Here is a 70680-nt window from a genome sequence, read left to right on the forward strand (position 1 = left end):
TCCGGGGATGGGGGAGCGGTACCCAGGAGAACTCCTCCCACATCTTTCTGGGTCAGGCACACACTTCCTCCTGCTCCGACCCCCATAGCCCACCCCCTGGTCTTTGGGTGTGGTCTCTGCAGCAGGGCTATGCTGAGCACTTGTCAATACAAGTACATTATCTTGCAAATCTCACCCGCCCACCATCTGAACTTGAAGCCACAATGCTAGTTCATCATGCAATTCAGTACAACTTGCTAAATTGTTCCACTTTCCTTGTGTGCATGCGTGCTTAGTTGCTCAGTCATGTCCAATTCTTTGCAATCCTTTGAGCTGTAGCCCACCAGGCTCCTCTGTTCATGGATGTCCCAGGCAAGAGTACTGAAAAGGGTTGCCATTTCCTTCTCCAGGGGATCTTCCCCATCCAGGAATCGAACCTGAGTTTCCTGTTTTGCATTGCAGGAGCCAATGCAAGTCTCCTGCATTGCAGGCAGATTCTTTCCACTTTCCTTAAATTCAGACTAAATATCCAGAGAGGACCCACAGGGGCGCAAAAGGCTTGCTAGGCATGTTGGCATTTTTATTTCATGTAAACAAACTGGTGTCCATCCTTCCAGCCAGGCTCAGGTTCTCCAATGAGCTCTCTCTCTCTTCCCATCCTGTGATTACAGCACTTACTGTCTTGTCTGCTGGTTGTTCTGTCTGAGCACCAGGAAGGATTTATGAGTGGAAAGAGCTGACTGATTTCCAGTGGGAGACAATCTATATTCTAAATTGTTACCTTTGTTTGAACTTCCCTGGCCAAGTAGTTGACATGTTATAGATGAGAGCAAATAAGAGGGAAGGAACAAAGATCACACAGAACCATCGCAAAATGATTGAGCAACAAGCTCAAGGTGGAGATCCATAGAGCGGAGGACAGAGATAGGAGAAGAGGGAATAATCTAGGAAAGGCTTCACATGGAAGGCAAGGTATGAGAAGCAGGGGCAGGTCGGTGTAGAGCCTGGACTAACAGATGGTACCTGTTTATCTTTTACAGGTACATACCCTGTTTAGCCTGTTTATCTTTACAGATGAGACAATCGTTAAATGGTACTACTGCAGGTGATATTTGTGAGGCAAAGGCCGCTACAAAATAGCAGATGATTTTAAGTATGCATCTGCATATTTCTCTCAGGTGTACCTATTTGCTCCTGCTTTCTTCTGGCTTTACCAGCTCCTCTGTGTCGGTGACCTTGGGTCATGGAGCACCTTATAAGGAAGAGGCAAGCACTGTCTAGCTAAGGCTGAGGTTCCTGTTTTCAGAGAGGGAATCTATGAAACCAAACTCTGATGCTTCTCATGTATAGAGATGGAATGATGTTATGACTGCATTTTTATTTTTTATTTATTTATTTTTTTTTTAAATATTATTTTATTAGTTGGAGGCCAATCACTTTACAACATTTCAGTGGGTTTTGTCATACATTGACATGAATCAGCCATATAGTTACACGTATTCCCCATCCCGATCCCCCCTCCCACCTCCCTCCGCACCCGACTCCTCAGGGTCCTCCCAGTGCACCAGGCCCGAGCACCTGACTCATGTATCCCACCTGGGCTGGTGGTCCGTTTCACCATAGATAATATACATGCTGTTCTTTCAAAACATCCCACCCTCACGTTCTCCCCCAGAGTTCAAAAGTCTGTTCTGTACTTCTGTGTCTCTTTTTCTGTTTTGCATATAGGGTTATCGCCACCATCTATCTAAATTCCGTATATATGTGTTAGTATACTGTAATGTTCTTTATCTTTCTGGCTTACTTCACTCTGTATAATGGGCTCCAGTTTCATCCATCTCATTAGAACTGATTCAAATGAATTCTTTTTAACGGCTGAGTAATATTCCATGGTGTATATGTACCACAGCTTCCTTATCCATTCATCTGCTGATGGGCATCTGGGTTGCTTCCATGTCCTGGCTATTATAAACAGTGCTGCAATGAACATTGGGGTGCACGTGTCTCTTTCAGATCTGGATTCCTCAGTGTGTATGCCTAGAAGTGGTATTGCTGGGTCATATGGCAGTTCTATTTCCAGTTTTTTAAGAAATCTCCACACTGTTTTCCATAGTGGCTGTACTAGTTTGCATTCCCACCAACAGTGTAAGAGGGTTCCCTTTTCTCCACACCCTCTCCAGCATTTATTGCTTGTAGACTTTTGGATAGCAGCCATCCTGACTGGCGTGTAATGGTACCTCATTGTGGTTTTGATTTGCATTTCTCTGATGATGAGTGATGTTGAGCATCTTTTCATGTGTTTGTTAGCCATCTGTATGTCTTCTTTGGAGAAATGTCTGTTTAGTTCTTTGGCCCATTTTTTGATTGGGTCGTTTATTTTTCTGGAATTGAGCTTCAGGAGTTGCTTGTATATTTTTGAGATTAATCCTTTGTCTGTTTCCTCATTTGTTATTATTTTCTCCCAATCTGAGGGCTGTCTTTTCACCTTACTTATAGTTTCCTTTGTTGTGCAAAAGCTTTTAATTTTCATTAGGTCCCATTTGTTTATTTTTGCTTTTATTTCCAATATTCTGGGAGGTGGGTCATAGAAGATCTTGCTGTGATTTATGTCGGAGAGTGTTTTGCCTATGTTCTCCTCTAGGAGTTTTATAGTTTCTGGTCTTACATTTAGATCTTTAATCCATTTTGAGTTTATTTTTGTGTATGGTGTTAGAAAGTGTTCTAGTTTCATTCTTTTACAAGTGGTTGACCAGTTTTCCCAGCACCACTTGTTAAAGAGATTGTCTTTTTTCCATTGTATATCCTTGCCTCCTTTGTCAAAGATGAGGTGTCCATAGGTTCGTGGATTTATCTCTGGGCTTTCTATTCTATTCCATTGATCTATATTTCTGTCTTTGTGCCAGTACCATACTGTCTTGATGACTGTGGCTTTGTAGTAGAGTCTGAAGTCAGGCAGGTGGATTCCTCCAGTTCCATTCTTCTTTCTCAAGATTACTTTGGCTATTCGAGGTTTTTTGTATTTCCATACAAATTGTGAAATTATTTGTTCTAGTTCTGTGAAAAATACCGTTGGTAACTTGATAGGGATTGCATTGAATCTATAGATTGCTTTGGGTAGAATAGCCATTTTGATAATATTGATTCTTCCAATCCATGAGCACGGTATGTTTCTCCATCTGTTTGTGTCCTCTTTGATTTCTTTCATCAGTGTTTTATAGTTTTCTATGTATAGGTCTTTTGTTTCTTTAGGTAGATATACTCCTAAGTATTTTATTCTTTTTGTTGCAATGGTGAATGGTATTGTTTCCTTAATTCCTCTTTCTGTTTTTTCATTGTTAGTGTATAGGAATGCAAGGGATTTCTGTGTGTTAATTTTATATCCTGCAACTTTACTATATTCATTGATTAGCTCTAGTAATTTTCTGGAAGAGTCTTTAGGGTTTTCTATGTAGAGGATCATGTCATCTGCAAACAGCGAGAGTTTCACTTCTTCTTTTCCTATCTGGATTCCTTTTATGTCTTTTTCTGCTCTGATTGCTGTGGCCAAAACTTCCAACACTATGTTGAATAGTAGTGGTGAGAGTGGGCATCCTTGTCTTGTTCCTGATTTCAGAGGAAATGCTTTCAATTTTTCACCATTGAGGGTGATGCTTGCTGTGGGTTTGTCATATATAGTTTTTATTATGTTGAGGTATGTTCCTTCTATTCCTGCTTTCTGGAGAGTTTTAATCATAATTGAGTGTTGAATTTTGTCAAAGGCTTTCTCTGCATCTATTGAGATGATCATATGGTTTTTATCTTTCAATTTGTTAATGTGGTGTATTACGTTGATTGATTTGCGGATATTAAAGAATCCTTGCATTCCTGGGATAAAGCCCACTTGGTCATGGTGTATGATTTTTTTAATATGTTGTTGGATTCTGTTTGCTAGAATTTTGTTAAGGATTTTTGCATCTATGTTCATCAGTGATATTGGCCTGTAGTTTTCTTTTTTTGTGGCATCTTTGTCTGGTTTTGGAATTAGGGTGATGGTGGCCTCATAGAATGAGTTTGGAAGTTTACCTTCTTCTGCAATTTTCTGGAAGAGTTTGAGTAAGATAGGTGTTAGCTCTTCTCTAAATTTTTGGTAGAATTCAGCTGTGAAGCCATCTGGTCCTGGGCTTTTATTTGCTGGAAGATTTCTGATTACAGTTTCGATTTCCTTGCTTGTGATGACTCTGTTAAGATCTTCTATTTCTTCCTGGTTCAGTTTTGGAAAGTTATACTTTTCTAAGAATTTGTCCATATCATCCAAGTTGTCCATTTTATTGGCATAGAGCTGCTGGTAGTAGTCTCTTATGATCTATGACTGCATTTTTAAAAGCTGTTATCTCTCAGAGATATACACTGAAATATTTACGGACGAAATTTGAGAATTCAAAATAATTCAAGGGGAAAGTAGATAGAGGTAATTAGAACAATACTGGGCATGAGCTGGAAATTGGGGAGTCTGAGTGATGGATCCATGGGGATTCATTGTACCGTACTGCTGACACTGAATTTTAAAAAGTAACAGCTTTATTAACATATAATTCACATAGACCCCTCGGAGAAGGGAATGGCAACCCACTCTGGTATTCTTGCTTGAAGAATTCCATGGATGGAAGAGCCTAATGGGCTACAGTCTATGGAATCGCAAGGGGTCAGACTTGACTGAAGCGACTAACACTTTCACTACTTCACTCTGACATACCACAGAAGTACGATTCAGTGTTTTTTTTTTTTTAGTATAATCAGAGTTGTGCAACCATCACCACTATTTAATTTCAGAACTTTTTCATCACCCCAATGAGAAAGACGACACCTATCAGTAGTCACTCCTTTTTCTCCTCTCCACACTGGCAACCACTGTTTTCTATTGTATTGTTGACTGCTGCGTCTATTTGGAAAAAAGTAGAAAGGCTGGACAAAGTTGCTCAAGTGATGAACAGATATAGACTCTGAACCCAAGTCTCCTGGAAGAGACAACAGACAGATTTCACGCCAATTTAAGTTTGGATGGTTCCCATCATCTTGGCGAATTCCAGACAGCAGTTCTTCCCAGTACTTAAGGGATGACCCTGAAGGTCCCTATACAGATAGAATGCTGTCATTTGCATATCTTTTTCAAGGAAAAACAGTCTGAACAAAAAACAAAACTAATAGGATTTGACCCTAAAATTAAATACTCACCCCTGCATAGATATTCAGTGTGGTATTTTGTGAATGAGGGGCTTCTCAGACTCCTGTTTGATCAGCTATGATTTTTCTGAATGGAAAAGCTGTAGACATTTGCTGTAGACATTTTGCTGCGGTCCATTCATATTTACATTTTAACTCAACATTGTGAGAGTTGATTATTCTAGGAAACTGGGTTGTTTTCACAATATCCCACAGACCAAAGGTTGAAACAGCTAGAATTAAGAGAACCAAGTGAGAGAGCTTCTAATAAGGTAATCCTCCCTCCTCTTAAGTAATGTGCTGCTAAGAAGAGTATTTTATTTTGTTTATTTTTATTATTTATTTGGATGTGCCGGGTCTTAGTTGAGGCACACAGGACCTTTGATCTTCATCGCGGCATGCCAGATCTTTCGTTGTGGCATGTGGGATCTAGTTTCCTGACCAGGGATCAAACCCAGGCCCCCTGCATTGACAGCGTGAAGTCTTAGCCACTGCACCACCAGTGAAGTCCCCAAGAACAGAATTTTGAGTTGAGTTTCTTTTCAGAACTTAGGGAGTCTGAGCATTTTCATAACTCCTAATAAATGTGCAGGAAGGCATATTGTTTTGTGTACTTAGCTCTTTTTCATATGCTTTTATACTGTTTTTGTGTGGACTTTCAGCCTTCAAGATTTATGAGTGTCACTTCAATACCTGACTTATTAAAGACCAGTCAAACACCAGACTCAAAATGTCCAGAGCATTAAAGTTCTGGCAGGACATTTCAGACTGTGCTGCTTTATAAGTCTTTATTGGTTTTGTTACAATATTGTTTCTGTGGGATCCTAGCTCCCTGACCAGGGATCCAACCCAAATCCCCTGCAATGGGAGTTGAAATCTTAACCACTGGACTGCCAGGGAATCCCCTGTGCTGCTTTAAAATCACCTGATTATCTGGCAGATTGTAACCTCAAGAAGAACTCAAAAGAGCTCCTTTGGTCAAAGTAGGATTTCATAAATTGCCAACAAATTCATCTAAAAACCCGAGTACAGGGATAATATGGGGAAGACTGAGATACTGCAGGTATTATAATTAGTGATAGTTCAGCTTACTAGCCTGAATTTTGATCCCAAGGTTGAGAGGAGAAAGGAATCAGAGCAAGACTTGAAAAAAAGAACACAGAGGAAACACTACAGGTGGAGAAAGGTGTGTAAAGCTGGAGGGCAAGGCTGAATGCAGAAAATGATGCCACGAGCCAGTAGTCACTATGGGGGAGCAACCAGGAAGGGAAGAGACAGTTGGCCAGAAAATGGGAAAGTCTTCATAGATGACAACACCCACTAAAGGGAAAAGAACGACAAAGGCACAGGGCAAAGACAAGAGGTACAAAAGCTACAGAAATGCTGAAAGTTTTTCTAGTTATTTTGTTGTAGTGGTTCAGATCTACTCGGTTACTTTTAAAGTCTCTTGATCCTTGACCCCATTTTATTGTTTTAGTTTTTCAGAGGTATTCTACACAATACTTACCTATCGTGCACCTGCTAATTCCACTGTCTGACTCGTTCTGCTGATTCTCATCACCGTGGCTGTTTCTTACACTTGAGAACACGTGATTATCTTTTTAAAAAGATTCTTTTACTTATACTTTTGGTTGCACTGGGTTTTCGTTGCTGCACATGGGCTTGCTCTAGTTGTGAGTGGGAGCCGCTCTCCAGTTTCGGTTTGCAGTCTTCTCATCGCAGTGGTTTCTCTGGGTGGGGCTCTAGGCACGTGGGCTTCAGTAGTTGTGGCACATGGGCTTAGTTGCCCCACGGCACGTGGGATCTCCCTGGACCAGGGATCAAACCCGAGTCTCCTGCATTGGTAGACAGATTCCTTACCACTGAGACACCAGGGAAGCCCCTGAAAACGATTCTTAGAGCTTCTCTGGGAGAAGTTATTGAGGCTGGGGCTAAAATGTGCTCTTCTGAAGAGCAGCAGTCCCCTATATTTTTGGCATCAGGGATGGGTTTCATGGAAGACAATTTTTCCATAAACTGGCATAGGGGGGTATGGTTTCAGGATGATTCAAACGCACTACATTTATTGTACACTTTATTTTTATTACATCAGCTCCACCTCAGAACAGGCATTAGATCCGGGAGTCTGGGGACCCCGGCTGTAGAGAGGTGCTAGCCTGACACTCCACTACCAGTTGGAGTTGCTTTAAATTCTCAGCTTGAAACCACACAGAGGTTTCTCTAAACCACTAAGCGGTGTGACTTGTTCTAGCCTTGCTCAAGGAGTCAACAGCTTGTGGACAGGGACTCTCAACAGCCTTCCTCCGTGCCAGCACCACAGACCCTCTTCCACAAACCTGAGCCAGTGCTGTAGGTAGGATTCCCCTTTCTCTGAGGTGGGGATTTTGTCAACATCACCTTTTAGCTGGTGGGGGGAAGCACCTTTTGGGTTCTGGGTTTTCTTCCTGGGTCTTTGATCAAAGTTCCTACTTTGTGAAGGCTCAAGAGCTCAAGGAGTCTAGGCTACAAGGGACTGCCAATGTCTGTGGTGTTACCGGCAGCTGTCACTGTTAGTGCTCTGGATGCGGGCTGTGCAGTGGGGTCTGCCTCAAGAACTCACTCACTCTCTTGCTAGCTCAGCTGTCTACTTAGTGATTAAACACGAAATCTGTTCAGGTTTGTACACGTTTCTCAGAGGGTCCTGGCCTGCTGTTTCTTTCCAAAGCAGAAGTTTCCCACAGAAGTCAGTGTCTTCCCCCTCCCCCAATTCTGTTAACATCATGATGTGTTTTTATTTTTTTTCTTTGACTGTGTGGATCACAACAAAATGATGTGTTTTTAAAAAAGGAGCTTCACTGATGGAAGTGCACGTTGGGGATGATTTTGATAAGCTCTTCAATCACAGAAAAGGAAACTATTGCCTGGAAGAGAAATGATTTCCCTTAAGAGAGCTGAGACTTGGGATTCCCCCCAACAATCTCTTCTTTTGGGTGGTTCAGTGATAAGGAATCTGCCTGCCAATGCAGGAGACTGGGGTTCAATCCCTGGGTCGGGAAGATCCCCTGGAGAAGGAAATGGCAACCCACGCCAGTATTCTTGCCTGGAAAATCCCATGGACAGAGGAGTCTGGCGGACTACAATCCATGGGGTCCCAAAGAGTTGGGCATGACTGAGCAAGTGAGAATGCAGGCATGCATGCAAGGGAAACCAAAGCTTAAGATAAAAGGTAGATTTCTCTGAATGACCTAAAGAAACGGATTATACTCAAAATTTTAAATTCACAGAAGAGCAAAGATACACATCTACAGGCGACTAAGTCTGGTTGCCAGAACAAAACACTAAAGAAGCCGAGGGAAGCATCCATCCAAACTCACAATGGCTGTTCAAGACCTTATGTTGTAACAGAAACATGCAAGAGAACTCCACCCCAAAAATGAACTAGCTTTAAATGATCATTATATACAAAAAGTTTATTTTAGAAATCACATATCTTAAAAAAAAATAACATTGAAGTTTTAAGTTCTGATCTTGACTAAATGTTAGGGTGTCATGTCAGGGTGTTCTGTGATATAATTAATGATGCGAGGAAACCAAGTCCCTTTACACTAGTTCGAAACATGAATGTGAGTTTTAAAAGAAGAAAAATTTTAAAAATAAGCTGTTTTGGAAACACTTGGAAGCGTCTTGATCTTGTAAACAGAAGTCCTGAAACTACAGACACATTGCTGAGACTATTCCAAAAGCTGGAAAAAAGTAGGCATTATCATTTCAACTGATGAACGGTTAAAAAGGTCCAATGGAACCAGTATCGAGTGTAGTGTGCTCATCCCAGTGCATCTCAGAGAGAAGCAGCAGAAAAGTTAGACCTCGACTTTACCATTTCGAAGGCTGAAAGTCGGAAAATGTGGGTAGTTTTGGCTGGTAATTTCTTGGGTAGAACTGGTTATCCTTTATTCTACTCAGCAGGTTTCTTTCAGTCTTATAAAAACAGCACCCACAGATGGCCAAGCTCAAGTATTGGAGAATCAGGACACAAAATAAAATTTAAACTCACTACGGACCCAAATATATAGCTCTCTGGAAACCTGAACTATAAACCTGTGACTTAACATGAAAATGGTTTTATAGATCAAAGAGTTTAAATGATCCTTAAGGATGATGTCTAAAACAGAAGTTTTAAACAGTAAACTTCAGAAGACTATAAATTAATTCCTATAACATAAAACAAGTCTATTTAGTATCTTTATCAAATGATCCCGGATTGTATTTCTAGGAACTCCCACTCAGATCATGAGGTATCTGTATTGGGGGATAATGATAAACCAGAACATCTATCTGTAAGAGGAGCTCAGGGCTCTCTGATGAGGCTAGAATTGAATCCAGAGAAGTATTGTCACTATATAAAAAATTCTAAGAAAACCTGTATTATTTGGTTAATTGCAAAAAAAAAAGGAAAAAATTCTGAGAACACCGCTGCTGGGTGCATCCAAGATGAGCAGTCATGGTACATGCTGAAGAGCACTCAAAGCTAAGACTTAAAATCACGTGAGGAGAAAGTCAATTGACAGAGATCATTCCTGACGATGAGCAACACCTGACAGTAGCAGCCGGTTCACCTAATTTTTGATTAGATCGACTATACTGTCAATGTTTCCCATCAAAGGCTAACAAGGTCATCTTACTGAAGACAAGCGTTTAAGGTTGTGAAAGGACTATGAGGGAAGCGTGCTGGGACACACACTTCCTACGAATCTTCAGGAAAAGCCGGCCACTCATTTTACTGAAGTGAAACGTGTGTTGACAGTAAAGTTGCAGATCTGATCTTTATTATCAGAATGATGTCATTTTAGGATAGAACTGATAGATTTTCTAAAATGAACCTAATATGGCATAAAACTCTTTGGTTTTCAGAGCTCTATGCCTATGTATCTGCCAAAATGTATTTTGGAAATATACAAGGAGGATGCAGAACAGGCACAGAAGCTGACAAAAATATCCGGATGCACATTCCTCATGACAGATCCACGTGGGATCCAGAAAGCACTTTAATAACCCTATCCATCAAATGATCAAGAGTCTAGAGAAATAGTAAGTCCTGTATTTACAAAACTGATGAAAATCACACTGTAATAATCAGTGAGTGCAGAACAACCGCACAGATCTGTGTTTCCAACTTTTTCCACCATGATTCTCCATCAAGGTAAAAAAAGATTCTTTCATACAAATCCCAGAAGGATGTAGAGGTGGCAGCACAACCGCTGGAGATGGAGCGATGACTTACTACTGAGGCTGGTGACGGACACAGGAGGGGGGTTGGTGGAGAAGAGGGCAGAGTCCTCTTGAAAAGAACCCGGTTGGGCGCAGGCAGCTCTAGTCCGTGGTTGACCTCCGGTACCAAAATCGCGCCCGGAAGTCATCGCTGCAGGTCATGAAGCCGGGGTTGGTGGGCGAGTGCACAATGCAGCGCACGATGTTGTTGTGGCCCAGCGAGAGCAGGTTCCGGCGCTCGGCCGTCCGCGAGTCCCAGCAGCAGAGGCTGATGGTCCTCTCGTCCGGCAGCAGCACGTAGTCCTCCGTGTGGTTGAAGACGGCCTGCGTCCGGTGCACCTGCCGCCCGCTCAAGCCAGCGCCTGCGCAGAGACCGAGAGGTTAGGGGCCTGGGCGCCAGGGCCGGCTTCCAAGTTCACATCTTAGACACCCGACTGCTCTACTTTTGTTATTAGCTGTACCGATATAAACACAGCATTAATCACTGAAGTAATACACATTTATTGTGCAATTTTTGAAGCTCTTAAAAAATATACATATATGAAAAAAGAACATTGCTTTTGGGCCCACCTCCTAATACAACTCTGTTAATATTCTGATGAGTTTCAGGCATAAAAACACCTTAAAAAGAAAAAGAATATACAACTAGTGCCACATTATCTAATTTCACGTTGGGCACACTTCTCCATGCTTTTTTCCTAGCTGCAAAGTAGCCCACTGTTTGGAAGCACCATTACTTAATGATCCTTTTCTTGCCACGCATGTAGTTTGTATCCAATTGGGATACTGTGATAAACATCCTTGGTGGAGATATTTCTTTTGGGATTAAATTCCCAGCACTAGAAGCACTGGGTTGTATGAGCAGCCACTCTCCAGAAGAAAGTTTTATGCTTTATAATTACCATGAATAAAAAATCATATTTTATGTTTATAGTATTACATAAACTATTAAAAAAAACATCTGTCTGATAACCTTATACCCAGGGTTAACATTTTGATGAGCAACTTTTCCAAATATCTCTATGTATTGTATACTCATTTGTAATTTATTTAAGTCAGAGCATACTGCATGTGGTGGAGACCTACAAAGAGGGCAATATAGTTCAATGGGTAAAAATACACACTGTGGTGTGGGATCTGGACTCAGTACTTATTCTGGATGTGACACTGAATGAATGACTTAACATCCCCAGGCCTCATCTGTCCTGTCAGGATAATCAGAGCACTCGTCCTCAGGATGCCGTGGGGATTAAAAGGAGGTATGATGTCCAGTCCACTTGGCAGGCTCAGTGTTCAACAAACGTTACTATGAGTGTGTGTTCATGCTTCCCGAGACTCTTCTTAAATTTCTAACAGTGGGTATAGCACGTCAAAAATATATGTATATTTAAAAATTTGATCTATGACACCGAGTTGCCCTTCAGAAATATTTTGCCAATCGATATTCCTAACAATATGTGATTTCCTGAGATGTTTATTGATACTAGGTAACACCAATCTTTTAAATTCCTAAAATATGATGAGCAAGAAAAGGATACTTCCATTTTTGTTTCTTAGGTTTTTGGTGAAGTTGGTCATCTTTTCTTGGGTTCACTGATCAATATCTGACATGTTTATTACATATGCTATGGATATTTCCTCCCAAGTCCAGCATTTTAATTTTGTTTACAGTGTTTTAAATTAACTTTTAACATCAAAATGTCTAATATCTACTTGATAGTTTTCCCTTCTCTTTCATTATTTCAAGAGCCCTTTGAATTTTAACTAAATATTAAAACTGGAAAAACAGATCCAAAAGTGCTGACATGAAGGAGTCTTAAACTGTGAATTAGGAAAAAAGGAAATTTGCATATAAATTCAGTATAATCTCATTTAAAAACCAAACCCCAATTCTCTAGCAAAACAAACCAATCAATCACATATGATCACAAAAATGTTCCAAAGATTCCTAAAACAAAAATGACTCCTCCACGATGCACCAGCTACAGTGGAAGCCAGAGAGGAAGCTGACTCTGGTCACTATGAGATAATCCTAAGGTAGGTTATGCTGCACCCTAGCGGTTCCCAGGTCACTAACTCTCCCATCTTCTCCACTTACTAACAACCCTTACAATAGTGTTGTTTTCTGATGAGTTTTAAGTTCTAGTCACAGTAATTTCAGTGTCTACGCAAACAGCTCACAACAGAGGAAACTAGCTGGTTTTCTACCAAACAGCCTTTGCTGCTGTGAGGATCAAAAGAATGAAACACAATATTTTAACACTTACTATCAAATAATTAGACCTTAACACTGACTGCTAGGGATAGGATCCATTTAAATGGATCTCGTAAAGAGCTCTCGCACAACTGTTACAACCAGAGACCAATGTGAATTAATCAGAGAATCAGACTAACATCATTGCGTATTTATACAGGTCCAGAACACTTGGGGTCTCTTTGGGGGGCCTCCTCTCTTCAGGTACAAGCCAAGATCTTCCCTCTCACTCACTGAGGGTTTTCTCTGCACTATGCTCATGTTTTTGTGGGCAACAGGCAGGCCATGGGTATACAAATGAATCTCCAAACTCTCAAGTGTTACTTGCGTGGAATCAGATCTAATTTTAGCTGTTAACATACTGAGATGAGCCAAGTTAAGAAACTGTGGCTTCTACTTCCAGCTCTGCCTCTTGTTTGATTCACATGGGGATTTACTGTGTGGATCTGTTTCGAGAGTTCTGGAAACTAAAACACCTCAGAAATGTGAATTGATATCAACCTCTTACATACCTGTGTATCTGACCAGCGTTCGTCCTGTTGATATTTCCCAAAGTTTAGCTACAGAGTCTTTTCCACTTGACAGAATATATTTAGAATTTTTCGAAAAGATGGCAGAACAAACTTCTGCGCCATCATGTGCTTTCTCGAACGTTGTGATGCATCGATTTGAGACGCCATCCCATAATTTGATGCAGCCATCCTTGCTACCAGTCACATACATATTGGCACTAGGATTGTAATTCACTGAACATATGGCATCGGTGTGCTGATCTTGAGGGTTGCAAGAGACAAAGCACTGAAATGTGTTGATGTCATAAAGTCGAAGTGTCGGATGCTGAGTCCCCACAAGTATAAAGTCTCCGGAAGGATGAAAGGAGATGGAGCGTAACATTTCAGCCTCCTGTCGGGAGAGAGCAGGGGAACCACTATTAAGCCTAGAGGAACTGCGGAGAATATCTGGCCAATGTAGAGAAACCGTAAAACAATGACCAGATATTACACAGGCACGAGAAGAACAAAGAACTTAATGAGAGAATCATTTAAACAAAGATTTCCAAAACTATTTACTGGTGAGATTATTCCAAAGAACACAGAAGCGAGCTTCATTATTTTCAAATAAACAATGGGTGAACTCAGAATGGAATATCATCATTCTATGATACATTTGTGGGGCTTCCCTGGTGACTCAGACCATAAAGAATCTGCCTGCAATGCGGGAGACCCATGTTCAATCCCTGGGTCGGGAAGATCTCCCAAAGAAGGGAATGGCAACCTACTCCAGCACTCTTGCCTAGAGATTCCATGGACAGAGGACCCTGATGGGTTATATTTATAATCCATGGGGTCGCAAAGAAATGGACATGACTGAGAGACTAACACACACACATGATACCTTCATATACAATTAGTGAATAAAGATAAACAACTATACTTTAAGAATAGCTCCTTAGGACTTCCTTAGCAGTCCAGTGGTTAAGACTCTGTGCTTCCACTGCAGGGGCACAGATTTGATCCCTGGTCAGAGAACTAAGATCGTCCCCCAAAAAGAATAGCTTGTTTGTCCCAGGGCTCCAAATATGCAGGTGGAAGTCACTACTAAAACACCAGAAGGTCTGAACTGCGTTTTCAAAATAAGGCAACCAAATGTTGCTTTTTCGGCAAATACCTGAGTGTCCCAACTAAATAATTTTGTAATTCCCATAAGTTACACTGCAGAGAAGTTGGTTATGTTTCGTCTTTAAGCAAGAATCTGCAACCTTTAAAGACTGATGTGAATTCTGAACCGTATCTCTGCCCACCAGCTGTCCTGAGTGGCCAGAGGAAGTTGGCGCCTGACAGCCCGAGAGCCGTGCCATCTATGGCAGGCAATGCATCCTCCTTGTTTATAGGATGACCACGGAGACAACTTTTAGAAAGAGAAGAGTCACACATCAGCTCACTGTATTTAAGAAAAAAAAAACCAGAAGCTCCTTTCCAGACATTCCTCACCTGGATGTATTTGAAGGCTCTTTTTGCAGACGGTTTGGAATAATCAAATAATTTAAGAGTATAATCCCTTGAACCAGAGGCGAGAATCTGTTCTGTTGGGTGGAAGGCGAGACACGTGACTTCATCCACGTGGTCGTAAAGAGTTCGAATCACTGGGTGGTTTTCCATGTTCTGCTGTGCAGTCTCGTTCATCATGACCTAGGCCAACAAGGAAAGAAGAGAAACTCTCAGTGGACTCACTCTCATTCTTCTAAGAAGGGACAACAGAAGATAAATGGTAAGATGTGACTGGGAGCTTCACCTCAATCGGCATGGCACTTTTGGCCAGCATTCTTTCCGTGTCCAGGATTTTTATGGACGCATCAGCAGATCCAGTAGCTATCAGCTGCCCATCTCTACTATAGGTAGCTACGCGACAGGGTCCTTTGTGGGATGTGACGTAGCAGGTTTCGTACTCTGACGCTTCTGGGGACATAGTCTGGACATCTGCATCAAACTCCAGGTCAATTCCTGTGCCAGGGGCAACTGTGTCTGACCGACCAATTGCATACTGAACTGCAGTGTCATCATTTTCCATTCCTGAAAGCAGTGAAAATGAAAGGCATGGAAAAACATTATTTTAAAAGGACAAGGCAAAGTTCTTGATCCAAACTGGGAATGCTATTTGCCAATGTCAAGGTATTAGTTCTTGTAGCCACATGACACTTAATACTGTACAGAATTACGTATTTTGAGCTGGGGGCACACACAGTGACAAGACTGTAAGGCAATATGGGTTGTGGGAAGTTAGGCTCCACTAGATGAAGTCCTCTCCCCAGATACTTGCCTCTGAAATGTTCTACTTTAACCACAACTACACAAGCTGAAAAAAAGCACTTCTGCAGTTAAATCACCCACTTTTTCCCGTTCTGAATTTTAATATTTTACATGTCGAGAGCTATCATTAGCAGCTTTGAAGCTCATTAAGTCAGACATGTGTTAGCAGCACTAGTGAAACACCTTTGAAAAAAGTGTTAAGCTGTGAATAAAGGCAATCAAGAATATGCATTTTGAATTGAAAAATAACTTGACATTGTACAATGTTGATTAGTATAGAAAAAAATCAGAAATGCAGATGAACCAAAAAATAAACATAACCTTGTATGATATATCACCCAGAGATAATTACTGCTAACATGGTGGTATGAATTCTTCTGAGCCTTTCTCCATGCACATGATTGTTTCATTTCTTAAAACAAAAATAAAACCACCATATAATATGGTGTGACTTACTTGGTCATTTAACCATACAGAACAAACACCTGGTCAGTGTAATAAATGTTCATCCACATCACACTGTTGGGCCCAATTTTATGGATACGAGAACCTTTATAACCAATTCCATATTGTTGGGCATTTCAGTGGAAATCATTCTATTTCCCCAGGCTAATCACAATTTACATTGCCAAGTCAAAGGGTATATACATGTATAGTAATTCTTTTTTCTTTTTAAACATGTATGGTAATTCTTATTGCTTCCTATGACACAGGCATGCACCCGGATACACTGTTGAACAAGACAAGGTTCAAGGTTTTTATTACTTTCAGTCTTTCGGTGGATGGTAAGGATTGTGAGGGAAACAACAACTCTAAACAATAAAGAAAATTTCAGACAGTGATTCTATAATGAGGGAAATAGGACTGTTATTTCAGAGCAAATGGGGACATATGGGGAAGATGTTCAAGTTATTTTAGAAGAGATGAGGAAGACTCTGAGATGACATTTGAGTTGAGATTTGAAGCAATAATAAGTAGAACAGCAGAAAGCACCAGATAATTCATATAAAGATCTAGAGGCTAGACAGAATCAGCTCAAAACCTTCACAATCTGGACTTTGTTTACTCCTCTAGTATCTAGCACTGTACTTGATACATACTAGCACTAAAATGAAAGGGCAATCATCTTGAAAAACATCTGAAACTGTAGTGGGCTCAATGAAGAACTGGCATTCCCAAGTTACCGAGTTTGATGAGATGCAGGAGCTGCTCCGAGGGCGCGCACACAGACTGAGGCTTGATTTCATTGATGAGGCCGTTGGCAATGCTGATATAGCCGTCATAGAGCAGCTGGCTGATGATCAGCTTGTAGAGCTGCTGGCGGTCCTTCAAGCCCACTTTGGTTCTATACATCTTGGAGAAGAGGAAGAGAATTTTTCTGCCAGCTGGAAGAAGAGAAAACAGGTGATAATGAAGGGCAAAGGCAGGAGTAAACCACAGAACCAACACAGGAATCTGGTCAGACTTTTCAGGGTTTAAATCTCAGCTCTACCAGCATTCTCTTTGGTTGGCAACTATGTTTCTCTGAGATCAGGGGCCTCAGCTCTCAAAAGTCAGTGAAGGTTAAACATGATGGTACATGTAGATTCTTTTGTGCAGTGGCACACAAACAGCTCAAAACGTGTCAGCCAACATTAACAGCTAGACCTCTCTTCATCACTGTTTCTTTGCCAAATTAGCCACCCTCGACTTTAATTCATCACTGCCAGAATCTTCCATTTCTTCTGCTAATAAAACACTGGTAATGTTGCAATAGGTAAGAGAGCTGCTATTGTGGATGCCCAGACACTACTGTTTCCACCAGCCTAAGCTGTTACATTTATTAAGGTCAGTTATGGTTATTCTTAAAATACTTTTTAAGACAATGGAGCTTGTTATGTTACATAATTTAATTAGACAGTAAATCAAAACATTAGGGCAAAAAAGCTATCATGCAATGAAAATTAAGTCAAGTTGAATGCTTTGGAAAGCATTGCTTAATAAAATATTTGCGAACAGGATATGGTGAAAACAACTACTTAAAAAAATGGAAAAATTGGAAGGACTGTGTACTTTGATTTACAGATTCTCAGTCTCAAGAAAGCAAAAGAGAAAATTGTAAATAATGGTTGGTTTTTTAGTTTATGGGGGAAAAAAAAGAACTCCAACTGGTGAGCATGATTAGATAATCTGATTATAAAATCTACCTTTGTACATATGTGTAGGTCTGTAGACACTGGAGATGGGAAACAACAATAAAGAATAAGTCATTGGCAGACAGGTGGCTGTGGCAGAGAAGAAAACTGAAAGACCACAGGAGAGAGAAAAATAATAAGGGTGGTCAGTGGTCTATTAACACCAGTACCTCCCGGTACTGCTGCACTACACAGGGGTAATTCTGAAAGTGGGAGATTGTAGTAAAGCAGTGGGGAACAATGTTTTTAACTACACAATGCCCTCTGGAGAATTACTGAGGCTACTGATCATAAGAACAGTTAACATTTATTGGGTGCCGACCATGTTTCATCTCAAACCTCAACTACACCCTGCAAAAGAGATCCAGTAATCTTGTTTACAGGCGAGGAGGGGATATAACCTGCCCAAGGTCTCAGAACTGGGAGGAATCAGGATTGGAACATAGGAGGTTTGACTCTAGAGACTGTGTTGTTATTAACCACTGCTTGTACTATTCCTTAAAACCTTAATGATATTAATAAAGCTAGCTAAAATTCATTAGACATTCAGTACAGCATATAACCAGGTGGCACACTGGTAAGGAACCTGCCTGCCAGGTTGAATCCCTGAGTCAGGAAGATCCTCAGGAGGAGGAAATGGCAACCCACTCCAGTATGCTTGCCTGGGAAATCCCATGGACAGAGGAGCCTGGCGGGCTACAGTCCATGGGGTCACAAGAGTCTGACATGACTAAGCAGGCACGCCAGGCCACAGTACGTAACACACATGGTGTAAGCAACAAATATGCATACCTCATTCAACCTTCATTTAATCCCATTTTAGAAGTGGGCAACCAGAAAGGTTAACTCACCCAGGATTCAACAGGTTGTATGTAAATGGCAGAGCCTGGATCCTAACCCAGAGCCTGTCCTCTTACTGTGCTGTACTGATGGGGGCTGAGCAGATACAAATAAATCCATGCTGTGTAAACATTAGGGCACAACAGAGATGATGAAGCCGCTCAAAGAAATCAGTGAACACTGCAAGGAAAATGTGGCTTTGTCATCCTGTCTCTTCACTTATGTTAGGCGCATCAACCGGCGTACAAAGACATTAAATAAAAAATGAGGACGAACCCCGCTTAACTCCCACAGAACTTTGGCTCGCTGGGCTAGTAAGCAGGTAATTACCATCCCCAAATTGGCAGATGAAGGGGCTACAGCCCGAGGGCAGGAAAAGCCCAGTGTAGGACAAGTTGTACCTGGAGCTGGAAGAAGGACCAAGGCGAGAACACAGACGCCCCCTCACCGAACGCTCCGCTATGACCCCGACCTAGAGGCCAACGAAGGATGGAAGGGAGAGTGTGAGCAAGGCCATTATGGAAAAGGAGGGACAGTGCAGGCCAAGCCCAGTAACTCAGGGCGCACGCCACCCCGCTCACTAATGACCCTTCCCGCCCTGCCCTGGTGCTCACGATGGTCCCCTAAAGGTCCCAGCCGACCGCACCAGCCACTCTCCACGCAACCCTGGCTCTCCATACCCGCTGGTCCCGCTCTCTCGGTCTCCCGCTCTCTCTTAGAAAAATGGAGGCGCCAGTCCTGCCCGATCAATCGCTCCGTGCGCACGTTCACTGCGCACGCGCAAAGGGCGTCACGCCGAGCGCTGCGCTATCGATCCGCACCCCTCAACTTGCGCCTGCCCTTCTCGCCATCTTACTTACGGGCACGATCGAAAGACTCGCTCACCTTCTTCAACTTTATCTACCCTGCGACAACCCTGACGCCAAGGAACTGGTGCTTTACGGACAAATATCAGATCCAGAGAACACCGCGGGCGCTAGAACGGCCACGGGCGTGTCGGGCCGTTGGCTCCACCACTTCCGGGTCCTTACGGAGCAAGTGCGCCTGCGCGCCTTCTCCGCCTGCCTGGGACACAGGCTAGAGTCAGCTTTGAACCAATGAAAAGGCAGCGCCTCTCTAGCCCCGACCAATCAGCCTTCGGAATAGAAGGTTTAACTCCTATTTAAAATGAAGACTTTGAATCTTAACGGCTGAGCTCTCGGGAGGACTTGGTTTCCTTGCATCGGAGGTGGGAGTCCACAGGTGCGTAGACCTGGGGCGTCTCTGTGAGGCTGGCTGGCGGGCAGGCAGGCGGGCGAGCAGGCGGATGCATGGTGGCCTTTGCAGGTTGGTGGGAAGGAAGCGGTCTTGGGGACTGCTGGGTCAACGAGGGGAGGTCGGGGCGCAGGGAGCTTCCTTCCCCCCCCCTCCCGCCCCGTTCCTCCCTGCACCCCCTCCCCCGCGCTTTCCCTGCACCCCCTCCCCCGCGCTTTCCCTGCACCCCCTCCCCCGCGCTTTCCCTGCACCCTCCCTTCTGTGCTCGGATGCCGATTTGCCCTATAACATACCGCCTGGTGTTTATTGAACACCTGCAGTGTGAATGGGGCTGTTGGGGTGGGGGTGGGGGGGTTGCTTTCTAATGGGATTCTCATGTTAAGTGAGCACCTGGGTAAGAAAGAATGCAGAATTTTTTTTGCCGTCTTGTAATTTACGTTCTAGGGGTGGGGGGTGAGGAGACAGACGATAAACTAGCAAGATAACTTCCGATAGGGTTGTACTAGGAAGTGGGCTAGTTTGAATAGACAAGCCAGGAAAGGCCCTTGTCCGGGCAGGATGGATGAGTGGGTGAATAAATAAACCTGGAAACCAGTGCTTCTCAAACCGTAGACCCCGGACTACCTTTATCGGGATTACTTGAGCGTTCTAGTTAAAAATATGAACCCACCTAAGGGATCAGACGGAGAAGGCAATTGCACCCCACTCCAGTACTCTTGCCTGGAAAATCCCATGGACGGAGGAGCCTGGTAGGCTGCGGTCCATGGGGTCGCACAGAGTCGGACACAACTGAAGTGACTTAACAGCAAGGGATCAGAGGGGCTTCCCAGGTGGCGCTAGTGGTAAAGAACCCTCAGGAATTGGAAGCGACTCAGGTTCGATCCCTGGAGGAGGGCATCGCAACCCACTCCAGTATTCTTGCCTGGAGAATCCCATAGAGAAGTCTGGTGGGTTACAGTCCATAGGGTTGCACAGAGTTAGACTCGACCTATGCAGGCAAGCGATCAGAAGTGCTTGGGTGTAGGACTCAGGTGTTTGTATTTTTATCAAGCTCTGCAGGTGATTCTGATGTTTCATTGAGAACTAGTGTATGCCCGGGGTATACTGGTCATCTGGGGATGTCTTTGAAATGAGGAATCTTAATTTGTTAGGTCTAGAGCTGGGCTCCAAAGTCTGCATTTCTAACAGTTGTCCTCCTGATGTAAATGTGTCTACCATCCTTGACTTTCACTGTTTTCTTATCATCCTTAACCTCCCGTGTTGTTTGAATTAAATGTTTTTCAGCAGCATACTCATTTCCTTTCCACTCTCTTTCATATGTGCAGATAATTTGCAGGTTTGATGGAGGAAGGAAAAGTCTCCACCCACAGTGCTATTAAATCTGCTTTCCTATGTAGACTAGTAGGATCTCCAGTTTGAGGTGCAGGGATCTTATGCAGGTCGTCTGGACATGAGACACTCGAACTTGGCTGGAGTCCAGAATCACCTGAGACACTGTCTTCCTGTGGCTCTCTGCAGAATTCTGAATGAGACTTAGTCCATTCTGTTCCGTTATTCTTCCTGAGAAGGAAAAGTGTATTACCTGGAGTGAATGAACATTGGTAGCTTCTGTAGAACCAGTGTCTGTAGAGCCATGTGATCTCATGAGTCAGCTGCTTGTAACTGTCAGGGAGAGTGAAGAAGGCACCACAGCATGGGTGAAATTACCGTTCACATGATATGAGAATGTATTTCCTTTTCTTGTCTATTTCCAAATGGCTGTTTGATATAAGGACTCCAGATTCTTTAGTCTGGTCTCCTCTTGCAGGTGGAGTTATTTGTATGCTTATAAAGTGGATGTGAAAGTTGGGGTCTGAAGAGTGCTTTCTGATTGGATTCTAGGATTTAGGGAGCAAGAGAAATGGATAAAGGTTTCTCTGGCGCAAGGATCCATATTTCTGACTTGTTAGAGGGATCACTGGGCACAGTGTTGCAAATGGACCATAATGGGGCAAAGGTGGAAACAGAGTGACCACTGGGAGTTTTTTGCAAATAATTGAAGGGAGAGAAAATTGTGGTTTGACCAGGTGGGAGTAGGAAAGGTTGTGAGCAGTGATTTTCAAAATAAAGCCTGTAGCATTCGCTGATAGCTTAGATACAGGGTTTGAGGGAGAACCAGGTAAAAGATTATAAGACTTTAGACTTGAGCAACTGGCAGGACGGAGAGAGCAGGTTAAGGGGAATGCGGGTTGGGAGGAAAGCAGGACGCCAGTTGGGGACAGGTTAAGATTGAGATGCCATTCTGATTACCAGGTGGTAGGAGTTCAGAGGAGAGCTTTGGACTCAAGATAGAAATTTGGGGGTCCTCAGCTTGAGGGTGGTATTGAAAGCCCGGGAAGAAGAGGTTTCATTTGGTGTGTTGGGTTGAGATGCCTGGCAGGTTTCCTGGGGCATCCTCAGCAGGTGATAGCCTGGCAGGAGAGGAGAGGGCAGAAGGCACCAATTCACATTCTCCTAATAGAGATGTTTAGAGCTCTGAGGCCCTAGGAAGGTGTAGACAGTGGGGAATCCCTTCCATGGTTACCCTAGACACTGAGATTTGTGGCACAGGTGAGGCTCATCAGCAAAGGTGTTTGCGTAGGGACAGCTAGTAAGGCAGGAGACAGGTCTGTGCAGGACCCCCTGGAATGCCAGGAATGCTCCTGAGAGGAAGGCTGAGAATAGGTCAGCCTGGAGCCCAGTGGGGATGAAAACCCTGTGGGAGGGAGCCTGCAGTCCAGTGAGGGAAGTGATAGAGACAACTGTTGCCCAGTTCTGCTGCTGAAAGGGGAGACTAGAGATGTAGTCATAGTTTGAGTCAATGTAAGGGTAAAGAGGACTTTTTTTTTTAAGGCATCACTTAAGGAAGCTGGCCTGTAGACTGGTGGAAGAGATTCATTAGAGAGATGATGGGAGAGAGGGGCAATGCAGTTCAGGAGTGGGGTTGGAGTGCCAGGGAGGGGAGAGGATGGGATGCAGTGTGTGAGGGGAGAGAAAGGCCCCACACCTGAACCTGGTCTAAGCCCCACGCTTGTGCTCTCTCACAGGAGAAAATGCTGCTCCCTTATCAGCCTTCATTGGACAACAAACCATGTAAAATTCTGTATGATGCTGAGGCTTTTTCATCAGGATTTTTAACCCTGATCCATTGTGACACTTTGAAGCCGATGAATTTTTACAAATTAAAAGTGGTTCTTTTTTCTTTTCAGGCATCATGGACAGATGTAAAGAAAACTGCATCTCAGGGCCTAAGGTAAGTTGAATAATCTGGAATCTCAGATCCCTTTTATAAAACCCAAAGGGAAGTTGAGTTTAAGTCTAGAGTTGTTCTCACCTTTCCTTTGAGATATGACTGTGGTTCCTCCACTGCGTCCCTGGGTGGGAACTCGTTGCTTTTCTCAGCATTCAACAAGGCTCTGTTGCTTCTCTCACTGTGACTTTTATTTTGCTCTTAACTTTTTGAAGAGCCTGTGTTTGTTTCCTTTTTTGCCTCAGATCCATTTTGTGAGTACTTGGAAACTGAAACACTAGTAAATCAATAGTAATTAGCTTTTGGGACTATTAAAACTGTGCTCATCATTATTTAAAAATTATATAATTAGCTTTTTGTGGAACATGTGGCAAATACAAAACTTCATGCAAAGATAATCACTATTGACTATTTGATATGTTTAGAGAAAAGACTGAATACAAGTATTGTTGAAGAAATCTCAATGGAATTGGGGTTTTGGTATAAAGTTTCTGAATTGTAGCTTCTTGCTAAAGAATAATTCCCAAGTTACTGAGAATTCTTAGAAAGTATTTAATGCCTCCCTTTTTAGATAAAAGTATAGTTAATGAACATTTTTTTAATGGGAACATGACTTTTAGGGGTAGGGTGTTGGGGAGCGGGTAGGAGATGTCATTCAGGTATTTCAGCCGTATACTAACTGAATCCTCTGCAAGTGCTGATTCCAGTCAGTTTCCCTGTCCATCTGTTATCAGTGACAGTCATTATATTGCGGTACTGGAAGATAGACCTTTGGAATACTCTCAAGATACTCAGCTTTCCTTCATGAAGACCATAACGTTCCTTTTTCCTCCCCAATCTAGACTGCAGTTCCACTGAGTGATGGCCCGAAACGTGTTCCAGTGGCTCAGCAGTGTCCCTCTCAGAATCCGGTGTCTGCGAACAGCGGCCAGGCTCAGCGCGTCCTGTGTCCCACAAATTCCTCGCAGCGTGTTCCTTCACAAGCACAGAAGCTCGTCTCCATCCAGAAACCAGTACAGACCCTGAAGCAGAAGCCCCCGCAGGCAGCCAGCGCCCCTCGTCCGGTCTCCAGGCCGCCAAGTAACACCCAGAAGAGCAAACAACCCCAGCCGCCAGCACCTGGTAAGCAGTCTTCTTAGGCTCATTGGAGAGCCATTCTTTTATTTGCTAAAAAAAAAAACCCCACTATACAGATGCATGTTTACTGTTTGTAACCCTAGCTTTTATGTCATTTCTACTGAGGATGGGGAGAGGATCTGATGTCGGGGTGAAGTAACAAGTCTCCTATGGGCCAGGCCTGACTCCCACCCTCCTGAAAGAGGTGGGCAGTCAGGGAAGACACAGCAGCAGCCCCGTATTCTTTGGATTGCTTATTGGGGCAGAGGGGGTTCTTTTAGCAAGTACACTTGGAACTGAAAAATTCCAAGGTTCTGGAGCGTGGAGGGAGGTGCTGGGGGCTGGGAGAGTGAGTGGACTGAGGCAGGCAGGGCGATGTCGGGGTGGGCACTGCTGGCCTCGGGGAGCAGGGCTTCGTCCCCTATGTGCTGGGAAGCTGCTGAAAGGTTTTTGGGTGGAGGAGGGGCTGACTTGCCTCTTAGAGAAAGCTTATCTGGATGTGTGGGATGAATTGAAGAGTAGCAATGCTGGACCCAGGGGTACCAGGTAGGAGGGAGGTCACTGGGGTTCGAGTCCAATATTGCAGGGGCCTGAGCTGGGTCGGTGTTAACAGTTATTAAATTTTACCAATTGTTGAGTGCTCCATAGCAGGCTTCCTTCATCCATATTGTGTCATTCTGTCCTCGTAAGCACTTTACAGAGGCAACCGTAGTTTCTACCTCGATTTTGTGGAGGAGGAAGCTAAGACTTCGAAGCATTAACTTATTCAAACACAGCCAGGGCAGAGTGATTCAGACAAATCTGAGAGCTCACTTAGGATGCCAACTTGACAGAATGGGGCAGTAAGCCAGACATGGGGGTGGTGGTTATACTGGTGGCATTAAATCATTAAACCGAGATTGTGAACCGTGGAGGGAAAGACTACAGTTTAGACCTGAATTCAAGTATCTCACCAGAGCAAACTGTGCTACTGTTGGAGTTTGAACTGCTGGAAATACGCAAGTAGAAATGTCCAGTGTAACTTCCCCTTGGCCACTAACACAGTGGAAGGAGGGTGGTGGTTGGCTCATGTTTTGCTGCACATTATCTGATGCTGACCCACCTCCTGGGGAAGAGGTGATGAGTTGTTATGAATGGGAGAAAGGTAACTCTGCTTTAGAAGCTCTCCAGTTAGAAACTGAGGTTCCAGGGAGAATCTACACAACCTTGAGTTTTTAGATTATCTGGGGGCCTATGATGTATCTGCTTATCTTTACTCTCAAAGCTCTATACAGACTTCAGATGGCAGGAGTTGGGTTACAGTGTAGTCGTCTTTTTTTTCCTTTTTAAAATAAAGAAAACCAAAAATAGTCCAGATCTGTCATTCTGGGCATACCACTGATATTTTGGTGACCACTCTTTGATTCATCTCTAATCAAAGATTGTTAACTTATTCTATTTAGGAAATAATCCTGAGAAGGAAGTGGCATCAAAACAAAAAAATGAAGAATCAAAAAAGTAAGTTTTATCTTATGTACAAAGTTCTGTACCATCATTCTACTAGAAGATACTAATGTCATTTAATTGCAAATTTGGTTATAGGAACACTTGTTAAAAATAGGCTTTTGTATTTTCACTTGGAAATTTGAAACATCTGTATTTTCTAAATCTTCAAAGAGAGAAGGAATTTTAATGATGTTTATGAGGGATTCGAGTTTTTCTTACTGCTTTTCACACTTAGAAAAGACTTTTATTTGACTTAGAATCTGTTACAGAAATCAAGTAAAACTACTTCTCTACCCTCAGAAGTAACTGCTACATACAGTTTATGTATACTTCTCTACTACTTCTAATAAAGGTGGAAGTTAAGCAACAAAATGTGGTCCTCTTGCAGCCCTATGGCCAAATACTTGACTGTAGAGTATTTTGGAAGTATTGATACAATTACTGTATTCTTCATAATAAAGCTTGGCTGTATTTTCCCTTGCTCTCAGTCTCTGAACTGTCTAGACTGTAGCATGTAATAGAAAGTAACAGGAATAAACCCACAGCCTTTTTTGCTCTAGCTGCCTACCAGAAACTTTCTGAGAGTCTCATCCAGTGGTTCTCAGCCCATTGTCCTATAGGCTCCATCCTGCTCGCTTTCCCAGAGTGGTTCTCCACCCCAGAGAGTGGTGGTGTCTCCATGGCTAGAGGAGGCCATTTGAAAGAGGCTCCCAGTTGTTTCTGGAGCCTTCTTCCTTCTCCAGTTCCTCATCTAATCCTCCTTATGGGTCTTAGCATCGTTGCTAGTAGGTCTGTGCTCAGAGCATAGTACTGTCTCAGGACACTTGCCAGCAAGTGCCTCAGCTCCAGAAATCCAGATTTTTCCCTGTTACACACTCGTTCAGAGGAGGCTGTGGTTTGGGTCTTGCCGAGGATACGTGCTGAAGACAACTTTGAGTATAGAATTATTTATAGGCCTGGGATGTCTGCTACTCATTAATATACCTCATTAGAAAGGATGTGTTTTCTTCACACTTTAAAATGTTCAATTCTTCCCCAGAAGGCAGTGGGCTTTGGAAGATTTTGAAATTGGTCGCCCACTGGGTAAAGGAAAGTTTGGTAATGTTTATTTGGCGAGAGAAAAACAAAGCAAGTTTATTCTGGCTCTTAAAGTATTATTCAAAGCTCAGCTGGAGAAGGCAGGCGTTGAGCATCAGCTGAGAAGAGAAGTGGAAATACAGTCGCATCTCAGGTAGGCCTTCAGGTGATGTCCGGGGGAGTGGAGGGGCAGAACTTGAACTTCAGTGTTTGTGAACTTCTTGTGGAAGGCTGGCTTCATAGTACTGCAAATTCATCATTTTTTCAAAGATTTATCTAGACTTAAGTGCTGTGGTTCGGAAAAATTGCTTGAAGGTTTGTCTTGTTAATGGAGTAATTTACTGGATGAGTTTTGTTTTGGTGGATAATTAAAGGAATGATACCTCTTATTTTGAGTTCAGGTTGCACACTGGCAGCCTACAGGTTGACTTTGGGTCTTCTTGTTTTCAGTGAATTTAAAAAAAATCTCAGCTAGCCTGTGCTCAGCTGTTCAAAGTCCTCCACAGCACATCTCCTGCCGTTATTGAACATGGTCTGTGTTGTCTGTCTCATGGTATTTGAGTTTCAAACTACTGTGGGAATGGCATGTCTTTTTTGTTTTTTTTCCTTTCAATTTGCGGAGACTTAATATTTAGCTGAATTCTTTCCCCCTAAGAATAGAGATGGTCCAAAGGAAGGAAATAGTCTAAACTAAACCTGAGGTTCATTAATACCTTGAAATGCATGTAAATTGATAGCAGTGTGCGTCTTTTTCATAGAGTGGGTTCATAGTTTCACATTTTCAAGGGGAATGGAAGGTGGGATCTGAGACCAGCAGCAGTTCTCACCACTGGTTTCACATGAGGGATCTGATACTCAGTGCAGATGAACTCCCACACCAGGTGTCCATCTTTCATTGCAGGCATCCAAATATTCTCAGACTGTATGGTTATTTCCATGATGCTACCAGAGTCTACTTAATTTTGGAATATGCACCCCTCGGAGCTGTCTATAGAGAACTTCAGAAACTGTCAAAGTTTGATGAGCAGAGAACTGCCACGGTGAGTTTTCATTTACTGTCCAGACTAATTCTGTTTATACCTGTCCTACATAGCGCTGTACCTTTCATTATGTAATAGAGGGGGCTTTGTTTCATGGAAAGCTAGCTTAATACAGGGGTCCCTAACCTCTGGGATCTAATGCCTGATGATCTGGGGTCAGGCTGATGTAATAATAATAGAAATAAAGCACACAATAAATGTAATGCACTTGAATCATCCTGAAACCATCTGCCCTACCCCAGGTCTGTGGAAAAATTATCTTCCACAAAATTGGTCCCTGGTGCCAAAAAAGGTTGGGGACCACTGGCTTCATAGGATCAAATATTTGAAATGGGAAAATCAGAGCAGCTTAGGTGTACCTTATATACAGATAAAATCAAGTACCACATGAGATCTTGTGGTTGGTTTCCACAGCTGTTTCTGTGGAAATACATATAAATAGTTACCCTGTTTAAAAAGAGAAGAATGTATTTTTTATTAGTTTTAGATTTACAGAACAGTTGAAGACAGTGCAGACTTACTTTTCCCATGCACATCTGACTTCTATTACTGTTTTGTATCTGTGTGGTATAACTGTTACAGCTAATGGACCACTAGTACATAACTATTGGCTGAAATCCACAGGTACATTCAGATTTCCTTTGTTTCTCATGATTAGATTAGGGTCATGGGTTTGGAGAGGAAGGTCAGAGGTGAAATGCATTCTCTAAGGATACAAGCTGCTGACCTGACTCATCCCCAGGTGTTGGTCTTAACCACCCGGCTGGGGTAGTGTTTGTCAGGCGTCTCCTCTGTAGAGTTACTCTCTCTCCCTTTTCAGAGGAACAGCTCTTCTCCTACAGGGCAGGGTATCGACATACATTATTTGGAATTCTGTACCACAGAGCTCTCTTTTCTCCCTTATTGATTTGCTCAAATATTTATGAATATGGGCTCAGATACGTCATACTTTGAGGATAATCTGCACTCATCTTTGAGGATAATCTGCACTCTGCTCTCATTGTTCGTTCCAGATTTGGCCACGGGCGCTCTTTTGCACAGGGCCTGTGTCCTGACTTGTCTCCATCAATGTGGGGAGTGTGGGCCTGTGTTTTCTTTAAAAGCACTTTCTGTTTGTCGGTGCTATAAGATGCTCCAGTTTCGTCTTATACATTTTCTAAGTCTTAGAATTCATTATTTCTCCAAGGAGCTTTGCTTCCTTTTATTAGAAAATGTTATTAGAAGCCTTGATCTGGGTGCTGGATGTGCTCATTGCTACTGTTACTACTTCTGGGCTTTCAGCTGAAAGAGCATTGAGATGTGTGTATTGTAATCTCGGTATTTGCATGTATCTAAAAGTATTTATAATTAGCCACCTGTAACTATAGTAAACATGAGTCCGTTAGTACATGGATCATTTTACCTTCCTCCCTTGCTTATTGTAATCTCCACTCCAACACCGAGAAACTTGGATTCCAGCATCGGCCATCCGTTTATCCAATTCCACTGTTCGTGTGTAGTGGTGTCAGAATTGTTAACCAGTTACTCCCGTGGGAAACAACCATATGCATTTGAGGTTCATCTGTATCCTCTCAGGGTCTGATGGTTCATTTCTCTTTACAGGTGAATAATACTCCATCATATGGCTCTATCTTGGTTTATTGCTTCATCTGTTGAAGGGTATCTTAGGTTGCTTCTAGTCTTTGATTACGAGTAAAGCCGCTATAAACAGTTGCATGCGGCTTTTTGTGGGACACAAGTTTTCATATCTGCTGGGTAAATACTAGGGGTGTGCTTGCTGGCTTGTCTGGTAAGTGTACGTTTAGCTTTGTAGAAACTGTAGCAGTCTTCTGCAGTGGGGATGCCTACCATCTGTGCATTCCCACCCACGCATAAGAGCGCCTGTGTCTCCTCACCAGCAAGTGGTGCTGTTCGTTTTTTTCAGTCTTCCCAGTAGGTGTACAGCGCTGTCTCATCGCTTTAATTTGCAGTTCTCTAATGACCTACAAGGTTCAGCATCTTTTCAGGTGTTTACTTTCCATCTCTATAGCATCTTTGAAGTCTGTTCAGACCTTTGAAAGTGAAAGTCACTCAGTCATGTTCGACTCTGCGACTCCATGGACTATATAATATAGTAGACTGTTCTGTATAGTCCATGGAATTCTCCAGGCCAGAATACTGGAGTAGGTAGCCTTCCCTTCTCCAGGGGATCTTCCCAATCCAGGGACTGAACCCAGGTTCAGACCTTTGGCCCGTTAAAAATTTTGTTGTTGTTGTTGTCTTACTGAGTTTTAAGAATTCTGGTGTATTTGTGATATGAGTCCTTTATCACATGTTTTACAAACATTTTCTCCCAGTCTGTGGCTTGTTCTTTCCTTCTCTTGACTGTGTCTTTCAAGGGCAGGCATTTTTTAACCTTAAAATCCAACATATCAGGTTTTTGTTTTGCCTTTTTCTTTTTTTTCCCATGGATTGTACTCTTCTTTATTAATGTGAAAACTGTTTGAAAAAGTTGTCTTAATTTGGACTGTTTTTTGTTGAATTAGCAGATGAAGGGCCTGTAGAATGGTGGTTACATTGTTCTATTTCTTGGTGGAGGTCTCTGGGTAGTATGTACACTTGTCTTTTTGGCGTTGATCTAAATGGCATTAAATTCAAGTGGTTTTACTTTTATCTTCTACTGAAATCACAGCACTGTTGGTGAATGACCCCTCTGGTCCTTTCTGTGCAATGAGGACATACTATTTCAACTTAAATATTTGCCCTTTGGATAAGTAGAAATCTATTTTATTTGCTTTTTAAATATTAACTAGCCAAGCTAGTTTCTTATTTGATTGGCAAGTAATGTTTGTACTCAGTTTTCTTCAGTCCAGTGGAGTTTACTTTGATATAAACAGATAGCTGCTTGAAAGGAAGTAAAAGATTGGTTCTTTCTAGATTCCTTAATAGTTTATATACACACACACACCCCTGTTTTTCTTTCCTGATTAATTAAAACTAGTTCTGGAGAAGTGTTAGGGACCTTTATACATAATCTGTAATGTTAATGTGGGTGTGTGGAGGAGGTGGATGCAGAGAGCGCTGGTTCCTGCTGGGTTTGAGCAGGGGCAGCCTGTTGTCCTCTGGAATAGTACTGTATCACTCACTTTGGTGCAGGAGACGAGCTTTCTTTGCCTTTGCTTTCAGTTTATTTATAGTTTATTTAAGTGTATGGTCTAAATTTTGGTCTCTGCCTTTTGGCTGAAAGCAATGAAAAATGTCCTTTCTGATGATAACATCTGGTTTCTACCCCTTCATTTGGTAAACCTTTTTGGTATAACATAATGTTCAGTCCTGTTTAGAATTACTTTTTGAGAAACCAACACTTCTCAAACTTCAGTCAGAACTAAATATATTCTTTCAACCTACTAGAAAACAATTCTCATTTACATGTTAAAGCAAATCCTGGGCTTGCTTGCCAGATCTTTTAATTGAAATGGAAACAGAACGAAAGGACTGACTGGCTTGTTAGTATATCGTGTGCCCCTTAATTTAACCCGCTACTTAACATGCCAGAACACCTGCTTTTAGTTTATTGTTCAGGATTTTTTTCCTCTGATGCTTTTAGAGTAAGTTTATAGCTTCAAACAAACCCTTTTGTTGTAATTTTGCCTTAGTTTTAAAAATGGGAATGGACTCTAATGGTCCTATACTTTAAGTTTTTCTTTTTTAAGAATGTTAAAAATTGTTCACAGGTCTGACTCCTTCATTTGTACCAGTTTTTCAATATTGTCATAATTCATGGCTTCCGGGCCATAGATTGCCAGGTGGGGATGTAGTGGTACCTTGCTGGTCTCCTTTCTTTTGGTGTCGCACCTGCTATGTTAGCAAATAACCTAGCACAGAGTCACTTGTACTTCATGCTGAACACTAAATTGGTTTGTTTTCTCGTGGAGTCATCCACTGTCTCTAGTTTTTGCTTTCAAATCTACAAAACATGTTAAAATCTATGTTGAGTTTCCTTTTAGAAGAGATGTCTAAAATTAATTGTGTTATATAAATCTAAAACAGGTTTCCAATGTTTTTTGTTTTAATAGTATATCACAGAATTGGCAAATGCCTTGTCTTACTGTCATTCCAAGAGAGTTATTCACAGAGACATTAAGCCAGAGAACCTGCTCCTTGGATCAGCTGGAGAGCTTAAGATCGCAGATTTTGGGTGGTCGGTACATGCCCCATCCTCCAGGTATGTAACTTCAGAGATGGAACTTGTTTGTTCGGTTTAGCAAAAGCCTGGGGGCTAATGAGCTGAATAAGTAAAATGTTTACTATAAGTAAACATAAGCATAGATGTTGTGGGCAGTTAGGTCAGGTAACTGACACACATGCTTTGGAGTAATTTAGGCCAGGCAGGAAACTAGTGTCTTCAAGATCATTTTTACTGTGCAGCCATTTGTGGATGTTTATCCTGGGGTTAAAGATGCATACTATCCTTAGAGGCCAGTGAAGGGGACAAATAGGCAAAAGATATGACAGGTGTATCACAGGATGAAATGCAGTGTGCAAAAGGGGAATAATACCTGACTGACTATGGGAGGGAAACGCCACTGCCTCCTGGGCCAGGAGACACGAGTTCTGAGGGCAGCACCTGCAGAGCTCTAGAACTGAGAGCTTAAAGGAACCAAACTAGTTTGGATGGAACTTTCAGTGTGGTGGTTAAAGATTTTTTGGTCTGCTCCTGTCAACAGAGCAGTCCTTTCCTATCCCCTCTTAAAGAAGAGAGGTCAACCTAATGAAACAATTTAAGTGAACTTTGCAAACAGAGCTAAAACATTTTCTCCTGTTTTTAAGTTGGGTTTCAATGAGCTTTTGAAACCATGTGTGAAGTAGGGCAATTCAAAGCATACATCTACTGCTAAGAGTTTGTCAGCTTTGGGGTAGGTCTTAAAAAAATTATAACCAGATTACTTTAAAGCCAGTTAAAAAAACTGTGTAGTCCAGAATGGATACTGTTGAGTGTGAGATTTGTTTTTGTTACAGATCACTCCTAATTGTTTCCAGCAAGGCACTGAATCTGCTGTTGCAGTCTCTTTTTGTTTTTTTGGGGAAAAAAAATCTGGTTGTCACAAGTGGGAGCTGTTGGCCTCTGGTGAGGCAAACAGCAATGGCTGTAGCATCACAGGGCTAAGCTGGACCTTGGCCCGCCCAGTGGTGTCATCACGACAGGAAAGATGGCTGATCCTTTTCTAAAGAGGATATTATATAAAATGTTAGTCACTTGGCCCGGCTTCCCATACTGGTTAACTGTAGGAGCTCTCAGATTACTGTGCTGTCTTTTGAGGCTCTTGATCTGGGCCTTCTCCCGAATCCAGTGGTGATGAAAGGCTAGGAGTCTACAGCAGCAGCTCCTTTAGGCGAGTGAACATTTGTGCATTCCCTGGGACCAGCGGCACCAAAGAATAACTGGTACAAGGCAGCAAAATCTGCCTAGCCTTTGCTCCTGTTTTAATGTCTGTTTCCAACCTCTGTTATAAAAACAGACACGCTGAATTGATCACCTGCCTATTCAGTGCCTACACTCCCAACAGTTGTTAACATTTTACCATGTTGAGTGTGTCTACATTTTGGTGAACCTTTAAAAATAAGTGACAGACAGCATGCTTCATCCTTTGAGTGCTTCAGTAGTAGGCACGTCCTAAAAATAAGGACATTGTCCTGTATAATCACAACCATTATCACACCGAAGAAACCCAGTCTTGTTAATATCTACTATTTAGTCCATGTTCAAATTTCCCTAGTTGTTCACACAGTTTTATAGTGGTGATACTTTAAATTTATCATTTAAGGAAGTTCTGGAATTAGACATATTTAGGATGCCACCTGATTGCTAGCTGTGAGGTCTGGTATAGCACCCTGTCTAAAAACAGATTTATAATAGCACCTGCTTTGTAGCACAGGAGCTAGCCTGGGAAAAGCGCTCAGTGTTAGAGGAATGGTTGGTGACTTTGAGCAGCTGTTGTGATAACAGAAACAGTAGCACGTCAACCTGAGCCTGCCTGTTTTTAGGAGGACCACCCTCTGCGGCACGCTGGACTACCTGCCCCCTGAGATGATTGAGGGCCGGATGCACGATGAGAAAGTGGACCTCTGGAGCCTTGGGGTGCTTTGCTATGAGTTCCTCGTCGGCAAGCCTCCTTTTGAGGCAGACACATACCAGGAGACCTACAGAAGAATATCACGGGTAAGGTCTCACTACAAAGGGACCCATCGTTCTGTTAGAATTCCTTCCTTATCAACCTTGACAGGAGGCTGTGATCTGAGTATTTCTCATGTTCTCTCTGAGCCACGTTGGTGACTCTTGTCACTTTGTGTACTCATCCAGGTGGAATTCACATTCCCTGACTGCGTGCCCGAGGGAGCCAGGGACCTCATTTCAAGACTTTTGAAGCACAACCCCAGCCAGAGGCCCACCCTCAAAGAAGTACTTGAACACCCCTGGATCACAGCCAACTCAAAACCATCAAGTTGTCAGAAAAAAGAATCAACTAGCAAACAGTCTTAATCTTTGCAGGCAGAGATCCTTAGGCCAGGGCTGCCTTGTCCTGGAGCAGGCTGCGGGAGTGTCTCCCTGCGGCTTGCCCGCCATCGAGACTCTACAGGACATGCTGCTGATGAGCAGGCAGTGCTCGGACGCCCACTTCCGCAGACACGACACTCTGCAGCAGTGAGCAGCCATGAGAAATCGTGCTAATAACTTCACTGGTTATAGAATCAATCTGGAGGCAAGGTTTGAGGGCAGCCACCCCGCAGCCTGTTTGGAGTAAGGCGTCCTTGTGGAAGACAGACTCAGAGCCTGGCTGTGGGGAAGGGAGTCATGCCTAGTCCTGCCTCGACCCTTGAAACACTGTGCAATAACCTTCCCAGTCCTGTGTGTGTGTAACTTATCGGGTGGCCCAGTCTGGTAACGCTGTCAGAATGAACATGTGATTCTTCCTTTTAAATGTTAAAATAAAGACTTTTGTATAGACTTGTATCTTTACCTCCACAGCATCCCTTCAGGACTGTTCCGTGTCTGTCCAGCACCCCAACTTGGCCTGCTTGTGGGTCCTCAGTCACTCACCTGGTGAGATTGAGGCAGGAGCATGGGCTCGCCTCAGTCTTGGGGCACAGGGGTGTCTCAGCCCTTTCTAAATGGTAAAGCCTTATTTTCTCTCATGGTGTTGATGTATTTATAAAGTTCTCACATGTGTAACCTTGACATTACAGTGCATCTCCCAGGAGTTCACATTTGACAGACACTTTGAGAAATGCCGGGCTAATCACTAGGTGGTGGTAGGGAGGGGGGAGGTCGGAAGGCATACGGACATATGGGCCTTCCTTCATTCCCTTCCTTCCTTCATCCCTCCTCCTACACTCCTGGGGGCAGGGGAGGGAGGAAGAGTCAAGCAGCAGGCAAATTGTGATGGGTTAGGGAACAGAAAGGGGGAGCAGGGCCCAGGGGAAGGAGCATCTCAGTTGGGCTTGAAAGACAGGATTTAAAGTTTAGAGGCAGGTATGGGAAGAGGTCCTTGCAGCCTGAGGGAGGGGCTTGCAGGAAATGTGGCCCTTTGGTGGGGGGAACTGGAAGTGGGGTGCTCTGCCGGGGAACACCAGGAGTAGGTGTGAGGGCAGCCAGCACCCTCCACTGTCCCTGGTGCCCCCGAACCTTGGTCTCCATCCTGGGCAGTGGACATTCACCCTTGTGCATGACCACAGCCCACTGGAGTCCTCATCCTGGGGAGTCACCTGCCCAGTCAGCAACAGCTCAACAGAAGTGAGTGATCCTGGCACAGCATGGGGGCCGCTGGGGGTTCACTAGAGCTGCAGGTGGTCTGGCTGGACAGAGGGGAGGGGTCAACCACACCCGTCCACTTCTGGGCTCTGACCATGTTCTCAACAGCATGGTGAGGAGTTCCACGTGTTGGGTGAGCCAGCTCTTGGCAACCTGATTTTCCCAGTGTGGCCCTCGGTCTTGATTCTGTGGTCAAAGTGTTCACCCAGCTGGACTCCCTCCCCAGCCGAACTGGGGGTCTGGGTGCTGCCAGTGTTCAAAGTGGTTCATACAAGTGGACACTGGTGCCCGCTCAGTACAGCTGGCTAGAGCTTCCCCTTACCCTGGTCACCTGGTCCCCATGGGACACCCTAGAGTTGAGGCATCTGTGTCAACTTGAAACCCAAGTCCACAGGTAAGTCTGCTTGCAGTCCACGGGTAATTCTTTTCACCAGCTATTCAGTCTTGGCCTAGGAATGAGGTGCCATGAGGAGCTGGTCTCTCCCATTTTTGGTCTCAGGTTCTATGTGCTCCTATCACGTAAAATCACATATTTTCAGCTGCCAACACCTGTGCGTCAACCAAGATGGTGAACTTGATCATGATGAAGGCAAAGGTGGAAGTGTTGAACTTACTGAGAACTAGGAGAGGAAATAAGATTTCGTGGCCTATTTTCAACGCAGGAGGCAGACAGAGATCAGGAATGTCCACACAGAAAGAAGTGCTATACACTTCCAGGGCAGAGTTGGCGAAGTAGTCATAGAAACATCAAAACAAGTGGGTAAAACTGCAGTGTCTGATTGCCTTGGGACAAAGGAACTTCCAGTTCTCATAGTCTTGAGCTTTATATCCCAAAGTAGTAGTTCATCCATCTACCCCAGTGGCGGTCAACGTGACATGACTAACCCCACCAGGGCTATTAGCTAAGCCACATTTCCCCCAGACAATCCCACACAGGCCCAGAAAACAGCTCACTGGAACGGGGCTGCATTAGCAAACTAGTCACATGCAGTGCTGGGTTGTCACTGGCAGTGGTGATGGCTTACCACAAGAGGAGTAACAGATTCTGCACAAACTTTACAAAGATGTTTATTTGTTTCATGGAACTTAAGCTGCTCATTTTGTCAGATTAAAAAATTAGAGGTGAACAACGGCTTACATTTCTAAAATAGATCATCAGTTCTATTCCCCTAGTTCCATAAAAACAAGGTAAATACAAGCAATCTGTACATCTTGCTGGTGAATTCACATAATGCTCTAGTTCCCTGATCCTTTGACTTTCTCTCCTCTAGTTACTCTGTTCTGCTTTGACCACTGGCCACAGGAGTGGAGTGGCGTTGGGGCTTAGAAGTGAACGCTATGGCTATTTGGTATGATAATTTATTGCTTGCCCTTTCAGTCCACTCTCATTTCTCCAAACACAGAATCAAAGTTTGAGACTTAAGCCCTTAAACTTGGAGGAATCCCTGCAGGCTTTTTTGCATAGGCATTACTCAGGATCTGAATGGGTAGGGAGGCCGATGTGGAAGGTGGTTAGGAGCCCAAAGCTAACTGTTCCCATAGAGACAGCAACACAGAAGTGCTGGTCCTGCCCTCACAAGGAATTACCTAGCACTGGCATCTTCATTTTGTTCTACTGTGTCCATGGTCCTTGGAATTAGACCCCAGAAAGACAGTTCCAACTTTAAATGGCTAAAACTTCTTGGCAATGAGCTAATTGCTTTAAAAGGGGAGAAAACATCCGATACACTTTAAAGATCTTGCAACTGGAGACTCTGTCCCATGAAGATACTTTTAGAAGTTAACTGAAATAACTGATTGATGTGGATTACTAAGGTCTAACTGGGAAAATGTCAATAGTCAGAGCTCAGTAAAACCAGGATGATCAGTTTACAGTTGCTTTAGTTTTCTGATTGTCACAAGTGTAGTTAATCAAACCAAAGAACTAAAATAAAATCTGGGAGCCAGAAAGATAAACACAACCCCTCATCCATGGCAGAGGGACAGACCAGTTACAGTGGGGTTCCTGGGTTTGGAGCAGGTGCCCTGTAGGAACCTGGCTCCGGGGGGCAGCTGTCAGGGACGCTGAAACCTACCAGAAGACATTCCTTCTCTGTTGCCTGCTTCTGACTATTCCGCAAAGAAAGTCTCAATTTGAGTGTGTGTGCTTCGATTTCTATTTTTTTTTTTTTCCCGATTTCTATTCTTAAATGTCCCTAACAGAAACTGTGGGGTCTCAGGTCACACCCCCTTTATCTGGTAAACTGGCTCCATCCCTCCCCCACTTGTATTATTACTGTATTATATATTTTGTAGTTGCCTTATTTACAGCAACTGCTAGTAACTTTCCTTTTTAGTGATACAAAATCTTTTTTTATACACATAATTTTAACTCAATTAAAAAACAGAAGTAGCAACTCAGTGTAAACATTGTGACAGTGATTCTGGAATGTCTGAAGTCTGAGACAGGGTAAGTTAGGCCAAGACTGTCTCAGCTTTCCATATATATGCAGCGGAGCCAACTGATGCCATTACAGTCGGGCAAAGTTTCCGTTTTTTACCTAAAGAGACAAATGATTCTGACCTACTTTAATGAAATTTGCGAAAAACCAGCTAAGGCAGGCTCTACTTGTCCAGATTTGAAGATGTTTGGGAATCAATGAAACATACCAGAAATACTTATTTGTTCCTTTTCCCCAAACAAGTGTAATGAATGTCAAAGTGTTGATGCTAACTTAGGTCCTGATGACACGTTTGGAAGTCCTCAATTCTGCTCCATTAATTGTAGCACTGGACTCCGTTTTGCACAGTATTGCAGATTAAACTGCAGGCAGCCTGACAAGTACGGGAGGAAGGGGAATTTTAAAAATCAGCATAATGAATCACTACCCTTTAAGAATTTGAGCAAAGAGGAACCCCTGAGGCTCTTGCAGGCAGACCCTCACCAATGGTCTTCTGGAAGGAACATTGCCTAGCTGACAGTTTTGTCTGAGATAACAACTCATTGGTGGTGTTCTGCTGACATTTTTTGAGTATGCAGACAAGCCCTGTGATGAATAGCATTACCCAAACTTTAAAGCAGAGAAACTACAATGATTTGAAACCCTGAATTTTTGCTGGCAAAAGTAAATCCTATTCATGAGAATGCAACAATTAGTCCCTGCTACCCACCCACCACAAAACCTACATCCTAAAACCAATCTAGCATGTGTCATTTAAAAGAAATAGGCTTTCAGGACCACAGTTGAAGAGTTCATCAAGGCTTTGCCGCTGGAGGTTTAAAAATTCCCACTTTCCGAAAGTATCTGACAATCAAGGGCACAGAAACTAAGGTAATACTGATCCTCACGGGTGCGAACAGCTTGTGGATGGCATAGGCCACCACAAAGGTGCTTGTGCCGGCTGCCATTTTCGACTGGACCAGTGACTCTTTAAAGCCGAGTTTAAGCAGGACGGTTGACATGTCCACACCACTGGAGGGAAGAAAGGCAGACAGACAAACACAGAAACACAAAAGATATTTACTACAGCAAGGGACTAAGTTAAGCACTCAATTTGGCTATGAGATTTACAGTGTTTTTTTAAAATGTAATGAAAGTTGCTAGATGAATACTAAGTCTTAGTAAGAAAGTTCTTATTCCCAAAGACTTACATGATAGCAAAAGACAAATACCTATTACTGTCCCATTCTTACCTTGAAATAACCATGTAAAACATTCCCAAGGAGATTAATGAGATTCCAATGTGCAGTGACACTCCCACGGCACCATATTCTTGAAAAATCTTTTTCAGCTGCTGCGACTTGCTTAGCTTTTTCTCCTCTGTGCCCTTGATATTGCTGCCTGTGGTTGCAGTGATTTTGCTGGGGTCCTGCACACACACCAAAGGGAGACACTTGAGGGCAGGAGCAAGGATGTAAGTGGTCATCACCACATCACCACCTTCAGAATCATGCGATATTCTGCTCTTTCTTGTAATGAGAGATGAGTTCCTCTTTTCCTTCATCTGCTGCTGCTGCTGCTAAGCTGCGTCAGTCATGTCTGACTCTGTGCGACCCCATAGACAGCAGCCCACCAGGCCCCGCCGTCCCTGGGATTCTCCAGGCAGCAACACCAGAGTGGGTTGCCATTTCCTTCTCCAATGCATGAAAGTGAAAAGTGAAAGTGAAGTCGTTCAGTCGTGTCCGACTCTTAGCGACCCCATGGACTGCAGCCTACCAGGCTCCTCCTTCCATGGGATTTTCCAGACAAGAGTACTGGAGTGGGGTGCCACTGCCTTTTCCATCAGCTGAGGCAAATGCCTGCTACGCCACTGAGTGCACTGAAGGGGTGGGTACCATATGTGATAGGCAAAACGATGGCCCCAAAGATGTCAAGTTCCTAGTCCCCGGAACCTGTGAATATGTGACCTTACATGGCAAAAGGGTTTTGCAGGTAGGATTCAGTTAAGGATCCTAAGATGGGCGAATCATCCTGGATCTTCTGAGTGGGACCAATGTGATCACAAGGGTCCTTGTAAGTGGAGGGAGGGAGACAGCAGGGTCAAAGAAGCTGACATGAAGACAGAAGCAGAGTCAGATGTGCAGAGGTTGGTGCTACTCCCTCTGAAGATGGAGGAAAGGGGCAAGCCAAGGGATGCAGGCACCTCTAGAAGCTGGAAAAGACAGGAAATGGCTTTCCTGGCGACCCAGATAGTAAAGAATCTGCCTGCAATGCAGAAGACCCAGGTTCAATCCCTGGGTCAGGAAGATCCTCTGGAGAAGGAAATGGCAACCCAATATTCTTGCCTGGAAAATCTCATAGACAAAGAGAGAAGCCTGGTGGGCTACATAGAGTCCATGGGGTCACAAGAGTCAGACATGACTTAGGGACTACACCACCACCAGAGCAGTGGGAAGGACCCAGCCCCGCTGATGCACTGAGTTTAGCCCCCATGAGACCTCATGGGCTTCTGACCTCCTTGACTGTAAGAGAACAAATGGGTGTTGTCTTATGCACATGACAACCAGGCTAGACTCTACAAGACAGTCGGTGTGAAATAAATGAGAGCAGAAGCTATGATATATTTACTTTTGGAATCAAGATTTACCCCTGAGATCTGAATGGATAAAGGGGGAGCGCTAGTTCCCAGGCCATAAATGCAGCACTGGGGGTTTACAGAGAAGTTATTTACTATGTAGGGTGTCCATTAACATTTATTGAGCATCTACAAGGCCTGGAAAGTTTAAGAGAAACAAAAACAACAATATTGGATTAAAAAGACAAAACTCCTCCTCCACGTGGAGAGCGCTTTTTCATCAAAGGATTGCTTCAGCTTTCACGACAGACATCACAGAGCTCTTCTCAAGGACAGGATCTGGGTCAGTCAGCTCCAGTTATGGACTTTGAAGTGGAGGCCATTTCCTTATATTTTTAGAACATGTGGGGGCGCAGGCATACCTCAAAAACTGGCAAGGCAGGGGTTGGGGGGTAGGGACAATGACATGCATCACGGAGACCCCAGGAATGAAATTAAATGATACCCAGATATCCAGAGCAGCAGCCTCCAAACCGAACGAGGCAGCGGTCCTCCCAGCCCTGCCCTGCTCTGGAGGCATAGGTGGCTGCCAGGTTTCCTCTCTGGTCACCCCGTGCGTCCAACGGAGGGCACTGGGAGCCAGAAGCAGTCCAAACCCCCACATGACATCAGCTGGGCCCTGCTGACACCTCACCTCGGGTGGTGACCCAGACGTGTGTCTCCCTGAACTCAGAGGCATCTGCCTTGGCCGTGATGTCCACGGTCACACATCCACAACACGTCTGGACGAGCTCCTGACCCACTCCCACCCATGTGCTCCTCTTCAGGTCACAGCTGTCCCTGTTTCGGCAAACCTCATCCCCCTGGATGCTCTGCCTGAAACCCGAGTCACTGACTCCCCTGCTCACACCCCACAACCAGCCATCGGCCAACCCCACCAGGTCCAAACTCAACCCACCTCCCCTTCCCTCCCCTCCCCACCCAACATTCCTATCACCCTGGCCCAAGCTTCTCACCTCACCCCTGGGTGACTGCAATGGCTTCCTCCCAGCTGTCCCCCAATCCCACCTTTGACCCCTCAGCAGAGTGGCCAGAGAGAACCTGTGAAATCCGAGGTGGGATTACAGTACCGCCCCGCCTCAGAGGCCTCCTGGAAGCTAAAGTAGTCTGTGCACTAGGCCCCCTGGCCCTCCAGACACCAACCCCCCCCCACCACCACCCTTCTCCTTCCTGCTTCCCATTCCAGTCACCTAGCTTCTTTGCTGCTTTAAGGAGGACAGGCCAGGCCCAACAGGCCCTGGCATCTGCTGCTCCATCTGCCAGGAAGTTTTTCCCCAGAGGGCCTCATAGCGCTGCCTCCAGATCTTTATCCAGCACCATGGCAGGGAGGCCCTCCTGGACTGCTCTCTTTAAAACCAAGAGCCCCTCAGCCTGTGGTTCCTGTGCGTTTCCTTCCATCCTGACTTCATCATGCATTTCCTCTTCCTCCCCAGGGAGGGGCCCATCCACTTTAGAAATGGTTTTGCCCACATGGAAATTACAAACCGTTAAGTCCACCTTAATGTTTGAAGTATACAGTTGCATGGTTCACGTGTGTCTGCCATTGTGCAGTCATCACCAGGGTCTAATTCTGGAAGATTTTCGCCACTCGATCTGCAGTTACTCCCCATTCCCCTCTCCCCCATCTTGCCAGCGGGGAATGGAGACCCCAAGCTCCTTTCTGTCTATGGATTTGCCATTCTGGATGTTTTTATTGTGAACAGGATCCTGCAACACGGGCCTTTTGTGACTGGCATCCGCTACAGACTCAATGTTTGTGGAACTCGCCTCCCCTCCACCAAATTCATACAATGAAACTGAATCCCCACCCTGATGGTGTTTGGAGGTGGGAGGTGACTAGGTCAGGAGAGCGAAGTCCTCATGAATCCAATCAGGGCTCTTATAAAATAGACCCCAGAGGGCTACCTTATGTGAGGACACGGCAAGAGGACAGAAGACAGTTGGCAATGAACCAGGAAGCACACCCTCACCAGACACTGAATCTGTGTGTCTTGACCTTGGGTTTCCAGCCTCCTGAGCTGTGAGAAATGAATGTCTGCTGTTTAAGCCAACTGTGCTTGCGCGCTCAGTCACTTCAGTCGTGTCTGATGCTTTGCGACCCTATGGTCTATAACCTGCCAGGTTCCACTGTCCCTGGGATTCGCCAGGCAAGAATATTGGAGTGGGTTGCCATGCCCTCCTTCAGGGGATCTTCCCAACCCAGGGATCGAACCCCTATCTCTTATGTGTCCTCCACTGGCAGGTGGGTTCTTTACCACTAGCACCACCTGGGAAGCCCTTAAGCCGCCCAGTCTATGGTATTTTTGTTATAGCAGCCTGAACAGATTACCGCAGCTTCTTCCACTTATCATCATGTTTTCAAGGGTCATCCACATTGTAGCAGGTATCCAACTTCATTCCTTTTTATGAAATAGAATTTGATTCAACTGAAATACAAAGTACAGATTCTAAAATTTAGCCTGCGGGCTAAGCTAGGAGCCAGAGCACATTTTTGATCTACAAAGAATGTCTGCTGTGTCTGGGAGTGTTGTTGTGCCTGGTAACCTCTGGGGCAGGCTCTCACCCTGGCTTCATGCAGGGCAGGAGGGCCTGGCTCTGGGTCAGCTGCCAGAATGATAAACTGTACATGCTGCAGGTTTCTGGAAGGTAAGGTACAAAAGCAGACCATCTTATTGTCCCCAGAGGAAGGAAGGAAGGCTCAGTGAAGAGCCACATTCTGGGCACGGCAATGAGGCGGTGGAATTCAGTCTTGGATTGAAACTTGCTCAGAATTGGGACTTCCCTGGTGGCCCAGGAGTTAGGACACCTTGCTTTTACTGCTGAGGGGGAGGGCTTCATCCCTGGTTGGGGAACTAAGATCCTTCAAGTCATGCGGCCAAAAGAAAACAAAATTTGCCCAGAGTCATCCTTGATTTATAATCATACGCAACAGCTACTCATTTGCCCCTCTTCTCCGAAAAGCTGGTACAAAACTCAGATTTATGAGTTAAGGGTCTTTTCACTACCCCCAATTGAAAGAGCATCTCCTCTGTTCCCAAACTGCAGTTAGGACTGAAAACACACACACACACACACACACACACACACACACACACACACACACACACGCGCGCGCCCCCCCCAAACACCTGGAAGCTTGTTAGGACTGAAAACACACACACACACACACACACACACACACACACACGCGCGCGCGCCCCCCCCAAACACCTGGAAGCTTGTTAGGACTGAAAACACACACACACACACACACACACACACACACACACACACACACACACACGCGCGCCCCCCCCAAACACCTGGAAGCTTGTTAGGACTGAAAACACACACACACACACACACACACACACACACACACACACACACACACACACACACACACACACACACACACACACACACACACACACACACACACACACACACACACACACACACACACACACACACACACACACACACACACACGCGCGCGCCCCCCCCAAACACCTGGAAGCTTTCATCCTGGAATTAAATTCCAGTACCATTAAAGGCTGTTCTGTCCCTGGGAATTAAGTGTTAAGGCTTTAAGGGTGAGGATGAACTGTATTTTCTCACGGCCTTTAGCTTTGACTTCTGCGGGGGGTTTTCAGACTTATGAAAACAAACACTTAAAAAAAGGGGTAGTGGTGGGTGGTTTGGTCACTCAGTTATGTCTGACTTCTGCGACCCCATGGACTGTAGCTTGCCGGACTTCTCTGTCCATGGGTTTCTCCAGGCAAGACTACTGGAGCGGGTTGCCGTTTTCTCCTCCAGATCTTTCTGACCTAGGTATCAAATCCTAGGTCTCCTGCATTGTAGGCGGGTTCTTTACCACTGAGTTAGTATCCATTTATGGGGTCCCAGAGACTGATTCTGATAGGCAGGAATGCCTATCATGTTTTGAAAGGTTTTAGGGAAACCATGAGTGTCCTCAGGAGAGGCCACTTCTGTTGAGCCAGCCACCGAGCTTAGCACTTTAAAAGTTTTATAAAAACCCTCACGACCTCATGATGTGGGCACCTCTGTCACTTCTGCTTTGACAGATGGGAGGCCGGGGCTTTGGGGTGAAGCTGTGAGCTGGCTGGCACTGCCCAGACTGGGTTCTGCACTACAGACTCCCCTTCTTGTCCCCCAAGAGTTGCACATTCCTAGAGGAAGAGTCTGTTTCAGAACTTCAGGACTCTGCAGGGGAGAAGGAAAACTGTCTTCAGCCTCCCTTGTTGGGCCAGCACCCACGCTCCCAGTTCTCCGATGTCCACCAGCCGGAATGGCCGCTGGGAGCTCAGGCTCTTTCTGATAAACAGGTCCCCACCCGCCTTTTGGCTGTGGAGGAAGTGCTCCAGATGGGAGGGCTGCCGGGCGCTGATAGGATGTCTCCCAGAGCCCAACCATGTCCTGGGGCGGATGACGATGGGTGGAAGCCCTTTTCATTCCCACCCCCCGACACTTGGCCTGACAGAACCTCATTCCGCCCCATCTGTCCACTCACAGGACGGGGCGGAGCTGCCACTCTCTCTCTCTCCCTCCCTCTTCTGTGCAACCTCTATTTTGGCAAATGGCCTTTTGGCCAAAAAAGAAAAATAAAAAGGCAGCCAGACTTCCAGCTACAGAATAACAAGTATCTATTGCCAGACAACGGGAGGGACAAAATATTCAGACACATGGGCAATTTCCTGTTGGCTGGTGACAAGGTTAGTTTTTAACTTTCTAGAGTTAGATTTTTTTTTTCAACATGGACAAATTTACTTCCTTTTATTTTGGAAATCTCTTTAATCATTGTGAATCATGTATTTTTCTTCCTAAGCCTGGAGGAGATGAAAGAGGTTAAAATAAAAGGAATTTACGAAGAGGTGACCTGCAAGGAATAGGAATCTTTCAAACATTCATTTCTTGCTGAGATATCACCTTAAAAACCTGTGATATATTCTTAGTTGCTGCCCTGGTTGCAAATAACTTCATATCTCCCTTGGTGTCTGTTTTTTAGATAAAAGTGCTTTCATATACTTGCAGATGACTTGGCTCTCTGAGCCCTAGCGTTCTCCTCATCTCCCAGTTCCCCCTCACATGCTGCCTTTCAGCAAGTTAGAGCAGTGCTAACCCAGAGCAGCATTCACAAAGGAGTGAAGAACAGTTCTTAAGAGCAAAAGCCTTGGAACCAGGCTGGTTTGGATCCCAGTTCTGACAGGTAATCACTGTGTTTCTCAGAGAGTTACTCAACCTCTCTGGGCTTACATAAAGATAATAGTATTGCTTATGTCTCAGGGTTGTTGTGAGGATTACACGAATTGACATTTTCAAAGTACTCAGAACAGTGCCTGTTGCAAAGTAAACACAATATAGTGTTTATCAATATTATTTACCGCATGAATGAAAACAGGTGTCACTCTTAACAATCTGACCTTTTAAGCAAGATTTTTGGCTCATTCCTCAAAATTTCTCGACTCTTCTCATACAGCCTCCTTAGTTTAATAAATACAGCAGTGGTGGCTGGGGTTGGGGACGGGGGGAGGGCAGCAAACATACATACACATTCACACACACACACATCCCTACCAGTGCCAGGCTAACAAGACAGACGATCAAATCCAGGGGGACATTCCATATGAGGAGAGCATAGAAGATGTACTACCACGAGGCTGAGGAGAGGCCAGTGGAGACATCCAAGGCATCACTGGTGGTCAGGGGAGGCTTCCAGGAGGAAGGGACAGCAAGGCTGATGTATGTAGAATCACCAGGAGACAGCTGGGTGTATGCAGAGGGTGCTAGACATGTGAAGATCCCCAAGCTGGGCTCAGGAGGCAAAGACAAGATCTACTGCCTGCCAGATGGCCCAGCACAAGGCAGAGAAGGAAGCTTCTCCATCTGTGGTGGAGGCATGGTAAGGTCATGAGTCAAAGGCCTATGGAACATTCAAGAAGCACTGGCTCCCAGTGGCACCATGCTCAGGCATGCATCAGCTCATGGAACGGTCCCCCAAACTATTATTGGGAAGGTGTTATTTTTAGCCCCCTGAAAGGTCAGCAGCCAGGCCTCAGAGACCTTGAGCACAGGGTGAGACAGCAACCCTGGTGAGTGGACGCAGGCAGGCTGGACCAGAGCGGCAAAGCTCCAGGCACTGCTCCTTCCAACTGAGTTCTGCATCTCCAGAAGGCACTGCTCACCACCTGTTTTCTTTAAGGAGACCCACTTCAAAATCAAACTGAAACATATTTACAGAAAGGAGCAGTCTGCATTTGCATTCTGAACGAAAACCAGTTTTCACTTACCATGCATAGAAGGCAAGTGAAGATATACACAAAAAAGTAACCAACCCTGCGTTTCAGGCGCGAGTCTCGCCCGCAGTCTGCCTGGGAGGCCTGCTCTCGCAGTTAGATAAAAAGGGAGTGGCAGCAAGTACTGGGGTGGGAGTTGGGGGTGGGGGGGTGCGGGGGCAGGTGGTGGAGCTGGTGGTGTTAGAGACAGCAGCACCCACCGAGACTTCCTCCTCAGCCCAGCGAGGGGCCCCAGCGTGACTTCAAAGGGAACAACTCTAAGCGCCGGATGACAACGTCGATACCAAGTCCAGCCCCACCTCCAGTACTCTCGGCCGCCACCACAGCGCAGGCCCAGCTTTGGGCACTTGGGATGCCTTGGAGGCTGTGACCTTGGGCATTCGCCACGCCCCCCTGAGCCTCAGTTTCCCCGGCTGTTAACTGGGAGATCGCTTTCCTGGTTTGAAGAGATTTGGGGTCTGGAGACCTTGGAGGTGCTCGGTCTCAGCAGTTGTGCGTGTAAAGCTCTCAGGTGGACCCGCTATCCGGGCGCCCGGGGATCCGGGTGGGGGTGGGGAGGCTTACCTGGCGGCCCTGGTAGTTCCCGCGAGCGGCGCGCAGCAGCTGGGCGTCCGGCCCGGACCCGAGCCGCGGCAGGAACACCGGCGGCGGGACACAGGGGGCAGCGGCGCCCAGGAGCCAGGTGGCGCGGCACCGAACCCGGGCGCCCACCCGGCCCGCGGGGCTCAGCAGCGCCAGCAGCCCGGCCATGGTGCGCAGAGCCGGGCGCTGCCCTAGCAGCAGACCGCAGGGGAAGCGGCGCGGTGGGCGGGGCCAGCGGGAGCCGGAGCCCGGAGCGGCGGGGCGGGGCCGGAGTCGTGCCCCGTCCTAGGCCCCGCCCACCTACCCCCCGCTGCAGCCAGAGCGGCGAGGGCGGGGCTGGAGCCGCGCGCGGAGTGGGCGGGGCCGGAGCTGGAACCCAGCGCCCAATGAGAGGGCTGGAGACGCGAGTTCTGTCTGACACCGGGTTAATTCCAGCCCCTAGGACCTTGACTCTTCATGTTGGTCTCGAGTGAGTCGGAGGCCAGCCCAGCCCAGATTCAAGGGTGAAGGGGTTAGATTCCTCCGACTTGATGGGAAGTGGCAAGGTCACAGGTGGCAGGGCTTGTGGAGTGGGAAATATTGTCGTGACCATCTTTAGGAACTGCAATCTACAACAGTTTTCGACTGTTAACTGCAATAAAGATACTAATCTTTGGTCTCCATTCTGCAGAAGAAGAAACTGAGGCTTACAGAAACGAAGCCTTCCCCGAGGCCTCTTATCCTCATCCTCTTCTCCCGCCTGACCCCCTGGTAGCACTCAGAGAATAAAGCGTCTGCCTGCAATGCGGGAGACCCGGGTTCGATCCCTGGCTTGGGAAGATCCCCTGGAGAAGGAAATGGTAACCCACTCCAGTATTCTTGCCTGGATAATCCCATGGACAGAGGAGCCTGGTGGGCTACAGTCCATGGGGTTGCAAAGAGTTGGACACGACTGAGTGACTTCATACTTCACTTCAAGGATCCAAAGTGTTTCTAGATCTTTGCTATTGTTAAGCAGAGGGGGAAAAAAATAGCATGGAGAATTGTTGCTTGGAAAACCACTGGAAAAGCTGGAGGAGTGGACATTAGACCGGGCCTCCAGGAAAGACTCTGGTTAGAGCAACACCAGCAAGCAACGGGAGTGGCCCCTCAGTCACCAGCGGGAAGGTGAGTGTCAGGGGCAAGCTAGCGAAAAGAATGAATTTTAGAGCACATTGCCAGAGACAGTGACCCTAGGATCAGAAAGCTGCCACTGCAGCTGCCTTCCACAAAACAGGCCACTGGACATCAGAAGGCAGGGTCAGGCTGAGGCTTCTGTCACCACTAACAGTCCACACTCGTGGGCTGGCAACGGGACACCTGGATTCTGCTGCAGAAAACCCCACTTCTCTGCCAACTTGTTAACCAGCAGCAAACAGCACAAGCCACAAGAGGATGCCTCTGCCTTCAAAATATTTTGTGAGTGCATCCAGTTAGCAGAAAGAAATTAGTACCCAGAAACCTTGCTGCAAAGGAAAATTATAGCCATTCTGACCAGAAGGTGCACAAGAAAGGGATGGGAATCCATGTGCCCAAATTCAGTACCTCGAGACCACCCCCTAACCTGCCCCCACCTTGTCTCACTGGGTAGAACTGAGTCACATGATACTGTTAGCTGCAGGGAAGTCTGGAATGTGAGGATCCTGCAAAGAAACAGACTTGGCTTAGATCAGAGTAGGTACACTGTCCTCCTGAACACAGTTGGGGTTCTCTTGGCAGGGAGGTGGAGGAGGATGGCTGGGGGGATGGTATGGGGGAATGGTAATTCCAGAAAGTGGATGGGGCTGTGTGCCCATGCATGGTGGTGAGTGTCACATGGGAAGTGCACGTGTACCAGGGCGAAGGGGAACAAGTCAGCGTGTGTATGTGAGGGGGTTGAAATGGAAAGGGGGCTGGGACGCTGGAGGAAGAAGAAAGGATTTTTCCCTTCTGATGGAGGAATTACTCTGCCCCAGTTTCCAGGGGAATCTGCCTGCAGGTCCAGGGCCTCAGAGTTACTCACTGTGGCTCATTTCTGTAGGAATGTGGGAAGGTAGATCTGGCAGACAGACTGTGTTAAAATAAAAAGTGGGCAGTATTTAGGATAAATTGCCTCGTTTTCTCCAATTTCATATTCTGATTGTACCTGTGCATTTATTCCGGTTCTCTTTCTCTGTCAGATTCTGCAGCGCCTATTCTAAACATTTTCTGCCCACCTGGGCTCCTCCCTCCTGCCCTGATGCCTTCCCTCTTGGCACACACCCTTGCCTCCTACCTCTCAGGGGAAGCCTGGGTCTTAACCAATGGCTCCAGCCCACCTCCTTGTTTCCTTCTACCATCCTCCACCTCCTGCTTCAGTCCCCTTTTCCAAAGCAAACCAAATTACCCATTCCCACGTATGGCTTCATGCCTCCTCTCTGTTCATTTCCAATCAGCATTCATTATTCTGAACACCTGCCATGTGCCAACAGCGCCTATACAGTGAAAATAAGATTTTGTTGTTTTGTGAGCTGGTGGTTAGCATCAAAACTTTGATGCGGTGCAGACCTGGTTTAGAATCTCTGTTAAGTGATTCCAACTGTCTAAGCTGGTGGTTTCCTCACTTGTAAGAAGTGGGAGTAATAACACCTATCTCAAAGGGTTACTGCGAAGGAGATATATTTCAGTACTTGCAGAACTGAGTCTGGCACAGTGAAGACTCAAGACACGGAAATGTGGCTGGCGTTTCTTTCTTTGTCTACCCAGCTCTCTCTTCCTAATAAAGATGCCTGTCCTTCTCTACTGTAGTTTATATGAATCTTAGTGGTCAGTAGCCCTCTGATCAGAGGATGGATTTGAGATCCTTGCCCCTTGTACTGGTAAAAATGGGGTCATGTTGAGCATATACATCATAATATGACTTTTTCACTTATTAATGTCTTTCCTGTTGGAACCATAATTGTGGAATATTATTTAAAAGCTGTAGAACATTCTGTCTATAGATGCTCCATGACTTATTTAATCCAATGTCCTGGTAAGGAATGTTATAGACCGAGGGAATCTTTCCCCAAATTCGTATGTTAAAGCACTTACCCTCAATACAATATTTTTGGAGATGGGCCCTTTGGGAGGTAAATACAGTTAGGTTAGGTCGTAAGCGTTAGGTCCATGTAATGGTATTAGTGCCCTTATAGGAAGTGGAAGAGCCGCCAGTCTCTCAGTCTCTCTGCAGCAAGAGGGCAGAGCAAGTAGGCAGTTCACAAGCCAGGAAGAGAATTCTCAGCAGAACTTGACCATGCTGCCATCTTGATCTCAGACCTCCAACCTCCAGAAGTCTGTTTGGAAACGAATAGCATTTTATGGCTTGGGGCCAAGAGCTGGGGCCTTGGGGTCAGATTGCCTGATGGGGGTGTCCCCCCCTTTAAGGTGCACTGACCATGTAACTGGTTAAATCACTCAACATCTCGGAACCTCAATTTTCTTATCTGTAAGCTGGGAATAATAATAGCACCCCTATCGCACAGCTGCTATGAAGAAGAGAAATTTCATGTAGTTGTGTGCTTGGCACAGTGCCTTCCTGAAAGCTGATCGTGGTAAGCACAGTGGCCATCATTATTATTATTACTGTTTCTCTTCATTCATTCATTCCAAGAAGAGGATGAATGGTGTGGGCTGGACACAACTAAAGGCTTTGAGTGTGTGTGGGGGACACAGGGTGTGGGACCTGAGCTGTTCAATCCAATGAGGCCACCTGGGGAGAGAGATGCGACTTATAAAACCACCACTGAGAAAAGCAATAGCTTGTAGAGGATGGAGTTGCTGGTTTTCTAGGAATCTCCCCTCTACTGCCTTTGAGATAGAAAAGATCACTTCTCAGTACTCGGGTAAGGTCTGAATTAGTTGGAACCATGATGCATGAAGATTCCTTTTTGTTTGTTCGATGTCTAGAGGGTTGCTAATAAGAACTCCTCAAGTACTTAGTAAGAACGATTTAAAGATTACTGACTCATGTCTGAGAAGCATGGGGATTAACAGGAAACAAAATCAATATCCATAAAGCAAACCAGCTGCTTCCTGTTCTATGGGCAACTATGGAGTCTTTAAAAGCTTCATTGTTTGTTTTTGTTTTAATTATTGTAAAGAAAAGAAAGTGAAAATGAAGTTGCTCAGTCATGTTTGACTCTTTGCGACCCTATGGACTGTAGCCTAGCAGGCTCCTCCATCCATAGGATTTTCCAGGCAAGAATACTTTGTTATTAATTAATAATTAAGAATACATTAGTTATTGTAATGGGTAACATTTGCTCATTGTAGAAAATAAAGCTCAAAGGACACAGCCAGCAACATCATTTATTCATTCAATAAACACATTTTGAGCACCTCCTAAGTGCCGGGCACACAGCAGTGAAGTAGGAAGACAAGGTCCCACGGAGCTTATGTTGCATCAGAGAAGAGATGCCAAGAGGGAAGAGTGGTGGGAAGAATTCAAGACAAAATCTGCCGACACAGAAAACCTTTCCACAAAAGGATAAGAGAAACAAAAGAGTTTTATTATTGAACAAACACAAGTTATTATAGAATAGAATAATAGAGTATAATAGAATGTGATGTATATCGCAGGCAACTCACTAGAGATTGCAAGACGAGAAGAAAGTTCCTCCTTTTATGCAGCTGAATCTATGCTTCATCTGAAGACAAAAAACAACTAGTTCTCAGGTAAGAGGACTTAACGGCTATTTGTCACACATAGCTCACCCCAAATCCACTGGTAACTGGGGAGGTAGTTTGTCCTTGCTAATTGTCTATCCAAAGGAATAGACACTTCTCCCATCTCTATGACAAACACGTAATGATAACAAAGAGCTGGCCACCGAAGTTAAGCCCCCACCTGGACTAGGAGATAGGCTGCTGTCTTCCTTGATGTTCACATTTCAAGGAGACAGCTCTCAAACTCTTAACTAACGTTTTCCTGAGTCATAAAAACTGGCATGTGGCTTGCTGCTGTTACTGCTAAATCGCTTCAGTCATGTCTGACTCTGTGTGACCCCATAGATGGAAATCCACCAGGCTCCCCCGTCCCTGGGATTCTCAAGGCAAGAACACTGGAGTGGGTTGGCATTTCCTTCTCCAACGCATGAAAGTGAAAAGTGAAAATGAAGTTGCTCAGTCGTGTCTAACTCTCAGCGACCCAATGGACTGCAGCCTACCAGGCTCCTCTGTCCATGGGATTTTCCAGGCAAGAGTACTGGAGTGGGGTGCCATTGCCTTAGGTTGCTTTTAAAACATTTGCATACAACTTAAAGGGGCAGAGGAAGAGTTAAATGCTTTAAGAAAAGGAGAGTGGGGATGAGAAGGTTCTCGTCTTTTTTTTTTTTTTTTTTTTACCAGGGTAAATCAACTTTTTTCAATTTATTCTTAATTGTTTAATGTCTTTACAGAGACAGGCATTAAACAAATAAGTGAGCCCTATGGTGTAAGTCAAGTAAGGGACTGAGGAGTTGGGCACTGTGACTGGATAAGACAGCCTTGCTAGGTCTCAGAGAATTCCATGTGCCCAGAGCCTGAGCAAGACAATGGGGATGCCTTCCCTGGAGTGGCCAGGTTTGCGTGTCCTTTCAGCCACCTTTCTATGTATGAACAATCACATCTGGTGGTTTCTGTGTTTGATGTTTTCCAAAAAATGGGATTATAACATGTGTTTGTTGACTTAAAAAATATTCACAGCCTAAAAGTTGAGAGCTATATTTCATTTGGCAGGAATTTTTAGGACTTCAAACTTGGAAGGCAGCATCTCAAGTAATCCTGAGAGAATTGCTTCAAGGAGGCAAGGGGAAGAGCCAGGTTATACTGAAGTTTTGCATCAAAGGGCAGATAGTCTGAATGTGAAAAGATTGTTGTTTAAGAAAACCAGATATCACAAAGAATTGGGCACTTTTCTTTGTATAGGAAGATGGAAGAGTCTGGGCTCACTGAAATCATTCCATTGATATGCACCTCCACTTTCTGGGGCCAACATCCCTTGTTTTCACATCCTGCATTTCCTTAGGGCTCACTGTGGGGAGTGGCTGCAGTCTGATGGTGCTGCTGCTGCTGCTAAGTCACGTCAGTCGTGTCCGACTCTGTGCGACCCCATAGCCAGCAGCCTACTAGGCTAGATGGCAGGTATTCTTTCCTTTCTGAGTTCCTTCAGGGCTCACCAGCTTATCATTGGTGGTGGCTGCAATTGCTGATGATTGTAACATCTCTTATTCACCGATTTGGCAGGAAATATACCATTTCTCATGCCCGTCATTTGCTTTTTTCACCCACTGTTCCATCAAGGACATCTGTCCATGTCAGTAAACAGAGAAATCCTTCTTTAAGTAGCTGCCTTGTATTCCCTGCAGAGGGGGTGTCCTTTTCCTCATGAGATGGACATCTAGGGCCCCCTTTGTGGGGGGTGAGAGCATGAACTCTGGAGGGAAGCCCAGGTTCATGTTCAAGGCACACCACTTGCTTCCTGAAGACACTGGGCAACTTAATCTGAGACTCAGTTTCTGCACGTGCAAGATGGGGATACTATACTGGGGACACAATGTGAGGATTAAATGCATTGACACATGAAGTTTGAATAGTGCAGAGCTTAGAGCAGGCTCATCCTGGTTATCACATCAGCTGTTATCATTACAAATTACGTTAATAATCACTGATTGATCACCCATGAAGGCTGTGTCTGTTGTCTCATTCCTTCCCTTCCTTCCTCAAATACTTTTCTGCCCTCTCCTTTGCCAGATCATGCAGGTGAATGGCTTGGTAATGGTCCCTGCCTTTAGGGAGCTTAGAGTTAGGTGGGGCTGATGGACAGAGAACGGGTCGCCAGTGGAGGACAGCATCGTGAATCCGTGGTGGGCAAGGGGTGATCAGAAAGTCTTCCAGGAGAAGGAGGCATCGGACAACTGAAAGATGTGAAGGAGCAGACACAGAGGTTCTGGGGGAAAAGGCACCAAGTCGAGGGAGGGCTGGGTGCAGGTCCCAAGGAGAAAGAGAGCAATGTAAGTGGTGGATTGGGGTCGGGGAGCTCAGAGGAGGCCTGAGTGGCTGGGACCGCAAGGAGTGAGGGGCTTGAAGAGCCCTGGAAAAAGTTGTGGGGGGCGGGTGGAGGGGTGCGGTGCAGATCAGCCAATTTTATTCTAGCTGCGGTGGGTAAGCATTGAAGGGTCTTCATCTTCAGTGAAGGGAGCGACACAATCTGATGACCATGTTAAACTATGGAGCATGAAGATGTGGGTGGAGGAGGCAAATGGGAAGGAGGCGGCGCCTGGGGCAGCTGAGTGGGAGGACTTGGGAGGTGTGGGAAGTGGGTAGCCTGAAGGTGGGGCCAGGAGGAGAGGATCCGACGACCTCCAGTGGACTATGGAACTAAGCCCTGAGGATTGGAGGCTCCTCCCCTGTCCTGGAAAAGTACCTTCTGCCCACCATAGGGCAGTGGGAACAATTTCAAGGAGGTACCCTTGAGAACAATGTGTTGTCCAGGCCGTCTGGATGATTGGACCCTGCTAAAGCCTCTGCATAAACCTTTAAGATTCTTGGGCGCGGGGCAGAGAACAGCTTGTTACGTCTTACAAGCATCGTGCATAATTTCCCTGCATTTTGGGAGCTCCACTCACTCATCTGGAGGGTACGCCTCTCTGAGGCTTCACCTGGCCCAGTTCACACAGTTCAGTTTCAGATTGCACCCTGGAACTCCGCGCTTTTGAGCCCCAGAGCCAAGTTGCAGGCCCTGTGGCTGAGGAACTTGTCTGGTAGTAAAAGTGTAGGGGAGGATCTTTGGGGGAAAACAAAACTATTTGATTCGCGCTGTTGCTGTTCAGTAGCTAAGTTGTGTCCAACTCGTTGATTCGCTTAGTTTCCCTTCTTAAATAGATTATCCAGGAAAAAATGTGGGGGGGTGGTGAGGGAGATCTGACCTGCCAATATCCATCCAGGAAGAAAATTTGTCTTACTTCTAGATACAGGTTGCTGACTTTTGAATTTTGGTCCTGCTACTTGCTTCTAGCTGTCCTCGACCAAGTTACTTAATCTCCCTGAGCTTTCCTTATCTGTGAAATGTTACTGACTTTATAGAAGTGCATACATGCATGCTAATTGGCTTCAATCATGTCCGACTTCTTGCCTATGGACCCTGTGGACTGTAGCCTGCCAGACTCCTCTGTTCATGGGATTCTCTAGGAAAGAGTACTAGAGTGGGTTGCCACACCCTCTTCCGGGGGATCTTCCTGACCCAGGTATCAAGCTCACGTCTCTTATGTCTCTTGCATTGGCGGGAATGTTCTTTACCACTAGCACTACCTTTAAAGTGCCTTTATGGGAATACGTGAGGTTTAAAAATGTTCAGTACATCTAAGAGTCTTGGATCCTGGCCGATAGTAATTCCTGGGTATCTCACTCCTGGTGGATGGCGGGGCACTATTGGTTATTCCCGTTCCGTTAATTGATTCAGTGGAAATTCAGGCCTAACATCAATAGCTGCTGCTTGTTGCACACTCTGCTGCCAGGCTTTGAGGGTTTCTTCTGGGTCTGTGTATTTGCGCCTAACAGCCACCTCAAGGGATCAACATTCTCATCATTTCCATTTTGCAAATGAGGGAACTGAGGCTTAGAAAGGTTAAGGGGAAGGTGTTTGGGGGGCTCTGAAGGGGGCAGGGGCTGCAGAGCTGGGTCTCTGAAGTGAGTGTTAGGGGACCCCGGCTTTGCTGGCTTGCCACTGAGTGATGCTTGCAGGTCGCTTAGGGTGCAGATCTTGTCCTGGACTTAGCTCAGTAACCCTGCTCTGCCCAGGACGGATAACCCTGTCCCCGGCATTCTCGGCCAGCAGGTGGCACTGCAGGCTCTCCCAAGGCCAACTGAGGAGCGGCAAGCTCTGCAGGTGTTTCTGAGGTTCAGGGCAAGTTACAGTTTTTAAATTCAAGGACTTAAAACAGCACCCTGGGCCCTTGGGTTTCCGGATCTTTCAGCAAATCACTTCTGCACCGGAGTCTTGAATTGTTGTTGTTGTTGTAGGGAGCCTGATGTAAACTCACAACTGAGCAGAAAAATGACCTTAACCACTTATTTTTCTGAGTGTTTTTCTGGGTTGTTACTGCTTATGTTTCTTTCTTTCTTTCTTTCTTGGCTAACATTCTGTTACACTAAAAACAAGTTCATATTTATGCAAAATGTTTGGATCATTTAACATAATTAATTTTCAAGAAGAAGTATGTAAACACAGCAGGTACGGTTTTACAGAGAGAAACAGGCTTGGAGAGACTAAATAAATGGCGGTCCTTGAGGTTTGAGGAGAAGCCAAGTCCATTGGCGCCAAAGCTGCTCTTTCCTGGGTCTTCCATTTGCTGAGGAGTCATCTCCTTCCCTCTTACACAGCTCCATCCCTCACTGATTCTCATAGTAGGAAGTGAGATATTTATTGGAGGGAGGGAGACAGGATGGACCGAAGGGAGATGTTCCTGAGAAGTGAAAAGTGGCCCCAGCGTTTGTATATAATTCCAGTGATTCCTGACAGAGATAGCAGTCATGGCTGGGATGGGTCTTTGTGATACACTCGTTCGGAACTTATTCTAGGATCAGGAATAGCAAACCCTGCCAGGTCCTCAGGGCCAGATGATTGTGTAAATGAATTCCAAGGGCACAGCTTGTGCAGAGGGGTGTTGACATCGCCCTCATAGGGAGAAGCTTCCTCTAGGCTCTAGAGCACAGTGTGTTCACATCGGTTGATGTCTTTTTAAAATTTATTTATTTATGGCTCACAGGGTCTTCATTGCTGTGTGCAGACTTTCACTAGTTGCAGCAAGAGGGGGCTACTCTCCATTGCGGTGTTTGGGCTCATCACAGCAACAGCTTCTCTTGTTGCAGAGCTCGGGTTCGAGGGCACAAGGGCTTAGTTGCCCCCAAGCTTTCAGTAGTTGCGGCACGTGGGCTCCGTAGTTGCGGCTCCCGGGTTCTAGAGCACAGGCTCAGTAGCTGTGGCCCACGGACTTAGTTGCTCTGTGGCATGTGAGATCTTCGTTCCCTGTCTGGGGATAAAACCCATGTCCCCTGCATTGGCGGGTGGATTCTTAACCACTAGACTACCAGGGAAGTCCTACTGATTTTTTTTAAGATAAGCTGTTTGTAAATTTGCAAAATTGGCCACAAATTCTTCCCCTCCTATCCAGAGATGGAATCTTTTTCTATCCTTCGAATCTAGACTGGTTTGTGAAGTTGCTTTGGCCAGTAGAATGCAGCAGAAGTAATGGCATGTGTAAATTTTGAGCCCAGGCTTCAAGAAGTCTTGCATACCTTGTTCTTGCTCTTAGAGCCCGTGATCACCTTGTAAACAAGACCAGGCTAGCATCCTAGGGGAGGAGACCTGATGCAACAGAGTCTGTTGTCCCAGTTGAGGCTGCACTCCACAAGCCATCTGCCCTCTGATCTGAGAGCTGACCACAAACACACAAACAAGCCTAGACAGAGATCAGTCAAGACTTCCCAGACCAGGAGAGCACCTGGCTAAGCCCAGCCCAAGTTTCTGAACCCCAGAATCATATGACCATCAATGGTATTATGCAGAAAATGCTAACTGACCAAGGCTTGCCATGAAAGAGTGTGAAATCTCCTGACTTAAAATGTTGACTTTTTCTTCTTCTCTTCCTATCTGGATTCCTTTTATTTCTTTTTTCTGCTCTGATTGCTGTGGCCAAAACTTCCAAAACTATGTTGAATAGTAGTGGTGAAAGTCCTAAAAGATGATGCTGTTAAAGTGCTGCACTCAATATGCCAGCAAATTTGGAAAACTCAACAGTGGCCACAGTACTGGAAAAGGTCAGTTTTCATTCCAATCCCAAAGAAAGGCAATACCAAAGAGTGTTCAAACTACTGCACAATGCTCTCATCTCACACAATAGCAAAGTAATGCTCAAAATTCTCCAAGCCAGTCTTCAACAATACTTGAACTGTGAACTTCCAGATGTTCAAGCTGGATTTAGAAAAGGCAGAGGAGCCAGAGATCAAATTGCCAACATCTGTTGGGTCATCGAAAAAGCAAGAGAGTTTGAGAGAAATATCTGCTTCTGCTTTATTAACTATGCCAAAACTTTTGATTGTGTGGATCACAACAAACTGTGGAAAATTCTTCAAGGGATGGGAATACCAGACAACTTTACCTGCTTCCTGAGAAATCTGTATGCAGGTCAAGAAGCAACAGTTAGAACTGGACATGGAACAGTGGACTGGCTTCAGATTGGGAAAGGAGTATGTCAAGGCTATATATTGTCACCCTGCTTATTTAACTTATGTAGAGTATGTCATGCGAAATGTCAGGCTGGATGAAGCACAAACTGGAATCAAGATTGCTGGGAGAAATATCAATAACCTCAGATACGCAGATGACACCAGCCTTATGGCAGAAAGCGAAGAAGAACTAAAGAGCCTCTTGTTGAAAGTGAAAGAGGAGAGTGAAAAAGTTGGCTTAAAGCTCAACATTCAGAAAACTAACATCATGGCATCCAGTCCCATAACTTCATGGCAAATAGATGGGGAAACAGTGGAAACAGTGACAGACTTTATTTCCTTTGACTTCAAAATCACTGCAGATGGTAACTGCTGCCATGAAATCAAAGGATGTTTGCTCCTTGGAAGAAAAGCTATGACCAACCTAGATAGCATATTAAAAAGCAGAGACATTATTTTGCTGACAAAGGTCTGTCTAGTCAAAGCTGTGGTTTTTCCAGTAAACATGTATGGATATAAGAGTTGGACTATAAAAAAAATCTGAGCACCGAAGAACTGATGCTTTTGAATTGCAGTATTGGAGAAGATTCTTGAGAGTCCCTTGGATTGCAAGGAGATCCAACCAGTCAATCCTAAAAGAAATCAGTCCTGAATATTCATTGGAAGGACTAATGCTGAAGCTGAAACTCCATTACTTTGGCTACCTGATGTGAAGAACTGGCTCATTGGAAAAGACCTTGATGTTGGGAAAAATTGAAGGCAGGAGGAGAAGGGAATGACAGAAACGAGATGGTTGGATATCATCACTGACTTGGTGGATATGAGTTTGAGCATCTCTGGGAGTTGGTGATGGACAGGGAAGCCTGCCCTGTTGCAGTCCATGGGGTCACAAAGAGTCAGACACAACTGAGTGACTAAACTGAAAATGTTGACAGTGTATTTAAACAAACCAACAAAGAACCTCTATAGGTGTGGACAAATATTTCTGAGCTCCAGATGGGGCCCCAGGAATCACTAGTTTGCATACAATGTGATAAAGACCATGGAATAGAAACAAATCTTGTTTTGCTGTTTGAAGCAATCTTGGCACATGTAAATCTTAGTGAATTTATAGATACTGATTGAAGGTGAATGTAGAGAATGATTTATTTCAACAACTCTAAAAAGACCTGCATCTCTATGGGCTTGCCTCTTGGAGTATGAACTTTCAGCTGTTGTATCTATGGGTTTCTTTGTTCAAGATAATCTCTGGCCTTGTTTAAAAATAGAATCTTTATGCTTCAGTGTGCACGAAGTCCTCATCTCATTACCTAGTGTGGTGAATCTGGCCACCAGCTGAGTTCTAGTTTCTGCACATCAAGCTTCTCTAATAACTGCAGTGCTGAATAATCAATGGCTATTGACCAGGGCTAGGAAATGACTATTTTGAATCAACATCCCTGAGAAAGGTAAGCGAGGCAGCAGGAAAGAAACACTCTTCTTTCACACATCAGATTCTCAAGGTTCCCAAGTCATTTTGCCTACGTGGAAATCCATGAGACTCTAAGGAGCCAGTGAAAAGCAATCTTGGTCCTGAACACCTGATAGAGTGAAACAGATGTAGTTCTTTCAGATTTGCAAAACGCGGAAGGAAAATTAAAATTCTGCAGGAGGTAAGAATGGCCACTGATTCTTTCAGGGGGATTTTTCTCTGAGTTGTTTACTGGCAGATTTTTTTGTGAGACAGAGAAAGGATTTGATTGTATATGTTTTACACAATGAAGCTCAGCTTGCCGTCCCCCAACTTCAGACTTGGAGAAGGTCTGACTCAATGATGCTGGAAAATGCTTTCAACGTTATTCCCATCGCATAAACTGATCACTCAGCTAATGGATTGGGGTGGTGGGGGTGGGGGGAGGAGGCACCAGACTTTAGAGCATCTCTTTTCAGAGTGTAGATGCAGGACTATCTGCATCGGGATTACCTGGGGGTGGCTTCCTTATAAAGCAGCTTCCTGGCTCCAGAATAAAACCACTAATTCAGAACCCCTGGGGATGAGATCCAGGGATCTATAGTTTAGCGAGCTGCTTAGGTGATTTTCTGCAGTGCATTAGAGATGGGAGGGAGCATTAGAGTATGGTACAAGGCTGAACTCTGGACAGCCTTCCTCTCTGTTAAAATGTCAAAGCTGAAGGCCCTCAGTGAGATGCTGACCTGTAGCTTAGAATAGAGAACTGGCTTTGATTTTTGCCACTAGAATCAAGAAAGAATTTTGTAGAAAATTAAAACCATGTCTTAGCACAGGCTACAAGAATGACCTCTGGTTAAGAGAGACCCGTCCTTTTATCTGAGTTAGGATAGTGCCCTATGGGACTAGTCATGTACTGTGAAATATGGTCCTTCAGTACAATGGCTGACTACCATTGTAGAGTTTAGTAATTATTTGTTACTGCATAACAAATGACCCCGACACCTAGTGGCTTAAAGCAATAATAAACTCTTATTATCATTTACAGTTTCTGTGGATTAGGAATTCATAAATGGGTGGTTCTGGCTAAAAATTTTGCACGAGTTTGCTCTCAACATATGGACCAGGGCTCTCGGGAGGTGAAAATTTGACCGGGACTGGGTGATCCACTTCCGAAGTAACTCACTCACATGGCAGGCCAGTTGTATGTAGCCGGCAGTTCCTCTCCACAGGGCTTCTCCACAGAGCAGCTCGAGGGTCCTCCCAACGTGATGGCTGGCTTTCCCCAGCCCAAGAAATCCCGGGAGAACAAGGCAGACGTTATGATACTCTTTGCAGCCTGGTTTTGGAAATCACACACAGTCTCTTCTTTTTAAAAAAATATTCATTTATTTGACTTCATCGGGTCCTAGTGGCAGCACACAGGCTCTCCAGTTGCAGCAGACAGGTTTAGCTGCTCCACATCATGTAAGATCTTAGTTCTGCAACCAGGGACCAAACCCGCGTTCCCTGCACTGCAAGGCGGACTCTTAACCACTGGACCGCCAGGGAAGTCCCCCACGCTATCACTTCTGCAACATCCCATTTGTTAAACAGGCCAGCCCTATTCAGTGCAGGAGGCGACTAATCCAGGAGGTGGGACTCACTGGGGACCCCTTTGGAGGCTGGCTACCAACATGAATCATATTTGTCATAAAAATAATAACTACTATGGCTGGAGGGCTTACTCTGTGCTAAACACTGTACCATGCTCTTTACATATCTCATAATCTCCTAGTGATATATAACATCTATTTATTGGTTTTCAGTATTTAAAATTTTGTTTACTTATTTTTGGCTGCTCTGGGTCTTTGTTGCTACGCTTGGGCTTTCTTCAGTTGTGGCAAGTGGGGACTATTCCCTAGTTGTGCTGACTTTTCATTTCAGTGACTTCTCTTGTTGTGAAGCATGGGCTCTAGAGCATGCAGGCTCAGTAATTGTGCTTCATGGGCTTAGTTGCCCCTTGGCATGTGGGATTTTCCCTGGCCAGGGCTTGAACCGGTGTCCCCTGCATTGGCAGATGGAGTCTCAACCACTGGACCACCAGGGAAGTCCAGTTTTCAATATTTAGACTTAGCTTATGAGTTCAGAAGGAACTATAAACAAGATTTGTCTAGAAACACATGTAAAGGAGTCTTGGGCAGAAGCTGTGGAGTAGATTGGAGGGAAGAGATGAGCAGGGGAAAGGATGAGAGCTAAGGAGCACCTTACAAAACAGGGGGTCCAGGGTCCTGAAGGAAGTGGGTGGAACAAGACATAGAGGGCTGAGCACTCCATCTAAGGTTCTAAAGAGTCCCAGTGCATACTTAGTTGCTCAGTTATGTCCAACTATTTGTGACCCCATGGACAGTAGCCCACCAGGCTCCTCTGTCCATGGGGATTCTCCAGGCAAGAATACTGGAGTGGGTTGCCATGCCCTCCTCTAGGCAATCTTCCCAACCCAGGGATCGAACCCAGGTCTCCCATATTGCAGGCAGATTCTTTACCATCTGAGCCACCAGGAAAGCCCAAAGAGTCCCCTAGAGGGATAAAAAAAAGGGCTATAAATATCAAAAATTGAGATGGAGAGGGGAAGTTATGACCCAAGATCTGTTGGTGGGAAGCTAATATGTGCTGTCTCAGTCAGGAATAATGGTACACACATATGATTTAGAGCTCTGGAGGTGAGCCCTGGGGTTGTTTGAGGTTGGTGCTGTGAGCCCGGACCCGATGATTCTGCCCTGAGGGAGTCGTAGATGTTAGGCCAACTAGAGGAGGGTTAGGCTCTTCAGGGACTTACTGGGGGAAGCAGGCAGTGGTCTCAAATCTGAATTTGTATCAGAGTCGCCTGTTGGGCTTGTGACTGCTGGGCCCTGTGCCTAGTTTCTGGAAGCTTCCGTAGTCCTGGATGGTCTGAGAGAGGAAAGAAAAAAATGATCACATTTCTCTTCTATGACTCACTTTTGTGTCCAGTTGTTGTTTTTATTTAGTTTCTAAGTCATGTCCAACTCTTCTGCGACCTCATGGACTGTAGCCCACCAGTCTCCTCTGTCCTTGAAATTTCCCAGGCAAGGATACTGGAGTGGGTTGTCATTTCCTCTTCCAGGGGATCTTCCTGACCCAGGGATCGAACCTGAGTCTCCTGCTTGGCATGCAGATTCTTTACCACTGAGCCACAAGGGAAGCCCACCTGTGTCCAGAAGTGTAGGTATTTTTTCCTCCACATCAGTCAATTCTCCAATACCAACTGCTTGTCCTGGAACTCAACTCAGTTCTGAGACAGTATCAGATCCCGCACGTTCAGGGTTCAGTCTCACAAGACTGACCCCACTTCAGAGCTTGAGGTCAACTTGTACACACTGCCATCCTTAAAATGGATAACCAGCAAGAACCTACTGTTTAGCGCAGGAACTCTGTTCAATGTTGTATGGCAGCCTGGACGGGAGGGGAGTTGGGAGAGAATGGATACATGTATACATATGGCTGAGTCCCTCTGCTGTCCACCTGAAACTCACATTGTTAATCCCGTATACTCCAGTATAAAATAAAAAGTTAAAAAAAAAAGATTGACCCTACTTCAGATGCCAAATCGCAAGACCCAGGTTGTCACTTGTGCTTCTGACCAACTGGCTGTAAATCAAGGCTCCCATGACCTCCACCTTGGGTTTGACAACTTGCTGGAACAACTCATAGAACTCAGGGAACCCTGACATCCACCCCCTCCCCAGACACTCAGGATTGTCCTGAAACCCCCCACCCCCTAGACCTTTTCCTTGGGGAGTTCTCAGTCAGATGGATGAAGTGACAAGACAAGTACAGAGGCTTGATTTTTATAAACCTAAAAGAAAAAAAGGCTGGTGACAATGGGACTAATACCTTTCCATGTCTTTCTTTTCACAACGAACTATTATTATACAGAAGCATGAATGCTTTTGAATTAAATGACTAATTTTCCTCTGTAATTTTATTTCAGAACAATGGCTTCTTAGAAGTCTCCATGGTACCCAAGGAAATAATAGAGATGAATCGGAATACCACCCAGAATAGAGTAATACCTGCCATCTATGCAAAATATGACCCCTTGTCTAGAACACCTGTCCAAAATTAGTCCCTTGTGTTGTTCATTTATTTGTTTATTCACTCATTCACCCAACAAATATTTACTGGGCATCTTGCTATGTACCAGACAGTGTTCTAGGTGCTGGGGATACTGCTGTGAATATGAAAGACAAAAACCTGCCTTAAAGAAGCTGACATTTTAGTGGGGAGAAGACCCTAGACAAGTAAATACTGAAATATATGGGAGGGCAAATGATAATACAAGCTATGGAGAGGAAGGAAGGCAGGTAAGTGGGGGTATGGGTGTCAGGGATGAGATGTGATGCAACACTTGGGAGTCAGGGCACCCTGGGAATGTCACAAAGTGGGGACATTTGATCAGAGAGCTGAGTGAAGTATGGTAATGAAGCAGGTAGCGTCCTTCAGGAGAAACATTCTATGTAGAATATTGTATGTGCTCTGTGCACAGTCGTGTCTGACTCTTTGCAGCCCCAGGGACTGTAGCCCACCAGGCTCCTCTGTCCATGGGATTTTCCAGGTAAGAATATTGGAATGAAAAAAAAAAAAAAAGAATACTGGAATGGGTTGCCATTTCCTTCTCCAGGGGATCTTCCTGACCCAAGGATCTAACCTGGATCTCCTGCATCTCCTGCACTGGCAGGCAAATTCTTTACCACTATGCCACCTGGGAAGTCCATTCTATTTGAAGGAAACAGTATATACACCAGGGACTTCCCTGGTGTCTCAGACGGTAAAGAATTGGCCTGCAATGCAGGAGATCTGGGTAGAGTATATTCAAAGGCCTGAGGCCAAAGTGTGTCTGAAATCTGTCATTGATGGAGAGGAAAGAGAGTGTTGGCTTACCGACCAATTTTTACCTTGACCTCTGAATTCTTAGAAAAAGAAAAAGAAAAAGACATGTATTGTTGCTATCACAGTAACTTGTGTAAGAAAAAGAAAAAAACATAAATCATAATTGTCTTTTAATCTGAGTGGAATATTGTTAAATGGAAAGCATTGTGATTCTTGGTTTGGGAACACACAAAAAAATGAATGTGGTACTAAGGTGGAGCAAAGTGCCTCAGGAAAACAGGATTTCTTTTTTTTAATTAAAAAAATTTTAATCTGAGTATTGATTTAAAATGTGCTAATTTCTACTATAGAGCAAGATGATTCAGTTATACATATTTTATATATATATATACATTTCTTTTAAAAATATTCTTTTCCATTGTGATTTATCACAGGATATTGAATCTAGTTCTCTGTGGTATGCAGTAGGACCTTGTTGTTTATCCTCTCTATATATAAAAGCTTACATCTGCTGACCCCAACCTCCCACTTCATTCTTTCTCCAACCCTCTCCCCCTTCTCAACCATCAGTCTCTTCTCTATGTCTGTGATTCTGTTTCTGCTTCATAGATAAGTTCACTTGTGTCATCTTTTCGATTCCACATATAAGTGTTATCATATGGTAATTGTCTTTCTCTTTCTGGCTTTCTTCACTTAGTATGATAATCTCTAGTTGCATCCATGTTGCTGCCAATGGCATTATTTTTTTTATGATTGACTAGTTCTCCATTCTGTGTATGGACCACGTCTTCTTTATCCATTCATCTGTCAATGGGCGTTTAGGTTCTTTCCACGTCTTGGCTTTTGTGAACAGTACTGCTGGGACATGTATTTTTTTTTGAATTATAGTTTTGTCTGGGTATATGCCCAGGAGTGGGATTGCTGGATCATATCGTAATTCTAGATTTAGTTTTCTGAGGACCTCCATACTATTTTCCACAGTGGCTGCACCAACTTACATAAAGGAGAATTTATTTATGTAACAGAATGAGGGAAATTTGGGTTGGAAAGGAGGCAATTGGGAGGGGCTGGATAGGAGAAAATATGGAGAACTGGGGACAAGGATGAAAGCTCTGCAGGATTGAAGAGGGTTGTGAAAAAACTCATGTGGTGGGATGGCCAAAGGATTTAATGAATAAAGATTAAAAAATATGACATAATAATTTATTATTTTTCAATTTATTTTATTTAATGACCACTCTTTAGCACTTAGCCAAGCATTATTCTAAGTGCTGTTCAAAATATTTTTTGGAGATATAATTCATATGCCATAAAATTTAGTCATTTAAAGTGTATAATTCAGTGGTTTTCATCTGTGTAGAAAGTTGTACAGTCATTACCATGATCTGATTTCAGAATATTTTCACCACCCCCTAGAGAACCCTCATACTCCTTTACAGACATTCTCCAGATGCACAAAGGTTTGGGCTTTGGGACCATAAATGTTCAAATTCTAGCTCGCCTAAGTGACTTCACTTATTCCGAAGCCTCGGTTTTTCCATTGAGAAGAATGCTGCTTACCTTGGTGGCTTTAAGAGGATTAGAGATGATGAATGGAACATGCCTAACACAGAACTAGTGCTCAGTTAATAGCAATCAGGCTTAATGTAAGCTATAAAGTCACAGTGACCTCGGGGATCTGATCTATTAAACCCAGGGTTGGCATTAATTTGGAATTTAGTAGAAAGCACAGCAAGAAATTGATAAAAATGAAATCCAACTCTAACATTTTCTAAAGAACTTTCTAATGAAAGAGAACTCCCTAACCTGTGAAACTGTGAGACCTGGGGAACTCAGTGCTAGCTAAACAGGCTTTTTTGCAGAAAAATATCTGAGCCCTCTTAACATTTAAATGGTACAAAGTAGTGCATTTTGTCTCTCAGGCAACCAACAAACTAGACTCCACTTCCTGGTTTAAAAAAAAAAATGTGACTGTTCTTCAGGGAAGGAATGAACTTAAGGCACATTTGTATCAGGGACCTTTATATCAGGGCCTTCCCAAGTAGGGTGGTAATAAAGAATCCACCTTCAAATGCAGGAGACACAAGAGACGCAAGTGCGATCCCTGAGTTGGGAAGATCTCCTGCAGGAGGAAATGGCAACCCATTCTAGTATTCTTGCTGGAAAATTTCATGGACAGAGGAACCTGGCAGACCTCGGTCCATGGGGTCACAAAGAGTCGGACACAACTAAGCATGCGCGCGCGCACGCACACACACACACACACACACACACACACACACATTAAGTACCACATTTCTCAGCCCCGATCCCAACCAGGCTGTGTGAAATGGAAACAGACTCAGAAAATCGAGGTTAGATCCCAGCCCAAGCTGACCAATCCTGGGAGCCCATGGGGAAGAAATGTCCTCACTACTCCCTCCTCCTGCCCTTGGACTTCCTATTGGTGCTCACACTGGCCACAACAAAACGGGCTTTGGGAAGCCAGTCCCTCGAATCACCTCCCAGGCCACCGAGCACGTGGACAGACAAGATGCAAGGACAGTTCAGTGGAAATTTTTGAAGCAAAGGGAAAGCCCAGTCGCCTAGAGGAGAGAGCTCCAGGTTGTCTAGGCAGGTCATGGTGAGGTTTTGGGGCAGCTTCAAGGGCAGAGTGTTGCCTGGGTGGATTGCTAGACCTTCCATTTCTCTGAAAAAGGCTCATGTCCTCCCCGAACAGGGATCAGAACCATGGCCCCTGTATTGGAAGCATGGAGTGCTAACCACTGGACCACCAGGCAAGTCCTGAAGTCTCCTCTTGCATCTGCTTTTTATCGAGAACCTCCTTAAGATTTTACCGGAAGAAAAGGTTCCAGGTATTAGAAGCCTATTTTAAAAATCACTCTGGAGCCTTCTAACCCCCACTTGCTCCCTTATCTGTAAGTAATAGGTCATATTTACACAAAACGAGTGCTGAACTCCAACCTGAACTTTTCTTTCACAGCTGGGAATAGAAAACCCTCCTGTGATTGGCCTTTCCTCAGATGTCCTGCGAGGAGATGCCCCCATGGAGCAGGCCTGACATTTAAGATGAAAACATCTTCATTCCTCTTTGTGTTTAAAAGAGTAGAGGAAGGGCAGGTGGGAAAGTCTGTCTGAGACTCAAATTCTGTGCTGTAACTCAAGGCTCATAAGTAAGGTGGTGTCAGTTCTGCTAGACTGATTAATGTATTTAAAAATTCAGGTAAGAAACTCTTGGGGGAATGAGATGCTTAGTGTACAGACCTTTTATGTGCCACTTGGAAAATTCTCTAACTTATGTCTGTTTTCTGCACTGCTTATTCCTAGAAAGATTGCACACCCAAAGTGAGAGAGGCTGTGATCTGTAGTTTTGTTTATTTCAGCCACTTTTCCGATGGAGGAAGTATCCCCCTTCCAGTATCTTTTAAAAATTACATCATATTTTATTTTTAAATTTTTTGGCCATGCTGTGTAGCATGTGGGACCTTAGTTCCCCAACCAGGGCTCGAACCTGTGCCCCCTGAATTGAAGTGCAGAGTCTTAACCTCTGGACCACCTGGAAAATCCACCACCATCCCAGTATCTTTTTGTGGTTGTGGTGTGACTTATTCCTGTTCCAGAATCTCTCATTTGAAGTGTTAGATGCTCCAATTTGGGCTGAAAAATCCCAAGGTGAGTGAAGGCAGTTAAACCTCATTTCACATCAAGTCCAGATGTTACCTAGCCATACACTTGGAAAATTAAACTTGGCAGCTTCTCCAGGAATCAACGTGATTGCAGCTCCAAGCCCCCCCACCAGCCCCAGCGGTGTCTGGAGTCAGAACCGCCTCATGGTGACCTGCAGGGTCTTCTGAATTCCATCCCCTTATTTCTCCTGTAACAGAGTTTGTCAGCTTTACACAAGAAAGAAAGGCAAGCTGAGCACCCTGGTAGCTTATTTCCTTGTTCTGGCAAAAACCTCTGTGATTCTGAGCCCATATTTCAATAAGGCCTAGGCTCAGCTGCATATGACTCAGTGATTCTCATGAGTTAGGAAGGTGGTTGTGCCCACTGAGGGGACGTTTCGGAACATCTGGAGACATTGTGGTTGTTACAGCTAGGCGGGGGAGGGTTGCTGGCCTCTAACATAAAGGCCAGGGATGCTGCCAGCTTCCTATAGTGCACAGGGCAGCCCCCACGACAGAAAATGACCCATGTGTCCACAGTGTCCAGGTTGAGAAACCCCGACACAACTGAAATATTTGTCAAGTCGACTCGACTCAAGTTGGACCCTTGCTATGTATCTACTCGTGAACTCCTATGACATTTTGATATCAGCATTTTTAATTCTTTCAACCATATTTATTGAATGTCTACCACATACTCTGGTGGCTCAGACCGGTAAAGAATCCACCTGCAGTGCAGGAGACCTGGGTTTGATCCCTGAGTCGGGAAGATTCCCTGGAGAAAGGAAGGGCCACCCACTCCGTTATTCTTGCCTGGAGAATAACATGAACTGAGGAGCCTGGCAGGCTAACGTCCATGGGGTCGCAAAGAGCCGGACATGACTGAGTGACTAACACTTTCCACCACATATCAGGCACTATTCTTAGGTTTGGAGGCGCAGCCATGAACAAGACCAAGCTGGTGTCTGTGGAGCCCACAGTCTCCAGGGAGCACTTTTCTCTGGAGGGAACTCCTCTGCCTGTTGCCTTGGAACCTCCTCAGATTTCTTCCAGTCAGATTTCTCTTACCCTCTTCTCCTCCACCCAGGCTAGGCAGGGACTGACTACTGTAAGCACTCAGATACTACCAGCAGAATTCTACTTATGAAGTCTTCTGGGAAAGTTTTAAGTTCCTGGCTTCAGCTCTACTAGAGGCAGACCCCCAGGCACAGATTGAAGTACAAGTAGTTTGTTTGAGAGAGGATTTCAGAAAACACTGGTAGGGGGTGGGAGGTAGAGCAAGGAAGAAAAGACAGTCAACACAGGGCGAATCATCAAGCAGGTTACCCTCCGGGGCAGTGTGGGAAGATAGTCCAGACTCTGCAGCTCAGAGCTATTGACCCAAGGGTTGAGGGGGCTGGGGTATTTGTCCACCAAACCCAATCGGTCAGTTGCTTGGCGTCTGCTTCCTAGGGATGTTAATTCTTTTTTTTTTAAACTTTTTATTTTATATTGGGGTATAGCCAATTAACAATGTTATGATAGTTTCAGATGGACAGCAGAGGGACTCAGGTATACATATACATGTCTGCATTCACGCCGCCCAGACCCACCACCACCGCCCCCCCCCCCCACTGGCCCCGGTGCCAAGCCAAACTCCCTTCCTGGATCCAGGCTGGAGATGTTAATTCTTTAATAAATTTCCAGCGTGCCATGTGCAGGCTGAGGAAGCTCTGATGGCCACAGAAAAGACTTGCGTGTGTGTCATTGGAAGTCATGCCAGAGAGCATAGAGCTGGGAAGGCTGGGGCGGGTGGCAGTATGCAGGACACTGACAGTAGCTGCCAAATGGTGTGTCCTGGGGGAAGCCGGAGGCATCTCATCTTCGCCAGATGCTTGCTGAGCTTTCAAACCTGTCGTTGTTTTGTTGTTACTAAGTCATATCTGACTCTTTGCAACCTCACACACTGCAACATGCCAGGCTCCCCTGTCCTTCACTATCTCCTAGAGTTTGCTCA

The 70680-nt window shown here is 44.9% G+C and overlaps 3 protein-coding genes across 8 annotated transcripts; 1 reads left to right on the top strand and 2 right to left on the bottom strand.

The window, feature by feature from the left end:
• Positions 1-9966: 9966 nt before the first annotated feature.
• CSTF1 (cleavage stimulation factor subunit 1) lies at positions 9967-19512 on the bottom strand. 5 transcript variants are annotated; one of them, XM_065921752.1, is made up of 7 exons: positions 19386-19507; positions 18902-18972; positions 16671-16871; positions 14972-15249; positions 14671-14868; positions 13192-13582; positions 9967-10787 (listed from the first exon to the last, which is right to left on the bottom strand). In XM_065921752.1, exons 3-7 carry the CDS (start codon positions 16837-16839, stop codon positions 10528-10530), a joined length of 1296 nt encoding a protein of 431 aa, XP_065777824.1. In that variant the 5' UTR covers positions 16840-16871; positions 18902-18972; positions 19386-19507; the 3' UTR covers positions 9967-10527. The 5 variants fall into 5 exon arrangements, with proteins under 5 accessions (XP_065777824.1, XP_065777823.1, XP_065777826.1 ...); XM_065921751.1 differs by lacking the exon at positions 19386-19507 and adding an exon at positions 19181-19243; XM_065921754.1 differs by lacking the exon at positions 18902-18972 and having other exon boundaries at positions 19386-19512.
• Positions 19513-19623: 111 nt separating this feature from the next.
• AURKA (aurora kinase A) lies at positions 19624-34723 on the top strand. Of its 2 annotated transcripts, none has more exons than XM_065921757.1 (9): positions 19624-19742; positions 22982-23025; positions 23865-24144; positions 25581-25635; positions 26663-26854; positions 27602-27740; positions 31796-31944; positions 33765-33939; positions 34081-34723. In XM_065921757.1, exons 2-9 carry the CDS (start codon positions 22987-22989, stop codon positions 34258-34260), a joined length of 1209 nt encoding a protein of 402 aa, XP_065777829.1. In that variant the 5' UTR covers positions 19624-19742; positions 22982-22986; the 3' UTR covers positions 34261-34723. The 2 variants fall into 2 exon arrangements, with proteins under 2 accessions (XP_065777829.1, XP_065777827.1); XM_065921755.1 differs by having other exon boundaries at positions 19700-19826.
• Positions 34724-36581: 1858 nt separating this feature from the next.
• On the bottom strand, positions 36582-47682 carry FAM210B (family with sequence similarity 210 member B). The gene is made up of 3 exons (XM_065921758.1): positions 47445-47682; positions 39203-39378; positions 36582-38981 (listed from the first exon to the last, which is right to left on the bottom strand). Exons 1-3 carry the CDS (start codon positions 47628-47630, stop codon positions 38765-38767), a joined length of 579 nt encoding a protein of 192 aa, XP_065777830.1. The 5' UTR covers positions 47631-47682; the 3' UTR covers positions 36582-38764.
• Between the last annotated feature and the right edge of the window lie 22998 nt (positions 47683-70680).

Source organism: Muntiacus reevesi, chromosome 2 (assembly GCF_963930625.1).
Source record: "Muntiacus reevesi chromosome 2, mMunRee1.1, whole genome shotgun sequence".
Taxonomy (NCBI): domain Eukaryota; kingdom Metazoa; phylum Chordata; class Mammalia; order Artiodactyla; family Cervidae; genus Muntiacus; species Muntiacus reevesi.

Excerpts from the sequence above, each read along its gene's own strand:
- CSTF1 (XM_065921754.1), bottom strand. The coding sequence starts at position 16,839 with ATGTATAGAACCAAAGTGGGCTTGAAGGACCGCCAGCAGCTCTACAAG. Across the intron at positions 15,250-16,670 it reads CCTGCATCTCATCAAACTCG|GAATGGAAAATGATGACACT; the intron begins GTAACTTGGGAA and ends CACTGCTTTCAG. Across the intron at positions 10,788-13,191 it reads AACGCTGGTCAGATACACAG|GCGCTGGCTTGAGCGGGCGG; the intron begins GTATGTAAGAGG and ends GTCTCTGCGCAG.
- AURKA (XM_065921755.1), top strand. Across the intron at positions 26,855-27,601 it reads GAAATACAGTCGCATCTCAG|GCATCCAAATATTCTCAGAC; the intron begins GTAGGCCTTCAG and ends CTTTCATTGCAG. Across the intron at positions 27,741-31,795 it reads ATGAGCAGAGAACTGCCACG|TATATCACAGAATTGGCAAA; the intron begins GTGAGTTTTCAT and ends TTGTTTTAATAG.
- FAM210B (XM_065921758.1), bottom strand. The coding sequence starts at position 47,630 with ATGGCCGGGCTGCTGGCGCTGCTGAGCCCCGCGGGCCGGGTGGGCGCC. Across the intron at positions 39,379-47,444 it reads GGAACTACCAGGGCCGCCAG|GACCCCAGCAAAATCACTGC; the intron begins GTAAGCCTCCCC and ends GTGTGTGTGCAG. Across the intron at positions 38,982-39,202 it reads TTTTACATGGTTATTTCAAG|TGGTGTGGACATGTCAACCG; the intron begins GTAAGAATGGGA and ends TCTTCCCTCCAG.